The sequence below is a fragment of the Alligator mississippiensis genome, chromosome 9 (assembly GCF_030867095.1).
Source record: "Alligator mississippiensis isolate rAllMis1 chromosome 9, rAllMis1, whole genome shotgun sequence".
In the NCBI taxonomy this organism is placed as follows: domain Eukaryota; kingdom Metazoa; phylum Chordata; order Crocodylia; family Alligatoridae; genus Alligator; species Alligator mississippiensis.
The window spans coordinates 3206035-3277322 of record NC_081832.1 but is presented as its reverse complement, the minus strand read 5'-3'; the positions used below and the strand labels follow the sequence as shown (position 1 = coordinate 3277322).

Genomic DNA, 71288 nt, shown 5'->3' with positions numbered 1-71288 from the left:
AGCTACTCGTGGCGGGGTAGGGCCGATAAAGTACCATGATTTTACAACCTCCAGTGTAAGGTGAGTATAGGGCACCCCACTGCCTTGTGGTGCTCCTTGGTTGGAGAAAAGCTAAGGGACATCACCTTGACAGAAATGTGCCCTCGCTGAGGCTTTAGGCAGTCGGCAGCAGTTCTTATCCATTGCTTTCTGGCAGAAGATACAACCATGGAGGCACTGCATGGCTGGACTCGGTCTGGTGTTTGGATCCTGTCTCCATGGTTTAAAGGGAGATGGTAGGTGTTGAGCAGCCTCCACTCCTCCATACCTGTCTAGGCAGATGCATCGAAGGTCTTGGTGTGATGGTCACAGGTCTCCATACAAGCAGATTCATCAGGCAGCTGCCTAGACCTCTTATATGTACACCATGATCCAGAGGGTCAATGGTTGCCTGCTCCATGCTTCTGACACTGGCCTTATCCTAGCAATGCTGTTTGCCTTAGTCCAATCTCAACCTTTGTTCTCGAAATGGCTGCATGATCACTGAACATTTTGAAACACCTGTTTCTTGAACCTTAGGCCTAGGATGACTCTATCTTGAATACAAGGTCCATTGCTGAAGATGGTTATCGTGGCAGGGAAGAGCACTGTAGCATGTCAATGTTATTTCGTACAAGTGCTTGGTGTCTGTTTTGCATTTTAACCAAAAATTGGTAGTAATGGAGAACCCACTGCAACATGGGGAGAATGGTTTTGGTGGACCTTAGAGGTCATCTAGGTGTGCCTGGCTTCCCTTCCAGCCATCAGATCTTGTTCCATCTTAGCCAGCTGAGGAAAAGAGTCCTCTAGCATGGGATTTGTGCCACTCACTGGTGCTGTGATAAAATCACCCTCGGCGTCTCCTTTGGTAATCTGATCCGAGTCCAAGCATCTCACCACGAGGAGTGCTTTCTGGTTCTGTATCTGTAACCATCCCACTGCTCTTCTCTGAACCTTTCAGTTTAGCTTAGTTCAGTCCCAGCCACTGTCTGGATGGCTGCATCAGTTAGATTCTCCTTTTCCCCCCACACCAAATGCTTTATTCCCTTCTCCATGACATTTCTGCCCATAGGAGACAAAACAGTCCCCCCAGGACCCCTACATGAAGCATGCTTGGTATCAAAGCTAACGACCCTTAAGCATTAAGCTGTCATCTCCAGGCCTGCAAAGAAATGTTCCAGTGTGGGGTGTCTCCATCCCCACTCTGCTCCTGGAGCACACTAATGTGGCCAGGCTGGGAGAAAGTAAGTGTAATAACCATCCATAGCTCTCCAAAATGCATGTGCAATTCCAGGCTGAGTTAAATAAACTGGGCAGTGCCGTTAGCTCCTGTGCAAGAAGAGGCAGCTCTGAGCTGCTGCTCTCTGGCTCTCATGGACACTTTGCTGCAGAGCATCAAACAGCAGCTGCAATGGGGGGAGTGAGGTTGTTTTTTTTATCCTCAGCAGCATCAAAGCAAGAGGTGGGGAAAATGGGCATCGTCTTGTTTTGCAAGGAGTACAAACCTGTCCCACGCACATTAGCGTAGATCAGAAATGACTGTATGGACATGTATGAGTGACACCAGCACAACATTGGCTAAAGGAGAATAAAACCCAGTGCTGTTTGCTTACTCTGGATGTCCAAGTGAAGTCAATAACTACTGTTAATTTGAGGTTCAGTTGATGCCAAACTCTGCTCCTTCATCTTGCTGTCCCTGATGGAGCATTTGACTGAGTGTCCAGGTCATAGCCAGATCCTCAGCTGCTGGAAAGTCAGCTGAGGTCCTCTGAAGTTGCTTTACACCAGCAGAGCACCTGGTAAAAAGTTGTTTCCTTGTTTGCCCATTTCCAGGTCTGTAGCATTCAGGACCCCCCTGCAGCGGTGCACCCTTCTGGGGTCAGATCACTGCTGCTTCCAAAAGAATTGCACTCATCTTCCCTTAAATCTCCCACATCCAGACCGCCAGGGCTTGACATCCACGGGTGCTGCTTGTGCATCCTCTTCATTGCTAAAAGGAAGCACCCTGCTCCGTTTTCAGCCTCCTCGTTGCTAAAAGGAAGCGCCTTGCTCTATCAGCTGGTTTGCTGCATCAAGGCTATTTACTATTTAAATAGCCCAGTGCAGATATAATCATTTTATTCGCAGTGTGAAAAATGTTAATTGGTCAGATTGGCACACACACACACACCCCCCTCCAGGATGAGGTTGTAGCTGCAAGCACTGGTAACGTCAGCAGAGCTGAGACCCTCCTCCAATTCTGATGAGAGAGAAAAGAGACTCTACAGCATAAGACAGCAGGTATTGCAGAGTACAGCAAGAGCCCTCGGCACATGCAGGTAAGAGGAACGTGCGGCTCTACATCTGAAACACAGGGACTCCAGCTGGAGCTGACCTTTTGTGACTGTCCTTTGGTGTCCTGGTGGGGGCAAAAGGCACTTTTCTTTGCAAAGCTGGAGGCTTAGCTGGTGAAGCTTTGATGTTGGGAGACTGGTTTGTCTGCGAAGGAATTTTTTAAAGTGTCTGGGACCAAACAGAGAGCACCAGAGGAAGGAGAAAAGATGAAAAGATGTCAGCAGAGAAGTGTCTATGTCTTTGGCTGTGGGAACAATGAACTTTTGGGATCACCAGACTTGTGTGTCCATGTGCATGTGCATGTGCATGTGCATGTGCATGTGCATGTGAGAGAGAAAGAGATCTCATGCATTTCAACTGGGGTTATTTGACCCCAGCATTGTTTCCTGCCCAGAGCAGGGGGGCTGGACCCAAAGCTCTCACAGGGTCCCTTCCAGCCCTAAATTTCTGTGAATCTGTAAAAACCCTTGTCCTAGGGATTATCTTGCTCAGATCACTATAGGCAGAGCTTGAAGTTTAACTGAACTTGAATTCTTTTCCTTTTTAGACATGCTCCTTCATCTCCCTTTCCCTCTCTCCCCCCTTTCCTTTTTGCAGGGCTGCAGGAGTTGCCTGGGATGTGGATAGTGCCTGGATCTTGGCTGGCATAGATTGAAAACCCAACTCCTTGCTGCCTGAATTACGTTGCAGCGAAGAGATGCTGGAAGCCCCCAGACTTGGAGAAACGCACTGCTGAGAGCAGCAGTGCTTCTGCTTTCTGGTGTGGGAAAGCAAGTGGCTGCTGTGTAAGTAACCCAGAGGCTTCCTAGAGCGCTCCGCTTGATGTGAATAGTTTGCCAGGCATCATGCTCCCTCGACCTGTGCTCTTTCCTTCCCTGTAACCCAGAGGGGATTTTTGTGCCAGCCAATTTATGCTAAACCACAGGAAAAAGCTACCGCTCGAGCTGGTGTTGTCAGACTGAGAAGACTGTTTCTCGTTCCCCTCTCTTTTTTGGTTAAAGGAACAGTGTGTTTTGCCTGGCAGACACTTTTTTTATGGCCGTGTGCTCTCTACTGAATTAAAAAAAAAATAGTCGCCTTTTATAAGGAGGAACCGGACATCCCATTCCTGCTGGGGTACTTGATGTCTGAAAATAAATCGGTGACATGTCAGCTCCTTGCCACCGCAGCAGAAGAACTGCCCTTGTCACGCTGTGAAGGACTGCAATGAAATCCAAGAGTGGGTGAGCAGAGGCAGCCAGCATGGGAAATAACTCCATGATGGGTGATGTGAATGTCACGTGCAATGGGACAAGCAGCAGCTGTTACACGGACAATGGCACCGGGTCCAACTTCACCTTCCACGAACAGTCCCCTGACTTCTACGTGATCCTCCCGGTGATTTACTCTGTGATCTGTGCGGTTGGGCTCACCGGCAACACTGCCGTCATCTATGTGATCCTCAAAGCGCCTAAGATGAAGACGGTGACCAACATGTTCATCCTGAACTTAGCGATAGCGGATGACTTGTTCACACTGGTGCTTCCCATTAACATTGCAGAGCACCTCCTGCACTATTGGCCCTTTGGAGAAGTCCTCTGCAAGCTCATCCTGTCCATAGACCACTACAACATCTTCTCTAGCATCTATTTCCTAACAGTGATGAGCATCGATAGGTACCTTGTGGTCCTGGCCACAGTTCGATCCAAGAGGATGCCCCATCGTACCTACCGAGCCGCCAGAATCGTCAGCCTGTGCATCTGGGTTCTGGTCACGGTCATCGTTCTCCCGTTCGTCGTCTTTGCCAATGTCTACATCGATGATTTGAAGATCAAGAGCTGCGGTCTCAATTTCCCCACGCCGGAAAGGTTTTGGTTCAAGGCCAGCCGGATCTACACCCTTCTCCTTGGCTTTGCCATCCCAGTCTCCACCATCTGCATTCTCTACACCATGATGCTGTATAAACTGAGGAACATGCACTTGAACTCGAATGCCAAAGCCCTGGACAAAGCCAAGAAGAAGGTCACTATTATGGTCTTCATTGTCCTGGCGGTATGTCTCTTCTGCTGGACCCCCTTCCACTTGGCCACCATTGTGGCTCTGACCACTGACTTACCACAGACCCCCCTCGTGATTGGCATCTCCTACTTCATCACCAGCCTCAGCTATGCCAACTCCTGCTTGAATCCTTTCCTGTATGCTTTCCTGGATGACAGTTTTCGGAAAAGCTTCAGAAAGATGTTGGACTGCAGAGCTGCCTAAAAGACAGACCAGATCCTCTCCTTTTGTGGCTTCACATGAGGCAACTCTGCAAACTTTCCCCATGTGTAGCTAAGAAGTGCCCGAGTTTTATGCCTTCTTTATAATTTATGCACCAACAAGTGTTCATTTCACACGGATCACCTGCGTTGTTTGTAAGCTTTCTGGCAATCCTTGTGTTTTCCTGGTATGAATCTCCGAGTCTCTTGAAGTTGTGTGTGCGCAGGCATGTGTTTTAATCGAGCCCTGAAATATTAAAGACAGACAACTCTCTTGCTTAAAATATACTCTTGCCATATCATAGTCTTATATTGCCACCTGCTGTATAATCCCAGAAGAGCTGGCTCTTTTAAAGTGTAAGGCTAAAGAGCAGTCTTTAAAAATGGATGTGACCCTCAGTTACTAAAGTACATGTTGTTTTCAGAATTATTGTAGGCCTACCAGATACGTTTGTGCATTGAGAAAGTGGAGGTAGGAGATGGGATAAAATGGTGCATTTAGAGATTTAAAAAAAACCCTTGGCCTTGTATAGCTGTGTCTCTGGAAAAGGTGGGTCTATTTTTGCCCATGAGTTCTTCTTTCCCAGAAAGCTAGCCTGATTCAAATTTAAGCCAAAAGCAAAATGTGCATCTTCAAAGTCCATTTGAACACTACAATATGCAAATACCGCGGGCACCTACGGAAACCATTCCTTTTTGTCATTGTTTTTAAATGTTTAATGTGCATCTATTTAAAAGTGTTTGAAGAAATAAAACCACGATGAAAACTGTCTGGGATTTCTATTATTTATAGGAATCACCGTGAGTCTGCCTGCCGTGTATAGTACATGCTCCCTGATGTACCAGCCCATGTTGTTGATTTATAATATGCTGCAAGCATGAAAAGCCAAAGAAAAAGGCTGCACAGAGACATACTCGCTCAGCCAAGCACATGAAGTAGGTGAATGGTGTCATTGAAACCACGCAGTGAAATAGGTGCCCAAGTGATTTCCTGAATTGGACCCAGGGGGGAAGAAAGTCTAATGATCTGAAATCACGCTGTAATTTAGTCACTGCAAAGAAAAACTAACATAACTGCACTGAGAAACTCACCTGTCACCTGCTCAGTCCTAAATAATGATCTTTTAGAGCAGCTCTTAGCATAAGGGGAACCTCAAAAAGTTCAGAGTAAGAGCAGTGTGGAGGGCTCCCAGTGCTCTTCTGAACTTCAGGTGCTAGTTTAATCCCCTGACACAGGCTGTACCCAAGGAGAAAGACGAGATTGTTAAAAAACACCACCTCTTTCTGTCCTCTTCCTAACCAATGAAGGAAAAGCTTGGGACAGCGTATCCCGCTGACTTCCACAGCTTTCGAACAACTCACCTCCATCAGATAACTTCATGGCAGCGAGGTGAGTTCCCAACAGAGAGGAAGCAATCACTCCACTTTTAAAGGGTCTTGAAGCGACTTACAGGAGTGCACCCAGACGAAATATAGAGCTACACCTTCCAAATCCCAGTCCACTGTTCCTTCCACCTGGTCACTGTTTCTCGCTAGCTACTGCATCTTATCCTAAGTGGCAGGTGGGACAACAGAGGTGGTGAGGAAGCATATAAGCATCATTTTGCATGGTGCAAGGAGCTCAGGTTTGCATGGACCTGGAGCTCCAAAGGGGTCCCTGCCACCCAGAAAATGCATCCAGTGCAATGACTCGCACCAACAGATGACTTGAAGCAAAAAGGCAAAGACAAAAATCTGCCTCCCTGAACAGACACGGAGCGAGTGAAGTTTAGGACAGGAGCAAGAAGGACATCCCAGAGGGCGAGGCACTCCCCTAAGAGCCCCCAGACCTCCAACCTGTGGATATCCTAGAAAAATAGTACATAAGGAGAAGCCAGACAGCTGTAACAAGCTCAAAAGATGAGGTCAAATGTAAGTGTGGATTCTCCTTTTGAATCTCACTGAATCTATTCCCTCTAGACTAGTGGTTTTCAACCTTTTTGCATTTGCAGACACCTAAAAAAATGTTGGATGGAGGTGTGAACTCCTTTGGACATTTTGAATGGAAGTGCAGACCCCTTTGAATGGTAAGCGTGGGTATTCACAGACTTTGATTGATCATAGCCATCTTTCACAGACATCGTCTATGAACTCCCAGGTGTCCACGGCCCCCTGGTTGAAAACCATTGCTCTATACTATCTGGTGGCAGAAAGCTCTGCAGAAGGGCAGAGCGGTATATGCAGGCTGTGCTTTCTAATGCCTGCACACTTCTTTAAAGGAATGTTTGTTGCTGTTATTAATTGGTATTCCCATGGCCCTGGCAGGGCTAATCATGGACCAAATCCCACAGCAGTAGGCAGCATATCAAAATATCCCATGGAGAGGGGAGAACAGGCTCCAAGAAGTAAAAGAACTGCCATTTTTGCCATTTGTGGAATCAGGAGGAAGGCGCGCAGCCGCCTTTGTAAAGTGCCTCGAGAGCTTGGAAGTATACCGGCGGCTGTTGTTTTCAGAGCTAAAAGCCGAAGAAGAAAGTGTGATACAATGCCTCTTTCATCTGTCTAAAATGTACTTAACTTCTTTCTTCTATTGTGGGAATGGATCCATCAAGGTACCCAGCCGCCTTTTATGCTATTCACTGGGCATCTGCCTTGTATTTCCCAAGCACGGAAGGCGCTGGTTAAGTGCAAAGTGTACGAGTGGCTGATGCGTGCAAATGCCAGCGTGCACGTAGGGTGTGGAGACATGAACAAGCCCCCTCCAACTTTAACACACTTTCATCCAGGGTTAAAGCTGCAGCAGGTTTGCTGCCTTTGAATTGTTCTCCGCTCACTCGCACATAACAGTTTGAAGTACCGGCTGCTGCCCTGTTGGAGCAATCCTCTCTGAAATCCATCCCCACAGCCTGCCCCACACTCTGAGCTCATTCCCGATGGCCCCAAATGGATTTTTTTTTATTTTTTTATTTTTTTTTGTGAAATGTCATGGTTTCAATATCAGGACTCATAGTAGAGATGATATCTTTGATTGCTGCAAAATAAATTCTTTAATTGCGAGCTTTTGGGCACAAACACCCTTCATCGGGCATCGAAGAAAAGATTGTATAAGTTCTCCTGGGTTGAAATGAAAGTTCATATTTCCTAGGATTTCACAGAGAAGTCAATAGATGGAAAACTCCTCTGGGCAGGCAGTTCATTGATTGTATGAAGCCTCTCACCTCCTGCGAGGATCTGTGATTGCAATAGGACTTCCCATTTGGAGTCCAAGTAAAAATTCAAAGCACTCCAAAATACTTGAAATGCATCCCCCTGCATAAAGCAAAGTTGTTAAGCACCTTGGGAAACAAAACAATTCAGTGCATCGAAGTAGCATTTTTTTTCCTTCCAATTTTTCTAATAGGGAAACCGAACAAACTTTTGTTGGAAGAAATGTTTTCCTGGGCGGGGTAAAGAAGATCCTTGTTGCTTGTGACTTGTCACTGCCCAGTGCATTGTCTTGTGCTCCTTTTGGATTGAAGCAAACCCGGTCCCTTGTTCAGCAGAGCTTTTCAGCAAAGAAAGATGAGCTGGGCCCTGAGACTGACCTCAATAATACAGAAAGCACCAGGAAGAAAATTCAGCATATGGGAGAGTGGGAAGTGCTTTTCAGTAATGGCATGCAAGAAGCATTGGGTGGGTGCAGACGTGAGAGGCTTTTCTGCAGGGGAATAGGAGAAGGGTTGGAAAGGCAAAAATAAGAGGGGAATAGCATCACTTTGCATTAAGAAGCCAGCACGGGAGAGGGCAGGCTGTTTGCCAGCAGAAGTTGGTAGCATGCTAAGCCCCCCAACATTTATCTTGATAGGAGACTTAGCAGCAGCAGGACAAGGAGGTTACAGGGGGTTTGTGAAAGGAAGGGCTTGACCTTGTGCAACCACAGTCAACACAGGCAGAGTTTAGGCCCAAAGGAGCGACAGCATCTTTCTGTACCAGCCTGCCGCGAGCTGGAGTTTTCGGGTTTCTACGTTTGAATATGAGTGCCCCCTGGCGGGAACTATTTCCCTCTTCCCCGTGTGAAAAAGGGAAGGAAATAAGCCTTACTTGTATGACCTTGCAGAGACGGAGCTGAAAGAAATGACTTTGACTCAGTCAAGTCAAAGGGACCCCAAGTACAGCCCCCCTGCAAGCTGTCTAGATGGGATGCTGTGTTTCAACCTGCTTCATGCATATGCAGCAGCACAGATATATTGCTGGTCTTGGAAGAATTTAAGGACCAAGAAGCACGAGCCAAATCCCATGGAGATCAGTGGCCCAAGGACAAAGTGTCCCCTTGAGATTGGTTTGGAATAGACTGTATTTTACCTACAATTGTTGAAAAGCAATACTGGCAGGTATTTTAGATATGCCGTGAGCACATGGGTGTATGCATGTGCATACACATCTACACACCCACATGCACGCACACACAACTTCAAGTGGTTTTGCAAAGGCATCGGAGGGACAAAAACCACACAACCCAGTTTGTAGCCCTTCACCCCCCAATTTGAGAGGAGAGCCGTCACGATCCACTAGGACGAAGCAACAAACTCCAGCCTAGGATTCTCAGCCCAAAACACATTTGCTGGAGAGCCTTGAACTCATGTGCATCGATCCTAGCCTGGGTTTCTTGCTGTGGGTTGTCCAGAGAACCATAGACAGAGAGAGAGACCCAGGCTCAGAGCTGAGTTCTTCTCATTCGAAGCCTGGGTAACACTATATATTTCAACAGCCGGTGACACGCGCGGTGATGAATGGGCTCCCAGATAGATTTCCAGTTATATACCTCCAGTTCCCATTTTAACATATGCAGGATTCATCTCTTTCTTTTCAGTCCTTAAGCAAAACTCCTCTTCCTTCCTGGCACTGTGCTGCATCCCCACCATCCCTGAGCATGTCACTGAAAGCCAGCACCACTGCAAACTTTGCTCTCCACTTGTCTAAGGCTCCAGACTATGCTCCTCTTTGTCTGACCACATGAGGTCCAATGGGTCTCCTTTGGGTTTCTGTTCTCTAAGCAACATGCACCAAAATGGGCAAACACCCTGATTCCCAATCTGACCATGCAGCCTCCTTTCCTTCCCGGTTTGTAACAGCAGAGGGAAATCCCATGCAAGTCAAAGAGATGAAAAGTCAAACTTCCCAGTTAAACCTAGCTCTTGTGACACAACTGGATGTCTTACACTGCTCCACGGCTAAGTGCCCAGAGCTGAACGCCACACAAAGCAAGTGCATGGTTGGGACATGCATGCATTTTGGATGCAATTCTGCTGTTAGCACGGTGTGTCTAATTAATTGAAAATATAGGTACTGATTTAAATCCTGAAACCAGTCCCTATAGGCTCCTTTTGGTCCTGAACAGCAATCCATACCTCTGCATCAATCTTGTGGGGGTCACTCTTGTGGTCAAAGATTGAGCACCCTGTTTTCAAATCAAATGGCATCATCCCATTGTCATTCTTACTTAACTATGGTATAAACCAGGGGTGGGCAAAACGTGGCCCGCGGGCCGGTTGCGGCCCGCCAGGCCATTCTTTCCGGCCCATGGGGCCCCTAAAAAAGTTAGAAAATTAATATTTATCTGCCCTGGCTGCCTGTCATGCAACCCTCGATGACTTGCCAAAACTCGGTAAGCGGCCTGTCTCCCAAAATAATGCTTTGTATAAGCAAAGTATGTGAGTTGTGGTGCTGGGGTCAGTGAGGACATAGAGCCCAGGGAATGAAGTCTAAGCTAAGTGTGGCGCTAAAAAAAAAAAAAGCAGCAGGAATTGATAACTTGTGAAAGAACAAGTGTCTGGTTTTCATCACTCGCCGCTGATTTAGCAAACATTGGATCTAGTGTCCCTTAATGCTAAACTGTGACAAATTATGATGATTCGAAATTGCAGAGACAAAATATTGCAAGATTTTTCCTGATCTGACAGTGATCTGGCCATCCAAGTGGGGAATTTTTGCAAGTGTGATCATTATTGTCAATGTTTTATGTTATCTAAAAAAACAAAAACAACCCCTAAACGATAGTTTGTATTCCTGTTTATATTCTCTGGGCATCATTAAGAGACTCTTCTGTTAAAAAGAAGCTCTTAGGAGCTCTCAGTGGGGGCAGACGACAGAACAAGCAGCAATGGGCTACGTTGCAGCAAGGGGTTAGATATTAGGATAAACGTTGTCCCAAGGAGGGTAGTAAAGCACTGCAACGGGGTCCCCAGAGAGGTGGGGGACTCTCCATCCTTTTTAAGACCTGGGAAGACAAAGCTTTGGGTGGGATGATGTAGTTGGGGCTGGTCCTGCTTGGAGCAGGGGGTTGGACTGGATGTGACCTCCTGAGGTCCCTTTAACCCTCATTTTCTGTGACAATGTGGTCTGACCTCCTGGTTAACGTGGGCCGTGGAGAACTTCCCTCTGCAATTCCAGGATCTAACTCATCATTTTCGGCCTAGCTGCAGCTGCATTTCACTCATTCCTCCACTACAAGGCACTCGTCCTTCAGGTTTTAAACTCACCACCCCCGGCATTGCTCAGCAACACAAGCAGCATTTGTAAGTCTCAGGAAACAAGATCAAAGCCATCTCTGCACTGAACCTGTAACTCTCCGCCTAGACCCTGCATGTCGACGTGGAGTCACCTTACCTGAAGTCAGCGCGTGCGGCTTTTTCTCAGCGAGGCAATGAAACCTTTGCAGAGACTCTGCCTGCACACAATCTGCATGTTCCTAATGACTTGCAATGAAAATTCAACTACTATATCCGAGCTGACCATGGGTCCAGTCCTCCCAAGCTCACTCTAAATGTCCTCCCCGGGCCCTGGAGAGAGGAAAGAGTGCATCGTCGTGCTTGCAACACAGGGAGCAGGAGGAGTGTTTCCCCGATTCTGGTCTCTCTTTGCAAGGGAGGGGAAGAGAAAGCACCCCTTTTGCCCCAAACTCCCCTCTGGGGTAGGACATTGGCACTTCTTGGGCATCCCCCCCCAGTCCTTTTGAGGACTATGAGTTCATGGAGAAGGAAGGGTGGACAAGGTCTGCAAACAAAGCACACAGACAAACAGCGGTCTGTGGGGCAGGAAAGAAGGGGTGGCCTAGCACCCCTCTTTAGGGGGATGTGGTTTCAAGTCCAGCAAATATGAAAGGACTCAAATATGAAATTCATACTCACCTCTTCGGAGGTTACTGGGCATCCCATGTTATTCAGGGTAGAGTTGGGCTCTGGGACACTCCTCCAGGAAGGCAGTGGTTTACCACCCCAGGAAATCAATCCCCAAAACACAGCCCCTGACTTCAACACCCTGTTTGGCTCGTACCCAGGTGGTCTAATAAAAGATATCACATCTACCCAAAGACGCTTGCCTGTTTGGCTCATACATATTCCCACTGCAGGGTTTCAGCGAGGACCCCTTCAGAAATACAGCAGAATAAAAGTCCTGGTGGGTCAGCGACTCGTGTGTATTTAATCAATCGTCCTCTCCGATCATCTTTAAAGACTTCAGCTGCCCCTGCAATGGATTCCTCCCTGGGGTCATAATCCCTTGTTACCTAAGAGGCCTCAAGCTGCTTCATACTGCGGGTTGTGATTTTGGGTGAGAAAAAAATAAAGGCAGCAGGAATTGATTGACTGTGCAGGAACAAAAGCCTGGTTTGCAGACTGGCATCCTTAGAAATAAAAGAGGCAGAGATGGAAAGGCAGGAAAGAGAAGGTATGTGATGAAGCAGGATGAACTCTGCAAAGAAGAGTGCTCAAAACCTTTCCTGAGGATGTGGCCAGATGACTTTTTCCTTCTGACCTTAAGTGCCCGGTACTAATGTGTCCTTGACCTCATTTCATCCACCCTGACTTGAAGGGCATGCTGTTATCATGCTTTGAGAGAAATGGCATTAAGGAGAAGCGTAAGCGTGTGTTTTCTTCTAGGTTGGCGGATCTCCTCCGGCGGGCTTTAAACTAGGCTCGTCGGGGGGAGGGGAGTACGAGGGCAGGGGAAGCTGTGGACCACCAAACCATGTGGCACCCACAAGGACAGCCCAGCCTGAAGAAGGAGAACATTGGAGACCTGAAAGCCATGGGGAGGCCAGCACTACAGAACAGGTAAGGAACAAGAAGGTAAGAAACAACGGGCCCGTTGGGACTGGGAGCAGGGGGGCAGCAAAGGCGCCAGTCGCAGGGCTCAAGTGCCTATACACTAATGCTAGGAGCATGGGGAACAAGCAGGATGAACTAGCACTCCTGCTTGCACTAAACACCTATGACTTAGTGGGGCTAACAGAGACCTGGTGGGATTCATCCCATGACTGGGCGGTACATATTGAGGGCTATAGATTGTATAGAAAGGACAGGTCGGGGAAGAAAGGGGGGGGGGGTTGCACTTTATGTCAGTGAGCAATATACATCAACCCTCATCAAGACAGAATCCGAGGCTGAGGAAGTAGAAGGATTGTGGGTTAGGCTACATGGGGGGCAAGGAGAAAGGGATTTGGTGGTAGGGGTCTGCTACAGACCCCCACACCAAGGGGAAGAAATAGATGCGGGGCTCCTGAGGCAACTCTCGGAGACCATAAAAGCTAAAGAGGCGGTAGTCATGGGGGACCTAAACTACCCGGACATCTGCTGAGAGACGCAGACAGCAAGGTCCCATCGCTCACGCAGGTTTCTAACCTGTGTACAGGACCTCCACCTGACACAGGAGGTGCATGGTCCCACTAGAGGGAATGCCATACTGGATCTGGTATTGGCAACGGGGGTGACATGGTAGGGGACCTCCAGATCGGTAGCTATCTGGGAGACAGTGATCACCTTATGATAGAATTCAACATAAGACGGCGAGTGGGTAAGGTAACTAGTAGGGTGAAAGTGCTAGACTTTAGGAAAGCTGATCCCATTGCACTCAGGCGATTAGTCAAGGACGCACTGCAGAGTAGGAGATTTGAAGGGATGGGAGCCCAAGAAGGGTGGCTGTGCCTAAAGGAAACGATCCTTTGGGCACAAAGCAAGACGATCCCCGAGCGAGGCAAAAGAGGGAAAGGGGCCAGGAGGCTTCCATGGCTGACCAGAGAAATCCAGGGCAGCCTAAGGGCCAAAAGGGGAGCACATAAAAAGTGGAAACAGGGTGAGATCACTAAAGATGAATATACCTCCTCTACTCATGCTTGTAGGGAGGCAGTTAGGCGGGCCAAAGCTACCATGGAGCTGAGGATGGCAACCCAAGTAAAGGACAACAAGAAATTGTTTTTTAGATACATAGGGAGTAAAAGGAAGGCCCAGGGAGGAATAGGACCCCTGCTAAATGGGCAGAAGCAATTGGTGACAGATAGAGGGGACAAGGCTGAACTCCTCAACGAGTTCTTTGCCTCAGTGTTCCTAAGCGAGGGGCACGACAAGTCTCTCACTGGGGTTGTGGAGAGGCAGCAGCAAGGTGCCAGACTGCCATACGTAGATCCTGAGGTGGTGCAGAGTCATTTGGAAGAACTGGATGCCTTTAAGTCGGCAGGCCCGGATGGGCTCCATCCGAGGGTGCTGAAGGCACTGGCCGACGTCATTGCAGAGCCACTGGCGGGAATATTTGAATGCTCATGGCGCACGGGCCAAGTCCCGGAGGACTGGAAAAGGGCTAACGTGGTCCCCATTTTCAAAAAGGGGAGGAAGGAGGACCCGGGCAACTATAGGCCGGTCAGTCTCACCTCCATCCTTGGTAAAGTATTTGAAAAAATTATCAAGGCTCACATTTGTGAGAGCCCGGCAGGACAAATTATGCTGAGGGGAAACCAGCATGGGTTTGTGGCGGCCAGATCGTGCCTGACCAACCTAGTCTCTTTCTATGACCAGGTTACGAAACGCCTGGACACAGGAGGAGGGGTGGATGTCGTATACCTGGACTTCAGGAAGGCCTTCGATACGGTATCCCACCCCATACTGGTGAACAAGTTAAGAGGCTGTGATGTGGATGACTGCACAGTCCGGTGGGTGGCGAATTGGCTAGAGGGTCGCACCCAAAGAGTCGTGGTAGATGGGTCGGTCTCGACCTGGAAGGGTGTGGGCAGTGGGGTCCCGCAGGGCTCGGTCCTTGGACCGATACTCTTTAATGTCTTCATCAGCGACTTGGACGTGGGAGTGAAATGTACTCTGTCCAAGTTTGCAGATGACACAAAGCTATGGGGAGAAGTGGACACGCCGGAGGGCAGGGAACAGCTGCAGGCAGACCTGGATAGGCTGGACAAGTGGGCAGAAAACAACAGGATGCAGTTCAACAAGGAGAAATGCAAAGTGCTGCACCTAGGGAGGAAAAATGTCCAGCACACCTACAGCCTAGGGAATGACCTGCTGGGTGGCATGGAAGTGGAAAGGGATCTTGGAGTCCTAGTGGACTCCAAGTTGAACATGAGCCGGCAGTGTGACGAAGCCATCAGAAAAGCCAATGGCACTTTATCGTGCATCAGCAGATGCATGACAAATAGGTCCAGGGAGGTGATACTTCCCCTCTATCGGGTGCTGGTCAGACCGCAGTTGGAGTACTGCGTGCAATTCTGGGCGCCACACTTCAAGAAGGATGCAGATAACCTGGAGAGGGTACAGCGAAGGGCAACTCGTATGGTCAAGGGCCTGCAGACCAAGCCCTACGAGGAGAGACTAGAGAAACTGGACCTTTTCAGCCTCCGCAAGAGAAGGGTGAGAGGCGACCTTGTGGCTGCCTATAAGTTCATCACGGGGGCACAGAAGGGAATTGGTGAGGATTTATTCACCAAGGCGCCCCCGGGGGTTACAAGAAACAATGGCCACAAGCTAGCAGAGAGCAGATTCAGACTGGACATTAGGAAGAACTTCTTCACAGTTCGAGTGGCCAAGGTCTGGAACGGGCTCCCAAGGGAGGTGGTGCTCTCCCCTACCCTGGGGGTCTTCAAGAGGAGGTTAGACGAGTATCTAGCTGGGGTCATTTAGACCCAGCACTCTTTCCTGCTTATGCAGGGGGTCGGACTTGATGATCTATTGAGGTCCCTTCCGACCCGACCAACTATGAATCTATGAATCTATGAGACGTAGCACTTTTCCTCTACCCTACAGGTAACGATCTACTTTTGATTGGCAGTAGAACAAGACATGAGCTGGGGTTTGCAAATGAGATGCACATCCAGCAGGATCAGCAAGCGAACCATCAATAATAGGAATGAAGCTAGACATTATGGAAAAATTTTACGGCAGAGAAATGGATACGGCCAAAAGCAAGATCATGCCGGGTACATGTGGGGCTTCTTGAGAAAGTAGCATGGGGCAGAGTAACATGGGGCATCCTTTGCAGTTGCTGCCACTGAAGACAGTAGATGAGATGAAGTGCTATAGGAAAGACCAGAATTACAACAGGAAAAGTGTCCAAGATCTTTAATGGTGATAATACTTCCATCAAAAATAGACTGGGAAACAAAAGAAAACAAGTCACCAGAAAATCCAGGGTTTCATCCGGGTCTAGTAGCTAGCCAGCATTGCCCGAGTACCCATGCCGTGCATGATCCGTCTCATGCAGAGATGTGGATCCTGTCCCAGGGCTATAACCATTATGAACGTCTCAGGACCTACAACTCAAGTGTCTGCATGCTCCAAAATGCCTGCAGAAAAACAGCTCGCAGACCGTGATGGACTCCAGCCACTAACACAGAGAAATGGGGGTTTCGGTTGTAATGAACTTCTTTCTTTCATTAGCCTTGAAAGAGATCAGAGGCCGATCGTTAATAAAGTCAGATTTCCGTGCGATGAAAAAGGTCCCACAAGACTCGGTCCGTTCCTGCTTCATATTTATGTAAATGGAATGAGGACTTAATTACATTTCTCTGCTTATCACCATTACTGAGACAATGCTCTCCTCTGGGCTGCCGGCTCCCTTCTGCCCAAAATGAAGGTCCTCTTTCTGTCAGGGTTTTTTTCCATCCAAACTAGAAATGTTAGAAGAAATTAATGCAAAAGCAGCCCCAGCACTGAGGTAAGAAGGTGTCTACGTGGTACGACAGGTCAGAACGAGAGAGCGATATTATTTATGAAGCTGAAAGGAGGAGAGATTTAATCATCTGGAAGGCTGAAATCCTGAGAGGAGACGAGGCGTATTGCTTTAGTCTTCTGGCTGAGACAGAAGGCAAAATATGGTTTATAACAATCAACCACAAAGCCCAAAGGGATCTGGGATTGAGGAGGTTCGTAGTTATGCCCGGTTCAAGGGCTGCAGGAAGGGGTCACAAAATAGACGGGGCTCTGTCACAACATCATAGTCGCTAGGGGCTGGAAGGGATCATTGAGTCCATTCCCCCCTGCATATGTGTTAATCATGTTGTCCCTGATTAACCATAGCAGAGAGATTGCCAACAAGCAGGGAGCAAAATCCCATACGACGGCTCGGGGGCAGCACCAGGAATGCCCCTCGGTACCTCCCTGAACCAAAGGAAGATACTCCCTACCCACCAACCTGCCAGCCCGTGTCTGATATTTTTGGCAGCATATGTGTCCACCTTTACCCCTCCATCTCATACGCTGTTGGGGACCTAGATGCCTGGCTGGACCTCATCTCCCGTTGTCTTCATCTCGCCTTGATGACTCTTCCTAGACAGCTCTGTGCACAGTGGCGTGGGGGGGAAACGTGTTTTCTTGCCATGCCTATGGGCCACGATGCAGAATATAGTCAAAGCCAAGAGAGCCCAGTCCCGAAATCCCACCTGCTATGACTACAAAGAGCATCGAATTCAATGGAGGGCAGTGGAGGTGAAAACGAACCAGTCTGCCGTGCAGATCATGGACAAGAGTTTGTGCTGCATCCATTCAGCCACTCCTGTGCACTGGAAGGATGATCCAGAGCCACAGAAACCAGGACACCAACTTTCTGGTTTGTACATAACCCTTAAGCGGAGCTACAGCAGAGGTAGCATTTACACGGAGGTGGGCACCAACTGCTCCCTGCGGGGTTATGAAGAGAGAGTGAGATCACCTCCACGGGTCATGAATTATGCAAGTTTGTGATTGTCATCAGTAATGAAGGGTTTGAACCTGATTGGGATAATGGCACCATAATGATAGCTGATAGCTAGGAGCCAGAAAGATTCGCTTCCTTCCCTAATACATAGCAATCAAACACAAGAAGTGGTTTTCTAACAAAGCACATTCAACTTAAACCATATTCTGGATGTCAAAGCAAAATATGGGAGAGTCCCACTCCAGCTCTGCTTCTTCTACTACAGGCACTCAGAGGAGGACTCAAAACCATCTCCTTCTGGGTCCAGCCGGCTTTCTGTTCATTTTTATTTTTAATACTTAATCACTCCAGGCAGGCAGTTATCTCTTAGAGCCCTCTCTGTGGTTAAACAAAGCTAATGCATGGAGATAACGAGATTGGAGGCAAATCCAAAATATATAAATGAATGACCTCACCCTGCAAAAAGCTAGTTATTGCTCAATGTTAAACAAAGACTGAATAGCAAAACTCCAAATCACAGCACCAAGTTCACCGGGCCAGCTCCCCAAAGGGGGGTTCCCAAGAGGATGGAGCTGGACTGGTCTCCATGGGGGCAGACGACAGCACAAGGAGCAATGGGCTCAAGCTGAAGCAAGGGACGTTGAGGTTGGATATTAGGAAAAACTCTCACTAGGAGGGTGGTGAAGCACTGGAGCAGGTCACCCAGAGATGTGGTGGAGTCTCCATCCTTGGAGGGTTTTAAAGCCTGGGTAGACCAAGCCTTGGCTGGGATGAGGAATCAAAACTCATGGAAGAGGTGATATTTTTATTAAACCAAGTACATATTTGCCAACAAATTATTTTAATAAATAATACATATTTTAATAAATAATTTGTTGGCAAATATCTAGTTGGTCTAATAAAACATATCACCTCTTCCATGAGTTTTGATTCCTTTTGCCTCTAGACCAATACGGCTACAACCTGGGTACTTTGCTGGGATGATGTAGTTGGGGCTGGTCCTGCTTTGAGCAGGGGGATGGACTAGATGTGACCTCCTGAGCTCCCTTCCCACCCTCATTTGCTATAATTTTATTTCATGTGGATCGGGGCAAGCTGAAAAGCCGCTAAGCACAATTCTGTATTGGCCCCATTTTTCCACAGGGCTTTGTCGAGAGCTGACGCTGGAGAAAAGATGTGTCTCAAGTAGGATTGAAGGGAAGCAGTTGAACACGTATTTATAACAATAACCTGTTCTGATGGACCGATACGCAGTGAGACAATGCTAATTGGATGGATTCAGAACATGATCCTGTTTGAAATAATAAAAGATATCACATCTGCACAGATTTACGCACCGATTTGCCTTCCATACACTGGAGGTGTGAGCGTCCGGCCAACCCTGCAGCAGGAATATCCCTGAGCTCCGGGGAGAAGGGCTTTGCTTACCTCTGGCCAAGACCTCATAAAGCTTTGCTCCCCATGAAGGGCAGGATTTGTAAGAGCCATCGAGAGGGGTCTGTGCCTGTGGTTGTCCCTCCCTTTCAGGTGGAGACATTTCTTTTCCCCAAGGCACATTAAAAAATAAAAGAGAGTAGCATCTAAAATCTTCCTACACTTCCAAGGCACCAAGCATGGGAAGGCAGTGTAGCAGTCATCACACTGTATGTTTAGCTCTGCAGATGTCCTCCATGGTCATTTTTTACAATAGACTGAAAGCGTGAAATCTAGAAAAAGCTTTTCAAGGAAAACCTATCAAGGTGAAGCCATTGCTCACCAGAAGAGTCATTGCAAAGGCTATCGCCTGCAGCCTTTTGCTGCTGTAGAGAACCATGCAGGTATCCAGGATCCAGTCAGTCTGGGTGATAGAGTCAGAATGGGATGACATGGGTGATTATTAGCTATCATCTTTGCCACATCTTGCAACACACGTTGCATTTATTGTGTTATGCATGGCATAATACACCTGAACTAATCCAGCCAGGTCACGGGGACCAGAAAAATAAGGTAGCTACAGTGCTGATCATATGTATGATTGCTTTCTCCAGCTCCAGAATTGCCTGCACACTGCTGGAAGTCTTTCAACACACCCACTATGCATTTCCAATCCCTGCAAATCTGTATACAAGGAGCAAGACGGTCCCATCACTGGTCATTTGCCCACTCTGACTACTACCGCGTAGGCAGTCCCAGCAGTCTGGAGTACAAATCAGGCGCACACATACACGCGCCTTTTTATTGTGCAGTGAAGCACATGCAAGTCCTGTCCCTTTAGCTGTGATTTGACTAGCAATTTTCACAGGAAGGGAAACCCTGGAATTTAGTTTAACAGCGTAAATACACACTGCACATTGTTGGCACGTCTTTCTTCCCAATATTTAAAAATATTTGGTTCGGAGTATGGGTTTAGTCTCTGGCAGTCCACCTCCTCTCCTTCTGTGTTATCAGGACTCCTAGTGTATTTGTACATCCTCCCGTTATTGCCTGTTTGTGCTCCAGCCTCAAATCTACACAGCCCTCTGTCCCTGGAGTCTAGGCCTTCGTGTCCTTTCACATTTGAATGCCGTTCTCCACCGTTTCTAAAAGCTGCTTTGCTGCACACTTCAGCGTCAGCGGTCTGTACGTGAGAATTCAGGCAGGGGCAAGAATTGTGATTGTATCCCCCCTGCCCCTGTCTTCACACACCATCCCTGGCTCTCTGTTCACAACTGGGACCTATCCAGAATTGCCTGCTGTAAAAGCCCTCTGCAGACACCTTCCAGGGCATCTCACAGACCTTGATTTCTCCCCAGTCTTCTCCTTCCCTCCTCTGTCTAGCCCCTGCCTCCTGTCAATCATCAGGATGAAAACCTTCCCCTCTGAACCACCTATAACCCAGAAAAATCCTATACCCGTCTCATCAACTTCGTATCTCAGCTGCATTGAGCATAGCACATGTGCAAAAGAGCAGGGATGGTCCCTCGGGCAGCCCTTGACGGCTTTGAGGACGTGCCTTGAAACCGTGAATTAACATCCCATAAGCAAGGAGTGTTTTAGGTGTACAGCGCGGCGCTCTGCGGATTTCTGCAAAGTCATAACGATGAATCTGGGCAATCACAAACGTGCGCATAGCAACGCAGCGTGAAGTCATGAATGTACAATTAGGGTCTCGGTGCGGAATCCAGCAAAACAGGAAAAGCTTGTCGTTGTAGGAAGATGCTATTTAAACCTAAGCAGAGGAAATGCAGGAAAGGAATGGGATTGATACAATCCACCCCCCTTTTCTCTTATGAAGTAAAAGGGATTGCAACTTCCTTCTGGTGCAGCCCCAGTTCATTTAAATAAACAGAACATTGCTGCCATCATCAGCATCATTCACCTTATTCATGCGGCTAGGAGGCAGCACGAGGAGAGAAGATGATATTTTTTCTTATGTGTGTATTATCGTGTCTGGCCATAACATGCCAGAGTGAGCAATGAAGATGGGGAAGAACAACCATTTTGGAAATGCAATGAAATATCCGTCTGGAAAACAGAGACACTGGGCACGTCTACACGAGACACTGAACGCACAGTAGCTTAATAACACTGTGCAATAGCGTGCTGGGCAAAAACCGTGCTAATACCCTACCGCGCAGTAGTATTAGGCTATTGTGCAGTAAGCATCACAAAAATACCCTGTGTGCCAATGCTACTGTGCAGTTGTGTGAATTACTGCACATTTAGTTAGTACGTCATTAGTACTAATACAAATTAAAGTACTAAATTCAATGTGCACTAACTATTGCACATTAAGGACCATGTAGATGCGCTCACTGATAAGCTGATTGCTTCATGAAAAGGAAAATGTTTATAGGCTTCCTGCCTTCTCACCACCAGAAAGTGAGGATATCTTCAGGGCACTTAGAGACAAAATGAATATAAGGGGCACTTTGGGTATTAAAATGTATGAAAGAAGTACCAACTTCACTGAATCTTCAGTGTGCCAATGGACTCAAATCCAATGTAAAGATACAGGAATGGTTCCTGAAATAAATCCAAGAGTGAAAACCTACAGCTGTAGCCATTTTGTGGATGAAGGCTTATTATTTCTATCTACCATGTAATTCAGCCAAAACCACATCCAACTTTCTCCATGAAGCCTTTACCTTCTTTTTAAACCATGGCATTTCTCTGTAAAAGATGTTGCATCTTCCAGAAGCGGAGAATTTATTACATGCCACATCCTTAGGCAGCATGTTTCAATTATAGCCGCTGTTAAAAAAAAAAACGACCTTATTTCTTCTTTTTTTTTTATTGCAACTCTATTGCTAGTGAAAGCTGGCTGACAGCCAGCGTCGGGGAGAGAAACACAACCAAAAACAAAGCTGTTATGTGAACAGAAGGGAAAGTTTTCTGCATAAAATTGTACCTTGACCAACAAGGTAGTTGTTTTAGGAATAAGAATTTGAGCTCCAGGTCCATTGCTGCTTTCTATTCAGACAGGCAGGTAGCAGGGGGGATGATTTGTGCTAGCACCAGTAGGGAAAACATTTAAGGCTGTTAATGAAAAAATGCGGTACAGGGCAATGCTTTTAGCTTTATAGAAATGCCATGAGATCCGACATCTGGTGCTTAAAGGTATACAAATGATCAAGGAAGTAAAAGCTTCGGTTTTCTACTGGTTGTCATTTTTTCTCTAAAAAAATAAAAATAAAGAAGAAGAAAAAACAACCATCCTGGCATCCACTTGAGTCAGGAAGAGTATCGATCAGTGTGCAGACAGCAGTTATTTGTCTTTATTACACGTCTCGCGGAGGGTCCGTCTCTGAAAACATTACCATTCCTTCCTACGGCCCAGGCTGTGACAGCAGGGCAAGGCTTAACACTGTAGCAGCCAAAAAGAATTGGGTTTGACCGCACGTCTGCAGATGGGTTTGTCTTATTTCATCTTCATCATCTGCCTTTGTCTCGACCGACAGAGCAGCAGCTGTGAGCTCTTTCCCCAGACACAAGAAACGTCTAGAATGGGCCTGATCATGCACCCGCACCACCGAGGCCTCTCTTATGGCTCCAGCAAGTAATGGATTAGACCCCCTTACAGATCAGCTTCAGGGATAGACAGTTGAACTTGGGGTGCTAGCACAGAGCTCCCTATGTTTTATCATTTTTATGTTACCTGGGTCTAGCTCCCATTGACTTCAGTGGGACAGGCTGTCAACATAGCTGACTGTAGGCATGTCTACAAGTGCATTAATGCACTGTAATTAGTCTACTGTGCATTAGCGTCACCTAAAAGGTGTGCACCGGCACTACTGCACAGTAGTGCGAATTATGGTGTATTAAGTTAGTATCTGTTATTTCAGTTTAAGTACAGCAGGAACAGGTACTAGCTTAACGCACCATAATCAGCACTACTGCGCAGTAGCACCGGTGGCCGTCTTTTAAGTGATGTTAATGCACAGTAGGCTAATCCTACTGCGCATTAGCACGGCTTTTGTTGTGACACACTAATGCACAGTAAGATTTGTCTACTGCACTTCTAGCGTCTCGTGTTGCCGCGCCCTCTGTGCCGCTCCAGTGGCGCCCCACCAATAAACCTCCCTACTAACGATCAAGTATTGCAATCCATTCACACAATTAAGCCATTCACCAGCATTGAAAGTGCAGGAGTTTATTTCCCTTTATTAAAGCACAAGTAGCCACCTAGGAACATTGTCATTTATGCTGCCATCGCCGGAAGCTCAACCATCTCGTTACAACCATTTCCAAAGATAATTCAAGAGCTTTTGCATTTCAGCCAGCCAGCCAGTCATGGCCCTTTCATTCCAGAGGCACCGGATGATAAAGCTTTTATTGTCGTTGCTGTCGTCATTGTTGCTCTTCTGACAACAAGTTCCACTGAGCACACACCAGAATATCTAACACGTTCACTGCAAAATGCCACAAATGATCCAAAAGCAGAATAAACAGACACATATCGAGTAATTCGCTTCTGTAGGATTGCTGCAGCATAGTTTAACAAAAATCACATTATTAAAAAAATACCATTCTTTCTAGTTTGCATCTTTCGAACAATTGAAGAAATCACAGGTCTTTTCTCTTTTTTTTTTTCTCTCTCTCTCTTTTGAAAGGACATAAAATATTGAAAGAGCTCGCTAGAAAAGGAACGTGGATGCTCTTTATTCCACCATCGCTTGAGTCTCCCCTCCCTCATCAACATTTCGGAAACAGACCCTGCAGCCATGTCAACCCCGTCACTTTTTGGGTGCAAATGTTTAAAAACTGTCAGATGAGGGAACGACTTGATGGTTTGGAAAACCCAGACTTCTCCTTGAACAAGAGTGGTGTTATGTACAGGTAACCCCCTGCCCAAATATATTTCTAACTTCAAAAGGCACGGTGCAGTTAGCCAGCAGTGCCTGCAAGATAAGGGGTCGTAGGTGTTCCTTCTCTGCATGCTTGGTGTTTTATTCAGGATAATCGTTACATGTCCTCATGACCAGTGTGATTGCTTGGTGATTACTCTCCAATGCAAAGTGCTTGCTGTGCCTCCCCCCACCCCCACCCAGTTCTTTTAAAGAAAATCTTAATTGCAAAAGTTTGCAATGGCAAAAGTTAATTGCAAAAGTTTGCAATGGCAAAAGTTTTGCTTTTGTTAAGGGCAGGATTCCTTCTAGCCCCATTTAGCATAGTTTACAAAGGTCCGGTTTCTACCTGGGGGACCCAGGCATTTCATTTGTGTTTCAAGCCTGACCCTAAGGCGAAAACATACAACATGGAAATACAACATTGTGTTGTCATACAGGGTATATAAAGAACAGTACGGCATTAAAATGTCAGCAGATCAACGCATGGGAAATGCATCGTTTCATAGCACAGAGCACAGGAAATTCACATGAAATCTGTACAAGCCGCGGAGAGAGCAGGAGAGGCCGCTCCTGAGAGTCTGACGTGGGCTCTGCTCCCCGCAGCGCGGGCGGGTAGATCCTCAGCCACCGTTGCCAATCTCCTCCCGGACTCTTGTGCTACACAAAGGAAAGAAATTCTAGTTTCACAGGCACCACGGAAAGGTCGGGCTCTTTGCTTTCCTCTCCAATTGACCCAACAGGGCAGACGATTTGGCTCGTGGTTGCAAGCCTGCTGTCAGAAAAAGCAATGTGCAACCGGAGAGGTGTCCATTAACCTAGGAACCATCTCCCCCAAGCACTTCAGGTGGAAATGTCTCTTCCCCTCAGCTTTCTGTCTGCCCCTATGACACAAGAATGGCAGGGTAGCTTGGAGCATTAGAGGTCCTGCCATGAAGACAAGTGCTTCTTGAAGGACCTTGCGTAGCATGGCCCTAACCCCAAATGTCTTTCCAGATTAAGATTGCTAGGTTTTTGAGCATTTTTCCAACTACTCAGTTGGTCTAATAAAATATATCACATCTACTCGAAGAACCTTGCCTGCCTAACTAAGATACCATATTTACTCAAAGACCCTCGTCTTTCCAGAATAAACCCCCATCATTCATTCCCCTCTCCTCTCACCTCCACTGGGAGAGATCTCTGTTCGCTAAGGTGATGCCCTGCTGATGTATCTGTAGCTGTACCTTATAGATGTGCGTCTCTGTGTGCTTCTGCATTCATGCACACGCACACGCACACACAACCAGACCTCCTTAAGCTGAAAACATAGGAAAAAACCCAACACCAGCTTGTTCACGTGAGTCTTCATTTGTCTTCCCTTCTACCCCATAAAAGCTGGTGTCGGTCACTTTTTACTATCCCTGCCTTTCCACCTCTGAGGCACGTGGTTTTACAGTCAGTCACTGACATTTATGCTTTTCTTGTTAAGCAGTCTTGATCCAACACTTCCAGCCACGCAGTGGAGCAGCCAGCTCTTCTCTGTCTGCTGGCTGGAGTGTTTGACTGTTTCTTTTTTTTCCTTCGCAGCCAATGAATAATTCTGGAAATTATCTTTGTTTTGCATTTTGCTGCTATTCCTTGCTTTGGCTTCAATGAAGTCTGAAATTCAGCGTGCTGCAGTAGGAATAAAATTTGCAGTCTGCAATCCACCTGATTTGACGATCCATCGAATCCACTCGAGCAAAAGTGATTTGCATTCTGTCTGCATCCCCGAGAGCAATGGCAAAATAAGCTCTGGGATTTCAACCCTCTACTTCTTGAATGCTTTACCACCCCTGTGCAAAATGCACCACGGTGGCATCCTTTAGGAATCATAGAGTCAAATGAAAACACAGTCTTTAAATGGAGAGGCTGGTTTCGTTAAAAATGCGTCAGAATGACTTCCTTTTCTGCATGCTTTTGCAGTCCTGTATCTTCCTTCCCCCCACTCTGCCTCCTAGGTTTCCAGTCTGCAACTCTGGGTAGGAAAGCCACTGTCAAAGGGCTGTTATCTGAGTTATCTCTGAAGTGGGGGTGGTTGGACTTTTCTGACTGGCAGCCATCATCGGGATTTCCTGGCCTAGTCAGGCCGGATTGTTAGTCCCCTCTGAGTTCTTGCAGGCATAAGCCACGTCCTTGGCAATGCTGCACATCCTGTTGGACATCTGGAGCTCTGTCCTGAAGGCGGTGGGGAAGCAGAACTTCTTGAAGCACTTCTTGAAGTTCTCATCCAAGAAGGCATAGAGAACGGGGTTCAAGCTGCTGTTGGCATATCCCAGGGCTGTGCAGAAGCAGGAGATGGCCAATTCCAGCTCGCTTTCAGCCTTAGCACCCAGGCACTGGACCAGCACAAAGATCTGAATGGGCGTCCAGCAGATAATGAAGACGGCGACCACCACCAGAACCATGCGAGTGATGCGACGCAGGTTGCGATCCTTCTCCTTGGAGCCCGAGAGGACTCGGACGTTCTTCAGGCGCCTGATCATGAGGCTGTAGCAAATGGTTATGATCAACACGGGGATCATGAAGGAGAAGAGAAAGATGCAGACCCCAAAGACTGGATCCCAGTAACCCACAGGGGAAGGGAGCTTGATGAGACAATCGATCTCTGCAACGAATGGAGAGAAGAACAATAAAATAATGTGCATGGGGAATGCACGCACGTGCAACATCTGTCTGCGCAGTGATTTGCTTTCTGCCCCTTGCATTGCCCATTTCATGCATGTTTATGACTGCCTAACAGACGTTAAGGCCCACTGTGCTAAAAGCTGGACAAATCCACAAGTCAGTCTCTGCCATGAAGCATGTACAAATTGAACAGAGTGTGGGAAAGCTAAAGGCAAAGTGGCATGCCCAAGGTCACAGCCTGTAATCAGAGTTAGGACAAATTTCTTATGCCCAAAGCTGGTGCTCTATCCATTAACCATGTTGTTTTCCCAGGGCAGCTGGATGTGGAGTGAATAAGTAAGTTGCTCAAGACTCAACAGGATGCATTCAATCCTTCTCTCCTCCACTGCCCAGCTGTGCCGCTGATGTTTTCTTTCAGCTGGAAATGCCAATATTCCCAGTGCATAGATGTGAGTGCAGAGCACTATCTACTAGCAAAGGGATGAAACCAGTTGAGGCTAAAGTTCCCTGTGTTATGCTGGACACAAATGCAGAAAGTCAGGTGATCCAGCTGCTGCTATCTGATCCCCCACCAATGCAACAGCCTTAAAGGACTCAAATGCTCCAAGACAACCCACAGCTCCTCTTTGCTCTAGGCATTTTGCCATGAGGTTTGGTATCCCCTGTGGCCACCAGTTAGGACAAACTCTCAGAAATAATTTTAGACATTACATCGCTGGGACGTGCCAGGCTTGCTCCACGGTTAGGTAATAAAATCTGACTCGTGCTTTATGGCACCATGCAGCGCCATCTTTCCCCCATCCTCCTCCTTCCAAAAACTGCAAGGGTAACTCGAGTTATATGTCAAGAGTGGTATTAAAAGGTAAATTAAAACTATGGAAGACCAAGATTACTCCATCTCATTTCAAGCTTGGCAAGCCATCAGGAAAGCGCATTGGTCCCTTGATGCCTGGAGGCAAGTAGGAAGGACGCACTAACGATAATGCTCTTTTCAGTGCACTCAACTTTCTTGGAACCAGAAGAGGGGAGAGGTGCATGGAGGTTATGCATCTTTTTGTTCAAATTGCATGTTTAAAAAACACTCTCGCGGTGCCAAGAGATGGATTAGCCTCTTCGGTTCAGTGTTTGCTTTGAACAGTGTGAAAGTGGGAACAGCTGGGATTTGGATGCAGCATTGAAAGGCCATCAAGCTGCAAACCTGTAGAGCTGACTAGCAGTGCTGATGGCCCCTGGAGGAGATCTGCATCCAGCCAGCTCTCTTCAACTGGGAACCTGGTGTAAAGCATGAGGAGGTGGTGGTGGGGCAGAGAGAGGGTACTCCCATTGGGAGGCAGGAAGAGACAGAGGTAGACTAAGGAAAGCAGGTAGGAAGGCAGAGATAAAGGCATGACTTTCCCAAGCCTGCTTTAAGATAACCCTACTTTGCACTGGTGCAGATTTAGGAGCTGAGTTGTCACTGAGGTGGCAGAGCGAACACTTAATCCTTTCACCAAGAAGAGAAGCCTACTGCATAAACACACAAGGACCCTCTCGTCCAGAGAGATGTACAGCACATCAGCACAAGCTAGCTGCAATTCAGCTAATCAAATGTGAAAATTGAGACTAAGCTGCATATTGCTGGAGAAGAAGAAAAGATTTTTCTTTCCCCATAGTGCACAGCAATGCTCGGTGGGTTCAATTGTTTTAGGGGTTTCTTTTCATCCTGTCGCTGAAGACTGAGGTATGAGACAAGGGTAGGGAGAAGACAGAAGAGGCTGACAGTGTGTAAGTGTGTAGCAGAGAGATATGTTCCCAACTTTCTCCAGTCCACCAGAAGGTAAGTGCCTACTACTACTACTACCAACTATTGGAGTGCCTACCAGTACTTTATCTCCAGAAACAAAATGTTGTACAGTGGGAATGAAAACTGGAGTTCAAAACCTATTTACAAGCCCCTGAGGGAAGGGGGTGTTATGATCATGGACTTAACGAGCTACCGTGGTTACATCCTAGGGATGCAGTCTACCATGCAGGATATCACCTGTTCATCCATTTCTACTAACCGCCATCATCATTCTCCGCTGATCCCATCACCATCGCCGGGATGCCAAAGACCGAGGCCAGAGCCCAGATGCAGACGTTGACCACTTTGGCCTTGTGAGCCGTGCGGATATCCAGAGCCTTGACAGGGTGGCAGATAGCAATGTACCGGTCCACGCTCATCATGGTCAGGGTGAAGGTGCTGGTGAACATGTTGTAGTAGTCAATGGAGATGGCAATCTTGCAGAGAACATTTCCAAAAGGCCAGAACCCGAGGAACGTGTCCGTCCCTTGGAAAGGCAAGGTCATCAGGCACAGGGTGTCTGCCAAGGCGAGGTTGAAGATATAAATGTTGGTAGCTGTCTTCATCTTAGTGAATCTGAAATGAAGGAGAGAGCAATGGGGAAATTTTAACTTGCTTTCCAACAGCACAGCTTATGAGGAGACAAGGATCAGTATCAAGTTCAACGTACCGAGCACCCACTGTGCAGTCCCTTTGCAGGGCTCGACCCCAGCATGGGTGCAGACTCCTACAGGAGATAATGGGTCTGTCCATGTAGACCCAGTCCACAGCTAAAACCTATTCCCAAATCTGCAGCCCAAAGAATCAAGCAGGAGGCATGGGGAGTCTTGGTAAACATTTTTTCCCCCTCCAATTAACTTCCTAAAAAAGTCACACAATCAGCAGAGATGTCCCTTCCTCTTCTCATCTCACCCCACAAAAAGGCCTAATAGCTACTCCCAAGCAAAGAGCAGGCTAACACATGCTCTAATTTTTAAATCCTGTAACAAAGCCAGGTTGGACAAAGCAGACATCATCCCATGTAGTGACCGGGACCCCGGGAGTGGGGGACGCTCATGCACGAGATCCTGACCACGTCTGCATACGTTGTCCCTCCAAACAGCTGTAGCACAAAATGCAAAGAGCATCAATTGTCAGAAACGAACAGTTATTTTTTTTTAATTAAAAAGAAACCTTTCCACTTTCTGAAACTAAGCTGTTATAAGCAACAGGAGCGAAGAGTCACTCCTCACGGGACGGATCTCGTTTCCATTGAACACAACGCCCACATTCCCATAAACTGCTGCCAAACCAGGTCTCAATCTCTTTCAACCCAGCCATCTCACTGAGGAAAAAAACACCTCCATTTTAAGCTGTTATTTTCAGATCTAGACCATCTCTGTGAGCGCTCATTCAAAGCTGAAATTATAGTGAATCATATCCTCCACTTAAGGGTCTGGAAAAAGTATTTAATGGCGGTGCCCTTCTAATAGAGGTGCATTACAATTGTGCTCAATGTATTTGTGAATTGTTCGAGGGCCGTCTTTAAAGGCAGTAGGTTGTCCAAGCAGATCTTTTGTCCGAATGTAACTGGAGTCATGTAGACTGTTTATTCCCTTAGTGGTTTCAAGTTCATTTCAGGCTTTATTAGGTCTCCAAAGAGCACGCTCGGTGCAAAGCGATGAGGAAGGGTAATAGCACACAATATTTTTTTACTGGCAATACAACAGCCAGGCAGTGAGAGCAGAGCCATGCAAAGCATTTTGTTCTGGCTCTCGAGGCTGGATTTCAGGCTCTGTTCTGGGCTGCCTCCCAGCTGCAAATGGGGACGTGGCCATTTGGGCTGGGGACCCATAGGAGGCTGGATGTGATGGTGGGCACAATGACTCCTTTGTGGGCCACCGGCGACAGAAACAGGTGTGCTTTCTATTTGCCCATCTGTTGAGCCATTAAGCCTGCATGGACTCAAATGCAGTATAATAAGCTGTAAATGCTCAGCTTGAGGCAAGCTCTGACTGTGAATGTTTTGTTATCAAAAAAAATCTCCTGCACTGTCAGGAGCAGGCTTCGTGTTTGCTTCTCCTACTAATCAGCATCTAATCATACTTATGACAAAAGGGGAGTAATTAAGACAGATGACGCTCTAGAATAAACCTCTTTCATCTCTTGCTATTTACATCTTGGGAGAGAGATTGCATTGGGTGGTCATTCATTCTGCATTGGATATTCAAGCCAGCCAACCCATCAGCGCTGGTGGAAAGGGTAGATTCAATACCATGCAGCCTCGATGAGCCAAAGGTCTCTATGTAAGCCAAATACTTTTGGGTAAGGAAGAGCTTGGCTCTACATTTCCTATTGATCTTGGCCTGGAAGCTGATGGATGCTGATGGTCTTTGTCCACGAAGTTTAATGTTATCCATTATTACACCTTCCAGAATGACTGGACATCTAGTTACCCCGCCAAATGCATCTCTCTAGCTGTCTCGATTTCTCACTAATGGTTTCTACGCAGGATGTTTAATTTGGAAGTGAACGTTACAAAACAATGAGGAGCCTTGGAGGTCTCTCGCTTCCATTTGCATGAAAAATTCACGCCGTATCGTTTTCTGAGGCTAGTGATAAGAGACTTACAAATGTCATGGGATTTCGCCCCAAGCAACGCTACATTTAAAAAAACCCAACCCTACAACTTATGTTATGTCCTTTCCCGTTATTGTATTTCTGTGTATGATTTAAATGTTTTCAACAGTAAGAAAGGACATAGACAGTAGTATTTTAGGCTGTTCTTTTTTTTTCTTTTGGCTGGAAACATTAACTGGAGAAGGCTGAGGGATTTGCAGTGTAATAGCAGCCTTAAAAACACCATGTTCTCAGCAAGCTCAGCTCTTGCCCCAGTCCCTTAGCGGTTCATTTACTAGGAAACTTGTGCAAGCATCTAAATTGCTGAAATGGCTCAGGAACATGGCAGAAAGATTACTTTTTTTTTTTTTAAAGAATACACTTGTGAGTTGTGATTAGATAAATAACTGAAGCTTTTTAAAGGCTGGAGCATTTTCCTGTAATCTCTAGGAACCACTTCATCTTCATGGAGGTAAATGTGCTTTAAAGGAGTCTCATGTAACAGAAAAAGCAAGCAAGCAAGCAAGCAAGCCAGCCTGGTGTTAACGTTAAGACTCTGACCGAAATTTCAGATAGCTGGGGAGTTTGCTGTGAGTAAGTGCCGCAGAGGGTCTGCCTGCCAGCGCTTACCCAGATCTCACACGCAGAATGGTTTGAGCTTGCAGATATGGAGCTGTCTCATGGGGGTACTTCCCTTCCCATGGTCCCAAGGTACCTTCCTCCCAAGGCTTCTTGTGCTTTGGGTACAATTATGCCACTTAATGGACAGTGGGTAGCCCAAGGCCAATGTGAATGGCTGCCAATGCTCTTACCCCCTTTGCCAAGAAGATCAATCCACAAATCTGAGTTTCTGAGTCTCAAAACTAGGAAAGACCAAATAGAGTGAAAGAGCTTTGCGCATACACCCATCCCCTGTAAAACTCAATAAATACCAAGAGATAAGAGCAAGCCTGAAGATGTATCCGAAAACATGGGCCCGGCAGTCTCCCATGGTGCTACTGATTTTCCAGCCATATGTATCAACTCAGCAAACTTGTCCAAGCCAACGTTAAATTGCATTATTGTCAGTCAAGAAGGGTCAGATTCCATCTTTGGACAAACGACTTAGTAAGGCTAAGCCAGGATTTTATCACGTATCACTTAATTATAATGCTGCTCGGAGCGTTAGCAGATAAGCTGATCTGCCAGGCATCATGCGGTTTACAAGTCAGCAGCTTGGCCATTAGTTTGCAAAAAAAAAATGGCCCAGTAAAGCTCATTGTCATTTCTAGCTGCATTTCATTAGCTTCTTGGTAAATGCAAGGCACATCCTAATTATTTATTATGAAGTCAGGATAGCACTTTCCCCCCGCCTGTCTGCTTGGACTTGGATTCAGCTGCACACTCACAGAAGCTTCAGGGATGCTCTGAAAGCATGGAGCAAACATGAACTGCAGGTAATGAGGTTACCCTGTTGCCCATCCTCTATTCTGGACACGGGAAGTCCCATCCACTGTGATGGATAACATCTGTGAGAAACCCAGCATATGTGGGGCAAGTCCCAAAGCAAACCAGAATCTTGCCCATGCCTTCAGTGGGCCGTTGATCAGACCATAGATCAGTCAACATGAAGCATTTAATTATTAGAACAGATGCGGCAAAACTCAGACCCTGAGTAGGATGGATGTGCGCAAAGTGTTGAAGACAAAGCATTTGAGCTTTCCCAGTTCCCTTTCTAATTTCAAGTTGTTTGGTCATCTTTGAGTTTATTTAGCTGGCTTAATTTGACTCTACTTCCTGGTGAAATTATTATAGCAATGGCAGAACATACGGCCGATCTTCCCCCCGAAAGCTCTACTAACATCTTTGCAACAAGCCACTGGTATTCCAGCCCTGGGGTGAATTTGCCCTTTAGCTGGCTACTGATGCTGGAGCCGATCTTACCCAGCTGCATTTGTTCTCTATTCTAATCTGAATATGCTTTCAAACCATATCAGCAGAGGGAAAACCATGGGGTATGAACTTAGGGAGCTCATTTTAAACAGATTCTAGCTCTCCTCCCAGGAGAATTTGCTGTTACATGCTCATGCATCAACCTGTCGGAGGGCTCTATCTACCCCGTATTTTTCTCCATGGCTCCTTGTCTGCAGGAACACAGCAAACCTCCAGATCTATGCGACTGCACCCTGTTAAGCGATGTGGCTATGTAACATTGGTTTCAGCAATACATGGTCAACCAAGGATTGAACACTCCAGAAAACCAAGTCTGTTTTTCATTTGATAGGGCCCTCAGGTGAGTCAACATACAGAGAGCAGGATATCTAGCGAGTGCTTGAGAGCGGTATTTATGTGGCTGTATTCCTCCAGCAGAAATGTAATCGACTGCTGAAAAAAAAATCTTTGGCTTTAAAAAAAGCGAGCAGCTATTGGCTTGACGTTTGACCCTGGCTGTCAAGGGGATTTTCTCGTTGATGGAAGCAGGGGGGCGTGCTGGGTATGTCTGAGCCCCTTCCAGCCTCAAAAACAGAAAATCAAGCATGTCAGTAGATTCTTAGAAATCTTGGTTAGAGACGTTTGTGTCATTCACAGCGGCTGGAAACGATGCCAAGGTTTGGGGGTGGCTTCACGCGTCACCAACAAAACACAAAATGTCCAGCCCATTTAGGAGACTGGGAAGCCCTGTGCAAACCGCCTCGTGTTTGGTTTCAATGAACATCTATGTAAAAAATCATTTCAAAGTGGCACCTAATCTGGAGATAATGGGTGTGTATACACATACTAAGGAGACTTAAAATAAGGCGACTTAACTAAGTCGACTTAAATTAAGCTACATCAGAGTATACACACATATAGCTCCTTGACATGATGGCATCCATCTTGTGAGCTAGGTCAACTGAACTAGTGAGACTCAAGATGATACACCTTGGAGGTGTATTATCTTGTGCCACACTTAAGTCAACTCTGCTCCACGTATATGTGTACGCTCTGACAGTTATATCCACTTAAAAAAATTAAGCTGGTTTAACAGTCAGAAAATTAGTACATGTGTGTGCACCCAGCTATATCACTGGATAGACACATGAATATAGTTTAAGGTAGTACCAATTTTGAAACTACTGCAAATCATTTAGGCGGGATAAATGGATAGAAAGATTTCTCCAGCAGATCACTGAATTAAAGTAAGCCTCGATCAACACAACAAAAAAGCACCGGTATCACTGGTATCACCACCTTTGTGCCCCGAGATTATATTCCTCTCGCCCACGTCTGTAACTTTTGTATGCCTCTCCGGAGCCAAAGGCCAAGTTGTTCTAATCCAGGGCTTCAGTTCAGGCTCATTTTACATGAAAGATTGTTGAGCATCTATCAAACCTTGGGTGCTAAAACCCAAAGCACCAGATGGCCTTTTGGAAACAAGCTTCCAGAAAACGACGTGGCAAGCAGATGTTCAGACTAAGCTGCACCTTCGCATTTAAGAATCACAGGGCTGTATAGCAGGGGGAATATTTTAATTTAAAAAAGAAAATCACCTAAAACAGATTCATTGGACGTAACAAAGGATGTTGCAGAGTGTTAGCATTCTCCTGTGGGATTTAGCCATGATTTTAATGATTCCCAGGCTTCTCCATAGATCACAGACACCATTTCAATGGACTCCCTACAGCGGTTCCCAAACTCTGACAGATTGCACGCCACCAGTTTAAAATGATACAACCTTAAATACCACCAGCAATTTTTTTTCAGCTCAACCTTAAGTACCGCCAGCAACTATTTGTCATATAAAGTAATTATAATAAATCGGTTAATGTGTACCACTGACAGGTTGTCTGCGTACCACTGGTGGTACCCATACCCCAAATTGGGAACTGGTGCCCTATAACATGAATTCTACCAGTTCCTCCTGTTTGCAAAAAGGCCCCTGGGTCGTCCATCCATTGCCTGGTGTAGGGACTGAAAAGAGCCTCCACTAGATGCCTTGCACGGAAAGGCAATGAGTCATTAGCGCTTCCCAAGGGGAACACTGTGGGCATTCTCAAAAGCAGCGAAGTTGTCATGTTTGTGACAGAATTATTATCAGCCAAAGGATGCAAGAGGTGACAATCTTGCCGAGATAAGCCATGAATCATATTTTCTACAGAGTGTGTAGCTGAGGCAAATAGGTCAGATAGTATAAGCTTCCACCCCCATGGCTGACCTACTTCATAAATGTCATAATATGTAGGAATGTGGCTCACATCCTTCATAGACACACAAAGTAAAATGTTCATCATTGAGAAACAGGGCAAGAAGCTACTATATTTCTGAATGAGATGAGCACAGAGCAACATGGTACCTATTTAGCTAGGTCAAGGTCAAAAGTTCACCCAAGCCAAGGTTGATTCTCAAGTTAAAGTGGTTAAGGAAGGACATTTTATGGATGAAAATGGGGGAAAAAACCCAACCTTACCCTTCTGGCACCACAGCAAGATAGGTTTAACCATTATGCCACCACTGTTAACTAAAGCTAATCAAAAATCCAGTAGAGATGGTGGTGTTTCCCCATGCATGGGGCAGTGAACAAGGCCTCTAAACCCCAGCCCAGAGCACTGGGACTTGTGTGAGGAAGGCCAACCCTTCAGTTCTACTCTACATCCCACTTTCCAGCTTGCCAAAATAATCCCTTCTGGACCGGTGGTGTCCTTTGCTCCTCGGAGGAAGTTAATCACGACAGAGCAGGGGAAGAACCAAGCCAGCAGCCAGTCCCATGAGTACTACCCTCCTTCTTTGCATGAGAGCAAATCCAATCTAGGACCGCGTTTTCTCCCAACGATGCTCTGCCCACGTCTCAATAGTCCTTCCCAAGTCCTATACGTGAAGCTAGGCCTATAGAGGCTGATTCAAGATGCATTCACAGCCCCCCTCCCTCCAGCTGGCTGTTAGGGTCCTTGAAACGAAATGGGATTCAAGGTGGTGCTGCTCCATCTCTCAGAAGTAGGCTGGGAAAGTGAAGTGGTTTTGAAGGAAGAGGGTTGCTTTAGCTGTGCTTTTACATGGGGAATGGACAGCAGAATGAATTAATTCTCTGCAGTCAAGTCTCTCGTGCTCTGCTTCTCGAGAGTCTCTAACTAAACAGCCATTACCCCAACCTAGCAGCGTCCCCAAACACTTCCAGAATATTCAGTGCAAACAAAATCAATTAATCAGTTCTCTGTGGATTATCTTTTTCCAGGAACTGAGAGCAGCATATTTCATAAATTAATCCCAACGAAGGCAGAAATTAATTCAAAGGTTTAAGAGGATGCTCCCGCCCCCATCCACTACCATGAGAGCATTCCCTATGCAAACAAGCATACGCACACAGCTGGGATGTGAGCAGTTTGCTGGAGCTGCTCTTTTGCATGAGTTTGGAAAGGAAATGTGCCGAAGAAACCAGCATATCCATGGGGCCTGATGTTGCCGGTTCTGCTGTGCAACTCTGAGCCCATCACCTTCTCCTCTTTGGCTCCATCTTTTAAATGGGAGCAATAACTTGGAGTGGGGGGAGGAGGCAAACTTTGCTTGGCTGCAAATTCTGAAGCTATTTTTGGTGGGTGGTTTCCAAATCCCCGTTCAGGACGCTGCATCTTCAGGCCACTGAATCTCCACACAAGGCCAAGCTGAAGTCGACCTAGTTGATCCAACCTTAAGGGCTTCCCTTGTACAAGGAGAGCTGATGCGGTGAGCAACCACTGCAGCTGTCACACTACCCCCTCCAGGCTATCGGCATGGGTGGCGTGGATTTGGACATCCCCAGCTGTTGGAGTTGGAGCCTACCCTTGACTCATCAGCTGCAATGTGATGCATGGAGGGATCATAGCACTGGAACAGGTTATCCAGCAAGGTTAAGGAAGGTTTTTAAGACTCAGCTAGAGAAAGCCTTATCTGGAATGAGATAGTTGGGGCTGGTCCTGCTTGGAGCAGGGGGTTGGACTAGATGTGACCTCCTGAGGTCCTTTTCCACCCTCGTTTTATACGATTGTACAATCAGCTCTGCCCTCAGTGTCCCTGGTCTACGGAGAGCAAGCCCGGCTCCAACCCACAGGTCTCCCAGTCTCTTACGAACCATGATGGATGGCCACCAGCCTTTGAACCATGCATACTTGTCTGACCTGGTCTGTGCCAACATACTGCACCCCGTGCATATCAGATATCACGTATGTTTTCCAACCCGCAGTCTCGCCACTGGAACAAAGGGAAGAGCCACACGAAGCAGGGGACAGTCCCTCTGCTTCAAGCACAAGAAGGCTCTCAGATGAGTCAGTGAGGAGGGTGGCAGGGGAGCTTGGGTGGAGGAGACGCCCAGGAGCTGGCACTCAGCTTGCTAACCTCCTCCTTTCTTTTAGCAAGGGGATTCAGTTCCTAATGAGAGAGAAACCTGTGCTCTGGACAAGCCTCCTGGACCAAGGGGGATCTTGGACAGTGCCTCTCTTCCCAGCTCTGTCTCCATTCATCGCTCACCCTGCTGGATGCTCTCCCCTCCCCTTTAGTTTCCCACTGGGGGGAAAAAAAAACAAGACCCAACTTCCATTCGTGTTCTTCCCCCTTTTTCAATCTAAGAGGTAAAAATGCAAGTCCTTTAACACACAACTCTGCTCTCTTCCAACCAGCAAACCCCAAACAAGGTTAGGCTGGAGCACCGCGCTAGAAATAGGAGCCTGGGGGCATGAGAAGATGGAGCTGTCTTCTCCAGCATGCCATGCTTCTCACGTAAGGGAGGACTCTCGTTCCTCCTGAGCCCTGATGGCATGTTGTGACACTTCCCTTTCGAGGGTGGATCGTCACATCCCCAAAATGACCAAACGAAGGGCTTGTTGGGGGAGCCGTAGATTTATAAAGCTGCCAAGTGCCCGGCAGTGGCTGGGCCTGATGTGAAATAGGGGCTTCTGAACAGACTGTTTGCTGACACGACACACCCAGCCTGCATACCAATGCCTGGGCTGAGAGGGGACAGATCAAAACCTCTAACCCTGGAGAGTCATTAGTGTTACGGTCACAAGTCCTGTTGGCCCTGGATCCTGAATCTCTCGATTAGGCTGTTCCCAATTCCACCTAATTGAGATGCAGACAGAGCTGCTCATCTGTGCATAGGCTGTTTAGATTACTTCCCACTAGGCCTCCAGCTGCAATGTCGAGCTCTCTCCCTCTGTCCCTTCCTCAAGGGTCTGTAATGGCCGCGTACTCCAGAATGAATGATATGGGAAACACAGATGAAAAGAGGATTGGTGATCTATACCACTCCCAATGCTGTGCTGGGAGATCCCGCATGGTTTCACTGCAGTCCATGCTTCAACAGGGGTTCTGGCCTATGGGGTTTTTAGACCCCATCACATGGCATGTACCTGACCCATGGTATTCGCTTCCCTGGCTTCTACTGCATGACGAGCCTTTCCCCGGGTTTCCATCCACTTTAAGGCCATCTGGGCAACTCAGAAGCAGCACTTTCGGAGAGGATGGGCCCCATGCAAGCCAACTGGCCATTTAAGGCAACTCAGAAATCATCTCAGGAGGGCTATTCAGTCAGCAAGCAATTCCCTTCCTGCCAAAAGGCAACAGGACAAAATAGGCTATAGCAAAGGAAGGGTGCCCTCATCCCAAATGGATGTCTGCAGGGGACAGAGCTGTGATGCTTTAGTAGACTAGTGCCAAGGGAAATACCATTGCTGTTCTTTGTGCCAGGCCAGTTCTGTGCAGTCAGACTTGCTCGTGTGACCAGCTCTTATACATGACCCAGGACAGAAACCCACAGCTGTGAATGCACAGGTCTCTGCCACTTGATACAGAGGCTGCATGCTATTGCTTAGTACCAGTTGTGGACTTTTATCCTCCCTTTGGACCAGCCATGTATAGCCATGTGCACCTGAAAGCAGTGAGTTGCAAGCATACATATTACACCCCAGATCATGGAGAAAAGCAAGTCCTCCTGGGAACTGCACTGCCATAAGAGAAACCTTTCGTGACCCTGCGTTTCATTATCAGCTGCATGTTCATCCTACTGCTCTCATTAGGATGTAATAGCCTTTGATTACTCAGCACAATGCCAGACACTCAATATTCATTTACTTGCTCTCTGACCTGCCCCAGCTATGCCATGCAATGAGTAAAAAGGGAAGCAAAGGACATGGAGATAGCACGGCAGTGCCTGAGGTCTTGCAGGCCTCATTCCTGCCCACCAGGCTTTCATGATGTTAAACTCATCTCTAATGTGTACAAACTTAATGAGCCACCATCATTAATAAGCCTAATAGTTAGTCTGATCATTTAATATTATCATAGAAAATGAGGGTGGGAAGGGAGCTCAGGAGGTCACATCTAGTCCAGCCCCCTGCTCAAAGCAGGACCAGCCCCAACTCCATCATCCCAGACAAGGCTTTGTCGAGCCAGGTCTTAAAAACCTCCAAGGATGGAGACTGCACCACCTCTCTGGGTAACCCATTTCAGTGCTTTACTACCCACCTCGTGAGAAAGTTTTTCCCAATATCCAACCACAACTTCCCGTGCTGCATCTTGAGTCCATTGCTCCTTGTGCTGTCATCTGCCACCGCTGAGACCAGCCCAGCTCCATCCTCTTTGCAACCCCCTCTTCAAAGAGTTTTCATCATTAACTTCATTTTCTGGGTCTTGCCATTGCCAGCCTGCCTCATCCTCTGTTCTAATATAGGCTTAGCAAAGAAAAAATGGAGCAGCTGCAGCCCTAAAAATGGGCTCCTGGTTAAGACACTTCAGAAATAAGTTCAATCCCCGTGTGTGACACGAGGCTTTGCACATGAATTTGGCCAGTTCACCTCAAATACATCTACACCATGCTAGGGAGCGATTGAAAGGAGTGGGGTAGCTAGTACTGCAGCCTCCCATAAGGCTGTAGACATGGAGAGGACCTTAGTGACCGGCAGTTTTCTCCAGTTTGAAAGAGAAATAAAACTACATCGTTTGCACTGAGAATACCCGCCCCAGGGGGTGGCATGGAGCAGCTAGCATAATGGAAACCCACTCCCTGGCTTCCTGCCACTGACTTCTCCAGGCGTGCAAGTCCTTGTCTCAGTTCCCCACCCCCGAATGGCAACCATGCTTCCTTTTCAGCCATTTTCAATGGTCAAGTTATTGCAAGGGCAGCGATTATGGCCGACGGGATGGAAACGGGGCTCTGAGATGGGGATGGAGCCTCTCTGAGAATACAAGGTGACGTGCAGGAGGGCGAAGTGGGAAGACGTGATCTGAGCACGGCACCCAGCTCCAGTGTTTAAAGGTCTGGGGGCATCCGAAGAGGTAGATAGGAGCCGGTTCCTCGCTGGGTCGTCACATCTGTAAATACCTCTCCACACCTGATCCTGCGGCAACGCTGATAAATATGAAAGGCCAGGAAGATGATGTCAGGGACTTCAACCCATTGTCTTTTCTCAGAAACCAAAAATGCTTGAAAATGAATATCAGAAAGAAGAAGCGGGATCCCTCGAAGGAGATCATCAATCTTGGCTGCATGCACGGTACAAATGAATGCGGATAGAAAACAGCAGGAACAAAAAGTTATAGGTAAATCCTGGCCAAAGCCCCATCTGTGCCTGAGAATATGGATGGGGATCATGAGATAGCAGCCAAGAGGAGTTGGATGTGGCTTCTGAATCTCTTTGCTTTGGCGGCATCCCTGGGAATACACATTTACACATTTGTTTCTGGTTTTCCTTCCTTTGAAACAAAACACGTTGAACCAGATGGACGAACTCAGGCTCCCACAGGAGGGGACGAGTTTTACGTGCCATCTTTGCCTTTCTTCCCCAACTCTCTACCTCTCCTGCTGTTCAATAGCCTGCCGCAAATTCATCAACCACGGAAGAGGAAATACATGCGTAAGCAAGACGCACATAGCAGGAGAAGGGAGAGGGAGCAGTAATTATCTCAAATGGTAAGAAGCTCAAACAATAGGCCATCAATGTGAAGCAGCAGATGAGGCAAACTTGAACAATAGCTCTTTGCTGTCAAGGAAATAATGCTCCTGAAGAGAGCCCTTTTCAGCCTCAGCCAATTAGGGGCTGTGCAGCAGAAACAGCCAGTTTAATTGTCCCGGGATTACTGTGCCAATGCATTAATCACCTTGAATGCAGTGTCCCGCCAAGTACCAGGGAGATGCGGGATGGGGTTATGCAATGGGTGGGCAAACCCAGAAGCAGCTCCAAAATTCCCCGTAGTTCCAGCTAATGGTTGAAACAGAAAGGGTTTTAGACTTACCCCTCGGTATTTCAAGTGACAGAGGTGTATGAAACCAAATATTAAAAGCATCTTCTCTCAAGAGAGGCAGGCAAAGGACAGCGCCTCCCCGACACCTCGGCTTTGCTGAAGGAGCGCTCGCATCAATGTCCCTACAATTCACCGTGGACTAAAACATGGGCAAGGATCCTCTCTGGTTACCTTAGGACAAGGAGCAATGGGCTCAAGTTGCAGCGAGGGAGGTTGAGGTTGGATATCAGGAAAAACTTTCTCACGAGGAGGGTAGGCTCCCCAAAGAGGTGGTGGAGTCTCCCTCCTTGGAGGCTTTGAGGACCCACCGAGACAAATATTTGGCTGGGATGATGTACCTGGGGCTGGTCCTGCTTGGAGCAGGGGTTGGACCAGATGTGACCTCCTGAGCTCCCTTCCAGCCCTCATTTTCTATGATTCGATGTTGCAATGGATCCAGATGCTTGCAAGTATTATAATACAATCTCCATCCGGCCTTGAGGTGAGCATTGATATCAAACCCCTTGGCTTTGCAAAGAAGTAAAAAAATGCATCCAAAGACTGTGTTGTAGCTGACTGCCTTTTCTTTTTTCCCCATTCTGCTCTCCGTCTTTGGAAAGAATATGCACGATCCTGCAAAGCTTGTCAAGAGCTGAATCTTGGGTTCACTAACAAGCCCCTGAATCTGAACCCATAAAAGACAAGGGTTAAGACATGAAGCTAATGAGCACAGACATCCCATTCTGTCTCGAGGTGAACAACCTTCCCTGTGTCAGTGCCGCGATTAGCTGGCTCAGTCAATGATCCAGCACAAAACCTCTGTCTGACAAACCTGCTAAATCAGGGGCTTCCTTCCTTTTGCTACCAGCTAATTTGCCATCACAACTCTTTTCAGATCCAGGTAAAATGGCTATGGTCAAGAGTTCGGAAACGCTGGGTCAAAATCATCCTCCGTGTCAACTTGAGTGAAGTTAAACCAAGGGTGAAATTGGGTCTCTGTGTCTGATCTGCTGAATGTGGGAAGAGATATAATGCAAAAAGTTCCTCCTGAATAAACCCACCTGCTAATAAGCTTCTCGAAGAACCAGAGAGATGTAAGACTAAGAAACTGGAACAAACTCCTGGACAGACACAATAGACGCAGTTTCATTTACTTGCTGGACTTCTGTTCTTTCCCTGGCTATTGTCTAGTAATACTAGTTTAAAACTAGAAGCCTGAACTACCAGCAGATATTGAATGAGGAGGAGAAAGGAAGACAGTAGCACTGCTAATGGTTTCCCCAACACAACTATTCAACACATACTATTTAAAAACAGAGGGTGATCATTTTTAACCAGGTTGCATCTCTCTGGGAGCAGAGGTGGAAGCAAGGTTCAAACAAAAAAAAAGGAAGCTGTTGCTTAAAAAAAAACCACAGCAGCAAACCTCCCGAAAAGTTAGAGACGTGCAGGTCTGGAAATGTTTCAAGTTCAACTCTCCCTCTCTCAGACTGCATAAAACCACACTAAGGAAAATGTTAGACTGAACTAAGCATTTCCACAGTGGCAGAGAGCTAGCCCCAGTGCTATATGACATCTTATTCGTTTCTATCTTCTCCGATTCCTTGTTATGATTCACAGCCAAGATATTATAAAATAGATGCATTGCATATGGGTACATTGTGTTCCATGTCCCCAGAGCAAAAGGGTGGATCTAAAAGCAAGGTCTGTGCCACTCTGTGTAGCGTGTTTGTTTGCAAGCATCGCTAAAAGTAAGGGTTGATGCACAAAGCCAATATTAGTCTCTATAAATGTTTGGTATTTTAATTATATATGGGAGAGACCTTGAGATGCTGTCTCTTGAAAGAACCAGAATTAAGGAGTTTAAGATGTTCTTCACCGCTGCAGCAGAGTGCTTTTTGGTTTAGCACAGGGGAAAGAGAGACATGATTCCAGGAGCATAGATGTCATAATTTGCCAGTCACCGAACTGATTTATTCTGTGCAGGTTTCTATCTGCTTAGGGGTAGGAATGAGACTGTAGGAAAGGAGTCGATTTTGAGGGTCTCCCTGGGGAGGCAGGGCTTCACTGAGGCAGCCGGGTGTTGCATGTGACACCCTTCTTTCTACCCTTTACTGCTGATTCACGGTGCTGAGTCATTATATCGACCTAGGATACCTGCGAGGTTGAAGTGTCTCAAGCAGGAGAGGAAACTGGGAGCTGCAATACAAGAAGTCCTGCAGGGCAGCCGTAAGAAGTACCAAGTTTAATGAGAAATCTTAGGCAGAGGCTTATTTTGCATTCATCCCTGTTAGCTGAGTCACTAATGAAGCCAGTCCTCAGGGAGGAGTCAAGTACAGACGATATGCAGCATGGATATATACCTCTCGCCAGAGAAGGGTAGCAAAGGTGCTTACTTAAAGACACACACAACTTCTCCGAACAGCAATTGTGGGTGACCTGCCAGGTCCAGACTCGTGCCAATACTTCCATGCTACCTAGGGCACTAGATTAAGGGGACCTAGTCTGCAGCTGCCCTACCTAGTGTTATGGGAAGTGAAGTGGAGATTGCAAAGGTAGCTCTGAGTCAAAATACCCTGGATGTATTTTGGGGAGTGGTTGCTTGGTCGGTGATTTTTGTTGGGCCAGTGGTCAAGTGATTGGTCCACCTGAACCATTTCGATATCTCTGCATCACATCCCTGCTGTCCCATCAGTGCTACTGGGGACAGATGGATAAAAGCTCATTCCTGATGGCTCTCACCACCCTCCACTGTCATTTCACTCCAGCCCGCATATAGCTGAGGTTCCCTGCTACAGCACTGGGCAGGCAGGGATCAGGACTAGCAAAGACCCCCTCCCTGCTTTTCTGCCTAACTGATAGGAAGCAGAAAGGCTGGTTTTCTCCATTGGCATTAGGCATGAACTGCCCTAAAGGTAGGCAGAGAGAATCCAGTTCATTTGACAGTGACCAGTCAAGGAGCAACAAATGGCTGACTTCCAGATGCTCTGTTGTTAGTCGAAAGCACAGCCTTGTATTAAATTACTGTACCTGGTAGCATGGCATGCAATTCTTTGCAGCCCAAGCTGAGATTTCTAGAGGCTGTTCCCCTTCCAACATGACCAAGTTGCACCATGCAGATTTTGTGTGGGACCCTCCCGGGGTCCCCAGGCACCGAACCCAACGTCCCAACCCCACGGGGCTGCAGCTTGGACCTTCTGTGGCTGCTTGGAGGCGGAAATCCTGCCTGCAGCCCCTCTGCGTGCATCCCCTATGCACCCCCCCGAGCCAGGCTTTGCAACGCTTGACTGCACGGTATGCAGGTGCTTCACAGAGGCTCCCCATTTTGAAAACGTGGCCCTTAATGAACGCCGCCGGGTCGCGTTTCTCTTTATGAGATACCTCTTCCGAAAGCTTCCCCCCATCCCATTTGCGTGTGCCAGTGCACTCCCCTCAGCTGCTCACAGGGTTCAATTTTTGGATGAATGTGATGCTTCGCTGGTAGATGGGTCGTGCCATGAAGGCCCTGGGGGAGACGGCCAAGGGACCAGGGGGCACAGGAGGCTCAGGGGATGTGCCCCTTCTCCACAGTGGGGCAGCACGATGGACCTGGGTAGATGGGGAAGAAGTGAAATGCCATAGCTTCCTCCCTCCCACCACCCACAGCAATGGCTTAGCCTCTGGCACAGGATGGAGGAAGCAAGGGGCTTGGAGACGGATGGATCCCGGGGCATGTATAAGCAATGCAGGGTTGGGAGATCAGTCCTCTGCTTGTAAGTAGTCTTCTCTGCTGCTTACCAGCAGCTAAGCAAGTGGTACTAAATAATAATGCCAATGGTGGCATGAAAGGAATCAGGAAAGCAAGGGTTATCTGAACACCAAAACCTTTGCAAGGGGCCATGTAAATGAACAACTGCTGCAGTATGGTCCTAGATGGGTACCCCTCTACAGGGTCCGGGCATGAGTTCCCCTATAGCAACACCACTGAGGCTGCCACATAAGAGCCCCTAAACTTTGCCTTTTCCTCAAAGACCTAAAGACTGAGCTTTTTAGTGGCATTTGCTGCCAGGGGCTGTGTCCCTGAAGCCAGTGGGGTCTCTCACAGGAATAAGCCTTGCTTCAAATGAATGCAAGATGCAGCGAGTGGTTTGCAAGGAGGGGAAAAATAATACGACTTTTTACAAATAAATCATGTTCTCCCTAGATTTATTTCTGCCCGTGCCAGGGCAGGCTGTGAGCCATGCACTCCCCTGAGTGAGCAGTTCTGCACGTGAGTTATTGCCCTCCTAGATGTAAGCGGGGGGGAGGTCGAAAGCTAAATCTGAAAACAAGCAGTCCAAATAGACGCGTCGTTTCTGCCGACAGCAGGTTTTTGCTGCGGATGCTGCAAACTTTTAAAGGAAAGATTTGCTCCGGATTCATGGAGAAAAATAACAGAAAGCAAAAAATAAAGGTGCTTTTTCCTAGACACCCATCCAAACCACTGCTGCAAACGCTGGGACCTGGACCACGGCAGGGGTGACATCTGCTCATTGCTCCACCCTGCTACAAAAAAGCCCTTCTGCTATAGCAAAATACCACCAGAGCCAGACACTCAACTGCAGCTAGCACGGTCGCCTTCCTCTCTGCAATGCTGGGTGATATTTTATTCACCTGGCATTTAATAGAGTGACTAGCTATGCTGGGATTGATACCCAGCAGAGAGCTACCCTGCCTGTCATTTCCCTTCCACGTGGGCCAAACCAAAGGGGATGCCTTTGAGTCCCGGTGCAAACGCTGAAGCTGTGCAGCGTACGGACACAGAGAAGGGGGCAATCTCCTAGTGACAGCAGTCCTGAGAGCGTGTCTATGCTCTAAGCCAAGGGCCTTCATAGCCAGCTACCTAACCATCCCCAGATCTTAGCTCTTGCTGCTGACACATCCAGTTCAGCACCTTCCCAGCTGCAGTGAGTTTATTCTACCGATGCATTTTCTTTTACCATTCTGGTCTAGTCTCTGGGTTAATTCTGTTTCCTTTAGGAGGCACCAGAGGGCTGCTGAATAGTGGACACAAGCCTTCACCATCTCTGGGAAGGGGCTGGGGGGGGGGACCCTCTTTCCCCAAAGTCCCAAGCCTATCAAACTTGGAAGGGAGCAACAATCCCAAGCAGCATCTGCACCACCCAGGGCTCTGACTTGCTCCCATCAGCCGTGCAAGGACCCCTGGGCCCCTCCTTCCCCAGGGGGAACGGCAGCTCCTGGGGGAGGACGCTTGGTTAGATGTTAGCATCGCCTACCTGACAATCACATACATGACCGAACAGTTGCCCACCAGCCCCACTATGCACACGATGGAGTAGACGACCACAATGGTGATCTTCATGCCCAGGGGCAGAAAGCTGTCCCCTGTGCCGTTGTTAAACCAGTAGCTGGGGGGGAAGCTCAGGTTCAGCATGGAGGATTCATTCAGCAGCTTCCGCAAGTCGGGGTCTTCGAAAAGGTGAGCGGGGAAGAGCGGATCCATCCTGAACCCAGCCAAGGACCTGGGGCACCAGACAGCAGAGTTAATCGTGGCCTGGCACAGACACCGGGCAAAGGCTGGGGTGCGGGGGGGGGGGACTGGCACTGGCATGCCCCTCTCCCTAAAGCAAGGCAGGGGAGCACAGAGGGCATGCACACCCCCACCCCAACCCTTGCAGGTTTTGCAGCCTCCCAGGAGCAGGTAGAAGAAGGTTCCCCCCCAACCCCCTCACCAGGTCCCTGAATAGGGGCCAAGTTCAATGCCGCGGCTAAGCAGAGAGCTCCCCTTACCTCTCTTGCTAAGCAAATTGCTGCAGCCCAGGGGCTCCGGCAGTGCCCTGCTCCATGCACCGGGGAAGGGGGCTCCGGACTCTGCTCCCAGCTGCAGAGCGAAGCCAACTTGGGGGGGAGCTGGAGCTCCTTGGCCAGCCCAGCTGCCTCTGCAATGCTCCCTCCTCCTCCTCTCCCTCCCTCCATCCATCCCTCCCTCCTCCCTCCGCAGCCGCCTGCCAGCGAACCACAGCCCAGCTCTGGAGCCGAGGGGACCTGGGGGTGCTGCCCCCCTCCTCTGCAAGCCTCAACCCTGCGGAAGGGGTCCCAGGGGGCAGCTGCCAATTTGGTTGCATAGGAGTTGCTCGGCTGGGGTTTTACCTCCATGCACCTTGCAGCAAGCCCAGGGGATGCTGGCTGGATGCTGCCCCCCCACCCCGCCCCCCCACTCCTGCCCTGCCATTGCAGCTCCCTAGAGGGGTCCCTGCTAAGGCTGCGATCAAGTCCACTGAGGCACCTACCTAATAGAAACCCCAAAAGGAGTGGTAGAGGTGATATATATCTTTTATTAGACCAACTAGATTTTTGCAAAAAAAATCTAGGAAATCAAGGAAAACCCCAGATCTATTCACGCAGAGCAGTGGCCTCGCCACAAATAAGTCCAGCCCTGGGGAGTGGGGGTGGGGGGTTATTGGGGTATCATCCTAAACCAGACCACTGGAAAGCAGGGAGATGGAGGCAGGGGCATTTGGGGTTCTGCACAGCTGGACGGGCCGTCTGGACCCTCTCCTGCTGCATTGGGACTGGCACAGCTGCCCCATAGGACAGGGGTCAGGATCATGCTATGGCTGAGTCTTCAATGAGGTCCGGGAGCCCGGGCAGCTCGGCTGGTAGCGCATCGGGCCGGGGGGACGGGACAGCTGCCGATGAGCACAGGAGCTCGGAGCAGGCACTTGCCCTCCCAGCCTCGGCAGAGAGCGTTCAGGAGCCGCGGGGCTGGAAGGGACCCCTGGAGATCGCGTCTAGTCCATCTGAGGCAGGATCGGCCCCATCCAAACCATCATCTAAACTCTATACAAATCGACCAGCAACCCTAAAACGACACAGACCTCACACCCGAAAATGCCGCAGGTGAAGCAGGGGGGCCACAGCCGGCCAAGTCCTGCTTCTATGCAGTGTCAATATAGGCTCAAGAGACCCCCGGTAGAAGGCGTCCCCCCCCAGCACCAGTCTGACCACGGGGTCAAATTCCTTCCTGACCTCAAATATGACATTGGTCTGACCCTGAGCTGAAGGGCATGATCCTCTGGGCTGCCTTGGTCCCAGCAGGAGCACTGGCACAACCCAGTCGAAGTCCCCAGCCTGTAGCAGAAAGGATGGCGGGGGCCTTGTCTTCCCCATTTACAAGACAAGCAGCCAAGGCGTACAGCACCATGCACACCGGGGTCCTAGTTCACATCAGGGACTAAAGGTGATGCTGGCTTTCACTGTGCGTCGTTCACCTCCAGAAGAGATGTCCTTTTCACTTGAATTTACGTCTGAAGAAAGCTGCTCAGCAAGGTTCAAATCTGCTTGACTTCAAAGGCTACTTCATATTCAACTTCCCTGAGCACCCCCACCGGCCTGAACTCTTTCAAGGAATTAACAGAGTTAAGCCTTGCTGCGAAATATGCTCCGGCTTGTTTTAAAACACACTTCGGTGCATTAACAAAAGCATGCAATAAATAATTAGCCAGGCCTTGCTTTAATTGTTAATGGCTTGTTTTTTCAAAGGCTGCAGGAAGGGCAGCACTAAATCAGTGCAAGGAAGCCTCGCTGGACCGCCAGAGGGTCTGTGGGGAACAAGAGCACTTATGAATTTAGCTCTGCTCTTCGCAGCTGGCTCCCAAGCTGATAAATGCTCTTAACTCATCCAATATTCATTTCATGTTCATTTATGCAGCAAATGCCAAGTATTCAAGCTATTTATTTTGTTGCCATCGTCCTTTTAATGTGTGCAGGTGTGGCGTTTCTGGACAGGCGACAGAGAGGGCTGAGTAAAGGGGACCGGGGTGGCTTGCTACCCTACAAGGTCTTTCCCCGGGGCTGGGACCAATGTACGTCTGTGGACTTGGAATGAGGTTTGAGGTGGGGGAACGAGTTTATAAAGGAAATGCCTTTCACTCATCCACCTCACCCCTTCCTCCTGCATAACGGTGCTGTCCCCAGCACATGTTTGGGGGGGACGGAGAGGTACTAGCCTTCCTGCTAGGAGAGCAACCTCAGCTTGCGTGCATTGGGAACGTCAGCACCAAAAGTGCATCGCGGCAAGAGGGTCAGGCTAGATGATCTGTTCAGGTCCCTCCTGACCCTAGCTACTAGGAAACTACTAGGAAACTATGAAGACTCATACCAAGGGCCTGGTTGGAATAGGCTTGTGGGCTGATGCTAGTGTTTGGCACATTTCTAGCTACACCCCCATGGGCTTCGTGTTCGGTGTCTCGCAAACAGCACGGAGCAGCAGCCTCCGAGAAAGAAATGAATGGCTTGCTGCAGCAATAGCTACACAACAATCATATCAGCCCAGCAAGCAACACATCAGCCAGGGTCTGGAAAAATACATCCTGCCCCTGGTTCTACCACCAACTTGCCCCGTGATCTCAAACAAGTCATCTCGCCTCTGCGCCTCAGTTTCCCCTACATTTCTTTGACTTCTTGATTTGTACTGTAACCTCTTTGGAGCAGGAGCTGTCAGCTCGATATGTCTCTATAGGACCCAGAAGAATGGGGACCTTGGCATGCATTTGTCCCAGTCACACAATTAAATGGGATATTTACTTGGCGTTTCAGGAGCGCAGATGCTGAAATATCCAGGGGCCGTGTACAGTATGGGACACCTTTTGGAAATGTTCATCATCCATTGCAACCACTCTAACAAAGTTGCCAACAAGAGTGAAATACTTTTTAGAGGCAATGCTGACTCCAAAGACACACAGGGACATGGACCGCGTTGGCTCAGCAGCCCAGTGCCCAAATACATGGTTCTTTTTACATACATACACACACACTGTGAAGGCATTTGGTGCCCATTCCTGCACTCTCTGACATCAGCAAAAGGTCTTTTTTTTGCCTATTATAGGGGGATCAAGCCCCAAAGGTAGTGCATTTTCCCATAGCATGCAAAATAGCTTAACTGGTAGTTTAGCTGAACTAGTTGCATATACCAATTACAAATCCAAATCCACAGCATTTGGAAATCTGGTAATAACGATATGCCAAGTGTATGGGCTCCATAAGGATAACTCGCTTGCATTGTCTGGAGAGCATTTTATGTGTCTTTGTGCCATCTTAGATTTTTATGTCATAAAACCTGGTGGACAAACATCTCATGTAGGATGTAAAGGCGATGACATGGGGTAGGTTTACAGAGGTCAAGAGCCCACCTGGAGCGGTACACATGGCCCAAATCAGGCCCAAAGTTTTCAAGGGACATGCACCATCATACACCTTTCAAAACCCCACAGAGATTTGGAAACCTCTCACTGATCAGCTGTGGTTAGTCTCCGGTCAGAAAGACTTTGAAAGAGCTAATTGAGGTTTTTTGTCAGTCGTTATAGAATCTGGCAATTGCATATATAGGTTTAAAGATCATAGATGATGTTCCCCAATAGCCTGGCTAATCTTTTACCTTTGTAGCATCCAAGTCTCTAAGATTTTGTCCCAGTGGCGGCCTGCAAGTGTGACTTTTTGACCTTTCCTTTTGGGAAATGAAGGCATCTGTGTCACCGCGGCATTGTCACATGTAGTGCACAGTGCTGGGCCATTTAATCAAGGTGATCCATAACAGAGAATTAATTTTACAAGACATTAAATCATTTTTCACATGGAGGAAGAAGCGATAGAGCCGGAAAGGGAGAGAGGCTTATTGGGAATGCAAAGTACGTCCTATGCTTTTAAAGGAAAGGTCAGAAAATTCACCTGTCATTCCTGCGATGATGGGTACCTTCAGGCATGCGCTGAGTACTAATTAGCCAGATCTTGCACCAGCTGCGATGGATGACAAGGGAAACGCAGTCCTTTGGCATTAAGCATGGCACATTTTAAATGCAGCAGCTGGTAACCGCACACTTCCATCACAATAGACACAACCTCGTTTTTGCTGCCGCTGCACATGCTTGAACACCATGAATACCTGCCGTTAGTGTTCAAGACCTGCATGCATGGAAGCAAAGAGGAGCGGTCCCAGCCATTTCAATGCTCCGACAATTGGGTGCCTTGCTGTAGACGGTAAGATGAAGTTGCTGCATAATCTTGGGGTTCCCAAAATCTCGGTTGTTCACACTTGTGAAATTAGATCTCCACTAGCGCTATAATAGATACTTTTTAGCAGCTCACCAGTCATTTAGCAGTCTGACCACGGAGTCTAGGAGCCCTCACCTATCACCTGGACAAGGGAGATGAGATTGATGTCATATATCTTGACTTCAAAAAAGCCTTCGATCTGGTGTCCCATGATCGTCTCTTGGAGAAACTGGCCAATTGTCGCCTTGGGTCCCCCACGATCCACTGGCTGGAAAACTGGCTCCGGGGTTGGACCCAGAGGGTAGTAATTGATGGAAGTCACTCATCATGGTGTCCTGTGACCAGTGGGGTCCCCCAAGGCTCTGTCCTTGGACCCATACTGTTCAACATCTTCATTAACGATGTGGACACTGGAGTCAGAAGCGGACTGGCCAAGTTCGCCGATGACACCAAACTTTGGGGCAAAGCATCCACGCCAGAAGACAGGCGGGTGATCCAGGCTGACCTGGACAGGCTCAGCAAGTGGGCGGACGAGAACCTGATGGTGTTCAACGCCGATAAATGCAAGGTTCTCCACCTTGGGAAGAAAAACCCGCAGCATCCTTATAGGCTCGGCAGTGCTATGTTGGTTAGCACTATGGAAGAAAGAGACTTGGGGGTCATGATTGACCACAAGATGAACATGAGCCATCAATGCGATGCTGCGGCTAGTAAAGCGACCAAAACGCTGGCTTGCATCCATAGATGCTTCTCAAGCAAATCCCGGGACATCGTTCTCCCCCTGTACTCGGCCTTAGTGAGGCCGCAGCTGGAGTACTGCGTCCAGTTTTGGGCTCCACAATTCAAAAAGGATGTGGAGAAGCTTGAGAGAGTCCAGAGAAGAGCCACGCGCATGATCAGAGGTCAGGGAAGCAGACCCTACGATGACAGGCTGAGAGCCCTGGGGCTCTTTAGCCTGGAAAAGCGCAGGCTCAGGGGTGATCTGATGGCCACCTACAAGTTTATCAGGGGGGACCACCAGTATCTGGGGGAACGTTTGTTCACCAGAGCGCCCCAAGGGATGACGACTAGGTCGAATGGTCACAAACTACTACAAGACCGTTTCAGGCTGGACATAAGGAAGAATTTCTTTACTGTCCGAGCCCCCAAGGTCTGGAACAGCCTGCCACCGGAGGTTGTTCAAGCGCCTTCATTGAACACCTTCAAGATGAAACTGGATGCTCATCTTGCTGGGATCCTATGACCCCAGCTGACTTCCTGCCCTTTGGGCGGGGGGCTGGACTCGATGATCTTCCGAGGTCCCTTCCGGCCCTGATGTCTATGAAATCTATGAAATCTCATGATGAACTCCCATTGTGCTTGGTGCAGTACAAATGCAGCACGCAAAGAGCGTCCTTGCCCTAAAGCACTTGCAAGCGAAGTGGGTAGATACAGACCTAGAGAGCAAGGGAATAAGACAGTCACGCTTATCAGGATCTCAGCACTCCAGTAGCATGACAGTTGTCAAGGTTTTATGAAAGCAGGGGTCCTTATGAAGCGATTTGATGGAAGATAATGCGCTGGGTTCAAAGATATTTATGGAAAGCTCTTCCCAAGGGCAAGGACTTTGCTTGAAAGGGTGGCAATGGAGGCTATCAATGTGGGCTGAATAGGAGCGGGGATGAGAGACTGAATGAGAGACAATAGGACACAGATAGACCAGGAGGGACCTAGGCATGGAAGGCAAATAAATTAGATTTGATGCAATAGAGACAAGGGAAGCGAGGCAAGGATGGGGGACATGGCTGAAGCAAGGTACTACAAAAACAATCCTCATAGCCTTGTCCTGATACACCCTCCCTCCTGCCTCCACAGAGACACAAGGGGCCTTGCCCACAGCCATGGCAGAGCCAGGAATCAAATCCAAATCTATCGCCTCCACGTCCACTTGGAAGATCTCCATGTGCAGGAACCAAGCGCATCACTAAGCCAGTAACACCTCTCATCCAATTTTTCCTTGCCTGTTTTATAAGCAGCCAGCATTTTTCCCCCCTTGCTGTCTTCCCAGGATGGAGTATTTTGTTGCATAATTGCTTCTGGGGGCTGCATCTACAATGTTGAATTAATAGCAGGGCTGTACAAAAGGGAGAGACAGCTCCTCATCAATAATGTATAGCCAAGGAGGGCACGAGGATACCTACCCCAGAACACAGGTGACTGAAGCAACCCAAAAGAAAGCGTGTGAGGGGCAGGGAGGGTATGGGACCCTACCGTGTCCTAGTCCCAACTTACTCCAGCCCATCAACCCCTCGGGAAGGAAATGCCACCAGGTCGGCTGGGATTAGACCATTAGACCAGCGTCTCTAGGATGTTCATAAATAAATAGCTCAAACCCAATTCACTGGGACATTATCGCTGGCAGCTTGCTAATATCTGCTCATTGTGCTTTGTTCCATTATGAGATGATTAATGTTCCCAGGAAACAGGGATACATAGCTAATACATGCCTATTAGCTCTGAGAGATCTGTATCTACAGGATCTAGATCTAGATCTTTAATATGAGTGTGATTATTGTAATACCTGTGCTGAGGACCTGGGTAAGAGAAAGCAGTGGAGCACCTGGATGAACGTGGCTGTGGGCTGTCGACCTCAAGAAAACACAGATCTGAGACAGGCTGCCGAATTATTTTGCACATAGCAGTTTTGGTGACAGTGAGAAGCGGGCTAAGGATTCACTCGCACCTCGCAGGCTGCACGAACTGAGAATAAAACAGGAGCAGCACTTCCTTGCCCAATAGCTCTTCATAAGCTTCCCTCCAGGCTTAGCCCTCCTTTTGTACAAGAAGAGCATTGCAAACAGCAGAGGAAGGAGGGCAAAGCTCAGGGCTGCAGGGGAAGGAATGAGTAGGGGAAGAGATTAATAGGTATGTCTTAGTAAGGGAAGGTGTTGCTTCTTGTCTATGGAGAAAAAAGGAATGAGTGTGCAACACCAAATACTCACGTTTTTGAGAGAGACCGACAGCAGTTAAAAGGCCTATGGCTGCATAAAGGGATTCTGGGCAAAGTGGAAAAACCATGTAAGAACATAGGTCAGGTATCCAAGTTGTAGCCGTATTGGTCTAAACGGCAATCAGGACTCGTGGTAGAGATGATATCTTTTATTAAACCAACAAGATTTTTGCAAAAAAAAAAAAAATCTTTAATTGCAAGAACATAGTCGTTTAACAGGGACTCGTGGGGAAGACACCGAGCAAAGGGGCAGCTTCATTGCTCTGAAACCTCCCAGTCTGCTGCTCCTGGGGGCTCCCGTGTCTGAGAAGCACTGTCTCTCTCCCAGGGGACTATGAAAGTCTTTGGGAGAGTGGAGAAGAGTATGCGAGCTGGTTTGGATTCTTCATTTGGGCTCAATTGCTTTAGGGATACTTGCTCCTGAGAAAGCACCTGGCATTCATGGGTTGCCCACTGACTTAAAATGTTCCTGCTGAGCCTCTTTTGCTTTGCCGCATACTTGGGAGCATGGAAGGGAGAAGGTTTTACTCGTCGGCTCTTACTGAGCCGTACTCTCATGTTGCTGCCAAAGCAGGGGGAGCACGATGAGGTGAGGAACTGGAGACCTGGGTGTCTGAATACAGAAAAAAAATGTTCAAAGGTTCTGGCAAATAGATGAAGGCTGCATAAAATCATAGAAAATGAAGGTGGGAAGGGAGCTCAGGAGGTCACAGCTAGTCCAACCCCCTGCTCCAAGCAGGACCAGCCCCAACTGTATCACTCCAGCCAAAGCTTTGTTGAGCTGGGCCTTAAAATCCTCCAAGGATGGCGACTCCACCACCTCTCTGGGTGGCCTGTTTCAGTGCCTCACCACCCTCCTAGTGAGAGAGTTTTTCCTAGTATCCAACCTCAATTTCCCTTGCTGCAACTTGAGCCCATTGCTCCTTGTTCTGCCATCTGAGAACAGTCTCGCTCCATCCTCTTTGGAGCCAGCTTTTGGGTAGTATCCGTGCTCGTGTTCCCACCAGGTCCCAGCTGGACACTCTGCTCATGTTATGGGATGTTGTTTCAGCCTCAGAAGTGAGGAGGTCTCAGGGCCTGTGGGTTTGCAACCAAGGAAACACCTCCACTCGAATGGCTGCCCTTAGCTTTGACTTGCCGTATGCTTTGGACATCCCACCATTGCTTTCAGTGCTGTCCTACACATTGGGGCTCACCTGTTCTTCCCACTGGGTCTGGGGTAACATGGTTGGCATGCATGTTGACTTTAACTGGGTCTTTTATTGTCTTTGTTTCAAAGGACTTGCCTGATGGTAGTTATTACCACTGTTCCCCAGAATATTATTATGCAGCAAGCAAAGCAAATGGGCAGCATGCTGGTTGAAGTTGGACAATCAGTCTCATGGCCGTTCATATTAACAGAGACTCAAAGCATGAATTCCTTTTAAAAAGCAGCACAATAAATAGAAAAGGACCCCCAAAGAATGCAGGAGCTCCTGTGCATTCACACAAATGATAGCAATCAATTGGAAATAAAGCCTTCATGACCTTCCTTTGGCTTCAAAAAGAGGTCAAACATTGCAGATGTAATACAGAAAACTCTAACCTGATTCACCAATAGATGGGTTTATGGAAAGTTAATAGAGAAAAATAGGCAACCAGCAAATAAACAGTAGGAACAGAATGAAAATTCAGATCCGTGCCCAACAATCACCCTGTCAAGGGGTCCTTTCCCAAGCTGTTTGTGTGTCTTGTTGTAAACAGCGATTTCTGGGAAGTCTTTATTCTTGTTTAATTTTTTTTTTGAGTCACACACTAATGGAAACCAGAAAGGCCCTAGCAATAAATGTCATCTTTCTCCAATTCTTCAGCTCCCAAACAGAAAAGTCAATGGAGTCACCATATGCCAAGCAACATAATGGATTCACAATAGTAGCCTGAAACAAAAAGTGCCCCGCTTAGAAAGAAATAACACTTAGCCTTATAAATCCTGGGTCCAAATCAGTGGAGCACCTCAGAAAGGGGCACTGTGCAACTCAAGCCCAATTCAAAGCCTCATTGTTCCTTGCTCGTGATGTTAGAAATCACCGTTTCAAAACCAATATTGTCACTAGGACTGGGGGGCTTTCCTCCACGAGGCCCCACAGAAAATACGTGCTTACAGTAATGACCGACTTGACTGATATATAGAATTTGGGGGCCAGAGACTACGTCCACGTTGTACAGAGTACAGTGCTGGGCATGCACTTGGTGCTTACTGCCCAATCCGGATGGCCAGTCACATTTTTGCAAAGACGCTCAGACCGACATTGTAAGAAAAAGTCCTACAGTGGTTAACAAAAAAAAAAGAGGCAGAGGAAATGATTGTGCTTGATGTTACCTAATTGCCTGATAAACAATGCCTGAAAAAAAGAAATGCCATTTTCCACAGAACAATCATTGTCTCTTATTCAAGATGAGACGGTTCGTTCTTATTATCCAGCAGTAAATTCCTTTCCCCCACTGTGCAATAAAAACCAAATGTCGGCATTCAAATGAGTCCTTCCGTCTTTAGGATATAGGGTCCCTTGGGTCATGTGTGCCACACTGTTCACTCCCCACTCTCGTCTCTGCCCCATGTAATCCATCATTCACCAGCCCTTCGGCTCCCCTATAGCTGTCACTGTATGGACCCTAGCACAGGTCCCTTCCTCTTCCAATTTTATCCTTCATTCTCCTTAAGTTGTTCCTTCTTTTCTCTCCAGACTTTTCCTGTCCCTTCCTTAGTCACTATTTTTCCCCCTGCTGCTTTTCATTTATTCTCTTTCCCTGGTGGTTTGGCTCTTTCTCAAACCCTCCGCTTTCTGGCACTCTTCCTTCCCCATCATGCAGGTTCTTCAGTGTGTTTTCTCCTACCTACCTGCTCTTTCTACCTTCATTGCCTCCTGGAAGTAGATCTGCTGGGAAATAAAATCCCCCTAACTGCAGGTGAGCAACCAACTCTCTTTTACTGCGTCCTTTCTCTCTACAGGACACAGGCGTAAGGGGACTTCCATTAATCAGTCCGAGGTCAGCGCACATAGTACGAGGCTGTCCTTGCCCTGGAGCACGCAGATCAAATGGGGAAGAAAAATGGGGGGAAACGAGGGAGGGGGGAAGAGTATAATCACACTCATTTTGTAGGAAGGGAACCGTGACGGGGAGATATGAATGCCCAGACCTTGGGGTAATTTAAGGCTCGAGGCATAGGTGACTGGCCCTGTGTCATACAGAAAATCAGTGGCAGAATCAGGAACTGAGCATACCTCTCCTGCACCCCAATCTAGTGTCCTGCTTCCAGCACTTATACAAGTCTCCATTATCCCAATTAAGTGCCTCAATCTAGTGCCTGATTTTAGTCTCATAAAACCATTGCTCGCTTGGAAACACTATCATTGCTTTGTAGATATTTTATACATGCGAAGAACTTTGCTGCTAAGAAGTTCATTTTAATGGCTTGAAAACACTTAGTGTTTTTTTCTCTCTGTCTCGCTCACTCTCTGTTCCCCTAAGGTTGTATCACTTGAGAGCTCAGCATTATGTGTATCCACAAGTACGCTTGTTTGCCAATCTGCTTCTGGTCAAGTTGTTTCCTAGCCGTAGCCTGTTCAAGTGAAATACATTTTTAGATGCTTGAATATCGTCATGGAGCTTGATGTGTTATGCTTCTGGAAGTAAAACAGAAGACAAAAAAAATTATTCCTCTGGCCTCCATGAGGAAATATGTAACCATGTAGAAAAAATAGACTCCATTTGAGTTTTTATTTGAAAATATGTGAACATCTGCTTTGAAATGACTTAAGGTCTCCCTAGCAAATCAAGAACTAGGAAGGCTGCATTAAGTTCTTATTTATAGCCCTAAGTGGATACAGATTATTAATGCCAGAGGGACCCTTGCCTGCAGTTGCACGACCATCCTCACAATCTCAGTATGGCAATTGTGCACCTGAAATCCGTGCTATAAAGAGCACAAACCATTGGGGAAAATGATATAAAATACATTTAGATGCTCAGATAATCCATGGATTTTTAAAACACCCGTGTCTATTTTTTTTAATGTAAATCAATTCAGTTTTCTAGATTCTTAGGTAGAATTTAGGGCCCAATTCTCTATACATGGACTTCAATAGAGCTGTGCCAGGTTTTATCAAGGACGATTCAGGACCGTACGGGCGTTTGTACACACTGCGCTTCTTGCCCTTTCTTGCACTGCAACTGCAAGACTGTTTGCATTTTTAGAAGAACAAAAGGCATCAACATCCAGGCAACTTTGATGCATGTGTGTGTTTAATGCAGACATGCATGCTTCTGTTCACACATACTTGCATACGTGTAGTGTGTGCGCTATGGATGTCCATGTGGCATTCAAATACTGGAGGGATGAGCAAAGAACTGCAAGGCAGAGAGGTGTGTGGGCTGGTTTGCTTCTCACCTGCTATCCCAGACTTCACAGCTGAGTTGCCTACACCTCTGAAAACAGGGTCACATTTGTAGCTCTGTAGTAACTGGAGCAACTACAGTTTCTCTGGTCAAAAATTCACATAAATTAAGCATTTGCTGGACAATGATTCTAGTCCCACATAGTAAACAGCCCTGCTCATTTTGAATTCTTTTCTCCAGTCAGCCACATAAGAAATGTTGATAAATTTTGTCCGAAAGGGACCAAATCAGTTTACATTCACAGATAATGAAGTTCTTTGGTTCAGTCTGGTGGCTCGGGGCTGGAGATGAACACAGAATCGACCTGTCTCTTCCTCGGTTGGCTTTTGAGACATGCCTTAAAAGCTGCATTACTAGTTAGCAACGGCAGGGGATAGATTTACTCCTTTGGTGGGAAAGGCTGCATCACAGAGGACTGCAGCAAGGCAGAGGAGATGCAATCAGCAGTGAAAATGAATAGTTCTCCCTGCAGCAGTGGCAGCAATACCCAGACACCCTGGTTTTTTTCCTAACAGAAGGGCCCTGTGGTCATTCCCCCTCCATATCTTTCCCTTAAATAGCCTGAGTGTGGTTTTTTTCTTCTTGGCATAAGGCAACAATATAATACGAAGTGCTCATATGTCCTCCGAGCCCTATTAAAAGATAAAGTTGCCCAGAAGAGGACCTCCACTGTGTGCAACAGGAACCCAGAGCTAATCTAGCTTTGAACTCAGCTGTTGCCGCAGTTCCCCTCTCTCCCACAACAGGATTTGGGCAAAAATTACTTCCCCAGTAGCAATCCCCTTTCAGGAATTGTTTGAATGTGATAATCAAACCCCTGCAAGAGCTGCCATCTAGCATCCCTGACTGGCTTATACCCTAAGAGCAGGGTGCATCTTAGAGAGTCCCCACTCCCCACCCCACAGACATGCACTTCCCCAGCCCTTTGCCTGGGAGCTCAATAGAGAATAGACTCCACTTGGGGTTTTATTTGAAAATATTTGAACATCTGCTTTGAAATGACTTAAAGTCTCCCTAGCATTTCCCTAGAATAAGAAGGCTGCATTGGGTTCTTATTTATAACCCTAACTGGATACAGATGATTAATGGCAGAGGGACCTTTGCCTGTAGTTGCATGACCATCTTCTCAAGTATGGCAATTGTGCAGCTGAGATCCCTGGTATAAAGAGCACAAACCATTGGGAAAAAAATCAAATAAAGTGCATTTAACTGCTCAGGCAGTCCATGTATTCTTAACATCCCTCCCTTCCTGGAAAGCTTTCCCTCAGTGAAATCAGGCTACCCAATATATCCCCCCCCCCAGCTGGCTTGATTTTCATCACACGACCTTGAACTCATTCCCTGCAGCTGGGGAGGGAGGTTTCACCTGGCAGAGGTGAGACTGGGGGCCTCTCTCACCCACTGAAAGGGTGAGCTCAAGTCATGGCTGTCTGATATAAGGTCTTTTAAACCCAGTTTGGGTTCTTCTTGCTGTTTAGCTCCATGCTGCTCCTGCCTGGTCTGAGGGTGTGTGTTAGCTTCTGCTCAGGACAAACACACAGGCTGGCAGAAGGGACTGCCTCCCTGCTGTCTGGGAGAGACTTATAGACACCGTGCATGGCACTGGAGCACAGTCATTAGTCAGCTTTGCACAAAGACTGTCTCCATTCCCTAAAGGCGGCAATGGCATAAATGCAATGCCTCCGGTACTCATTCAAGCCCTGGCTCCAGTGCCTTTGATACGGAGCTGTACAAATATTTGTGCATAATATTGTAATTAAGCTTTCAGTTCTGAGCTGCAAAGGGCTGCAAGAGGCATGGGGTCAAATCCTGTTTTCAGTGACCCTTTGCTGGATGGCTGTCTCCTATTGGGCTTGCACTGTTAGCCCCGAAGAGTAACATCTCTTTCCAAAGCTGAGATAAGGGATAAATGAAAAACTGGCCATAACAGCCATGCAGAGAAATGAACCAGGGCATGAAAGTCCCTGCCTTTATCCAGTAGTGTGTAGTGATATTCTAAATGAATCCAATTATTTCATTTTGAGACATTTAGGGCCAAATGTTTAAAGGGGCAGATCAAAACCAGTGCAGCGCAGCAGACACACATGGGAATCAAAAGGAATAAGACACCAAGGAGCTTTTGAAGATCTACTTTGCCTCCACCCACATCTTTAGGCACCTCAGCATGACGTTAGCCTTTGCTTCCTACCTGGCACAGAGAGAAGCTCTACACCGTGCCCGACGGTGCCATAAAGGAAAAGCAGCTCCAAGGCCGACCAGGATGCGACTGCACAGGTCTGATGAAGACGGGAATTTGCAGAGAGATGAGATGTAGCAGAAAAGAGATGAAGCAGCACGTAGCTCTGTCACAGCAGCACATGGGCGACCGCGCAGGAGGCTCTTCTAGGTTCCCAATCAGCTCCCGCGCTCTCGGTGATGTGTGTGACAGAGCCCCTGCAGCGAAGGGATGAGTCTCCTCTGATGAGACACATGCCCGGGGGTGTCACGCTGCAAGCTGAAGTAGGCAGAGGATGAGGGGCCGACAGGGGAGCTGCAGTCATGGGGGAGAGGAAAACCGCTTCTTGCAAGCACAGAGCAGCAGGAGGGCTGAGGACCATCCCTGGGGAGCGTACGGCAGCAGGGTAACCGGGTCCCAAAGTGGCGCTGGTAAGAAGAAGGATGCTGCCATTACTGAAGCTGCAAAGAGCCAGATGGGGATCTTCCAGGACCCCTGAGCTGTGGGATGCCAGGTTTTCCTCCCCTGAATTTAGGAGGTGTAAGTACATCTGTTCCACCTCTGGGAGAAGGGACTGGAGTGGGGCAGGAGCCCTCGTGGGCAATGCGTCTCCAAGCTAAGCCATTCGGTGCTCTCCCTTCAATACAGGTCTCACTCCAGCTCCTTCCCCAGCTCGTGTCTCCTTTCCAAGGCAGTCACCAGAGCCCAGCCTGCCTGTAGAGAGCACTGGATGAGCATCCTCTGCAGAGCCCATCGGCGACACTAATGGCAGGAGTAAGGTCCAACACTGATATGCTCTCTGCAGTGAAACAAAGTGCCCTGCTAACTTTTGCAAGCCATTTAGGGAGGAGAGCTAGGCCCTGGCAGGGAGCGTGTTGAAGTTTGGGGCATTGGCATCCGTGCAACGGTACCAGCATCCAACCAGCCTGAGAGAGAGAAGACTGAACAGGGGAAAGGTGACAGCTACTTTACCACCCTCAGCTCTTCTTTACCTGGACTGAACACACCTGGAGGCCAGGATTTACCCTATTCCCAGAGCGGTGGAGGGCACCAGAAATACTTTCTCCTTGCTGCTTTCTCATCTATAGCCAGATTCATGTCCATGTCTAAGCTATCAGGATCAGGGGAGCATTGAGAATAGGGGCCCTGGTCTCAGCACAGCTGTGGTTCAAAAGGTTTCCAAAGCCTCTTGGGGCTCCTGGCAGCCTGTGCAGTTTAGAGCAGGCTTGTGACTGTTGTAAGGGATGCCAGGAGCTGGGGCTTTATAGCTTTGGCCCCAGGATCAGGAGGAACATCTAATTGCTCATCCTGGGTTGTCCCCAGCAAGTGTCAGACGTGGTTGAAAAGCTCGGCGATGACATTCAGCTGAACCTCAAAGCCCAACAAGTCAGAGAGGCTGAATTTCACCCAATTTTGCATCATAACCTTATGGGAAATGTTACGTGGTCTATTCTACAGAGTCCTGATCTCGTGTCACAGAGATGCCCTGGTCTCATGCAGCTGAACTATAAATTCACACCGAGGGCAGCAAGACAGATGGGTGCGAGACACCAACCTGATGAATTTTGCACGCTCTGAGATGTCACTGCAAACTGCTCGCCCCAAGCCACAAATCCCAAGGATGAAAAGCAAGTGCCCCCAATCACCCTGTAATTTAAAGGGGAGGCCTTTGCAAAAACTGAATCAAATGTCGCTAAAAGCTGCTCAGGTCACGTGCTATTGAATGTGCCCTTAGCTCCATGGTTTTTACCCTTTTCTTCACTGCTCCCCCATCACCCAGCCAAGCCAGTGTGCAGGGAACTTGGCCCTTTTCCTCTGTTGTTGGCAAGACAGACATGTTCCCTTCACCTTCACATTATTGTTTCCACCTGCTTCATTTCCACTGCCTGGTATCTCTGTGCAGGGAGGGAAAGGCAAGGGTTGAGATGGCAGCAGGTAATTATGCTGACAGGGACATGGCAAAACATCGATCTGCTGCTTAAAAAAAAAAAAAACAATCCAAGGGAACATTTCTATGCATGCATGATCTTAGATAAAGTAATGGATGTTCAGAGCCAGGGCACATAAGGCTGGGGACATGCAACAGGCCAACCCCCTCTGTCAGATCAGGCCCATAGACCCAATTCAGCCTGAGGACTGACCCCGCACCCTCACCCAGCCTGCACCGAGTCGGTCTAACGTGAACCTAGTTCGGAGGTTTCCAATGGATCTTTGTTTTTCATTGCAATGCGTTGGTTTGTTGGTGCAAACTTCCTGTGGGAACCTACGGACCAGCTTCAGCAAGGACGGGACTTCTGGCCAAAACGGCAGCGAACCGCCGGAGCTCGGGGCACTCAGTGAAGAAAGGGGAGAGCCAAGTTCAAGTCCCCCCTCTGCCTGCCTCCGAGCAGGGACCAGAAACCTGCCACTCCTATCATCCAGGTCGGTGAGTGCTCTCATCACCAGGCTTTTGATTTTAAAATCAGAGAATCGCAGACAATGAGGGTGGGAAGAGACCTCAGGAGTCACATCCAGTCCAACCCCCTGCTCCAAGCAGGACCAGCCCCAACTCCATCATCCCTGCTTTTCTGAACCTCTCTTTCTGGCCTCGCACAAACAGCTTTGAAAGGTCTTAGGTTCAGATATTGGAAGAGAAAATCGCCGCGCTCTCAAAACCGTCTCTGCGATGGGAAACTTGGTTCCTGCTCGAGTGGTCTGAACAGCAAAAACACGACTTCTTCTAATCCGTGCATTTGGTGACGGGCCTTTCTCTAGAGCTGCCCCTGCTGTGAAGCTGTCACTAGCTTTTACCAGCTAATATGGTCTAGTCCATTCTGATCTCTCCAATTTTTCACCCTGGAGAGTGCAAACGTATAGCTGACCTTCTGTATCATATATATGCTCTGGGTCCCCTGTTTATATTCCTGTACTTTGCCAAGGTATAAATATAAAATTAGAAATGCAGCACAGACTAGAGTTTAAAAGAAGGCCGGGGCAATTTATATGACAGATACAGGAGCTGGCCTGGAACAGAAAGGAGTAATAAAAAAGGAGCCGCAGCATTTCAGCTCCACAAACCTTAATAGGAGAGATTAAAAAAAAATACTATCAATATTGTTATAATAAAAGACTAATGCAAAACGGTAGAATCTTTTTGGGTCAGATGTATGATATACTAGAGTGAAATGGGGTGATATCAACTGTTCCCATCAGTGTCTGATGCCAGGAGACCTGCAACTGGAAGGGAAGCTAAAGGCCCCTTTTACTGTGTGACCTGGGAAGCAAAGCACATGGGGTCATTAATTATAACGGTGGCGGCACGTATCCATGTCTTCCCCAAAGGCAGTTGTAGTCATGATACCAGCAGGGGCTTCTCTCACATATGACATGATGTAAAATAGCAAAACGCTGGATTTTTTCCTCTTGCCGAGCTTCCCCGTCTGTCATATTAGCCAGAGATTGTCATTGAACGGTCGTCAAATTTTCATTCATCTGCAGACTTTGATCTCCAGGCAAGGGTAGATTGGGTTTTACAATGCATTATTTCTGCTTGCCTTCTGTTCCAGATTCTCATTGTGTAAAAGGCTGAGGCAGCTCGGACATAATGCAGGGGGAGGGGGCTTGAACCTTTGCCTGGGAAAGCCTTTTATTTCTTTGTCATCAGGGGGCTTGGAGCATCGCCGCTGTTTTTAAATGATCAAAAAATCCTGCTTATATCTGTACCGTCCCTTTTTGTCCAGGTCTTTGGGAAAATAAACCATTATAGAGCAGGGCATAGGCATCACGTTAAAAAAAAAAATCTAGAAAGTGGGTGGGGTACATCCTTTCTATCCAGCCGCAGCATTTCAGCTCCACAAACCTTAGCCAGCAAGCGCATCCCATTGTAGGGAGCAGGGGACGTTGGAATGAGACATGGGGAATTGGTTGCATTCTCCATTAGATCCCATAAAACCCATACAGGTTTTGATCTTGGAAAAGTTTTTCAAAAGATCTATGGCTTTTTAGCTAGTTCCCCCATGCCAGGTAGCATGCCACGAGCCATTTGGAGGTCTGGAGTCACTCAGACGAAGAAGAGAGCTTCTCTGTTGGGTGGTTATTGCTAGAGAAACTTGTTCCTTTTACTGAAACCCATACAAAGCCAGGCAACACTTTTCTCCTGGCCAACTCCTGTCAATCCTGACACGGACTCTGCATGACGTTTGATGAGCAGAGGGCTTGCTGGGTAGGGTACATACATATGCATTCTCAGCATTCAAGTCAGAGAGGAAGAGCAGGCTTTTTGGGACCAGGTATTAGTGGCCAATATACGAGGAGTGAAGAGCATCGATAGATAAAGATGGGTCGTCGGTAAGAATGACGGATGCACAGCTGCCTTGGACAGCTTGACAGCAGAAATGTAAAGGTGGTTTATCAATGCGGATGACAACATGAATAAGGAGAACAGCCAGTCACTAATATCCAGTCAGAGAAACCCCCGCACGACCATTGTCTTCGATGAAGTCGGTGAAAGTGCCGTCAGGCAAAATCCGGCAGCAGCGGAGGAGGTTCTCCCAGCAAATGGATGTCATCCAAGCTAAGCAGCGAGGGGTGCCTACAGCAGCTTGTGTGGGCAGGGAGCACTGACTTCTCTGCACTGACTGGGTTGCTGGAGTGGGGCTGTGCAAACGATTATGCAGGAAAAGGGTGTTACGGGGGAAAGAGGAAAAGCAAAACATGTGCACCCACCAGTGACGTGCATTTTTTTTCTTGACAGGCCTTCTCTTGTCTTTATAAATGGAGGGGCTCCCATATGATGCAGTGAAACCAAGTCATGGCATCAGAGACACTGCTAAGACCACGGCAGAATGCACTTCACTATGGAGAGACTAGCAAGTGAAGCCCATTGGGAAAAGGTTGGGCATTAATAGCCCCTCACAAGGAAAGGGAAGAGATGCAATGGGAACAATGGCAAGCCCTGGATGGCCAGCTGAAAGATGTGGTGGGGAAGCCCTGCTGAGGCAGCCTTCACCTCCCCGCAGGGGGGCTGCAAAGAGGATGGAGTTGGGCTGGTCTCAGTGGGGGCAGATGACAGGACAAGGAGCAATGGGCTCAAGCTGCAGCAAGGGAAGTTGAGGTTAGGTATTAGGAAAAGCTATCTCATGAGGAGGGTAGTAAAGCACTGAAACAGGTTACCCAGAGAGGTGGTTGGGCTCTCCATCCTTGGGGGTTTCTAAGACCCAGCTAGACAAAGCGTTGGCTGGGATGATGTAGTTGGGGCTGGTCCTGCTTTGGACTAGATGTGACCTCCTGAGGTCCCTTCCAACCCTCATTGTCTATGATTTATGATGAAGGTGCAGAGGAGGCTGCCAGGATGAATGCCTGGGAGAAAGTATGGTCAAGATGCTAGATTGGGGCTCTGAACAGATACATTCAGGACCTAGTGGGTAGTCTTATGTAGAGTTTAGATACTGATTTATCTGGGGTGGTTGGCACAGGCATGATCCGACTTCAGGCAGGGGGTTGGACTAGATGACCTTGTGAGGTCCCTTGCAACCCAGCTTCTCTATGATTTTATAGGAAAGGGGTAACACCAGGAATAATAGCAGCTCCCTCCCTCAGAAAGATGCTGTGCAGTGCTTGGATATAATACCCAGGTGGGAAGTGAACAAACTGTGGAGATAGGGCTGCCTGACATCTCTGCTGATAAGATCCTGTTATCGGCCTGATTTTAACCATTCGCTCTGACATTGTGCATCTGAGCGCCGTGCCTCGGGCTCATTTTCTTTGCAAAAGAAGTAGCCAACCTCAGACGTTTTGAGGAGCAAAGTGAAAAAACAAGGAAGGTCTTATGATGGAGGCAACTCCATGCAGGTCCAGTGAATTGGACTTGAACCTTTCCCTGCCACAGAGTCTATCTGCGATGCCGGGCAAGGCACTGAAACCCAACTTTTCACCAAGCAGCCATGACCTGCGTCTTCTCCACTTTCTGCATGCTTGGCTCGAGGCCCTGATTTCCAGAAGTGCTGTCATCTTCACAGCTGCGGTCAGGACTGCATGGGCACCTCTCTAACTTTGGAGCACAGGTGACTTTGCAACCTTAATGGTGTTTTTTGACTTGGTGCACGTGTGGGGGTGTAATTGGAAATCAGGCAGACAGTCTGTTTCTAAACGATGCCTTCCTCTGCTCTGTTAATGCCACCCATGCAGGTAAACTGAGTTGTGAGCTAAAACCCCTTCCAGCCGCCTTGCCTCTGGCCGTGCTGGGGGTGTCACCGCACAGGGCTCCAGCGGCTGTCTCGAGTATACAGCAGGCAAACATCCAGCAACTTGCTAACTTTTAATGTAAGTCCACATGGATGGAAGATAAAGTAAATGATCCCAGCCAGAGGGAGCAGAGCCGGTTTCCCACGGATGTGTGCCGTCAGCAGTTTCCAGAGGTCATCTTGCTCTTGCGAGACCACGCAGTAAATTACTTTGATGGGCTTCCCTGCAAGGAGCCTGGGCTTTGCAAAGGGACAGGAGCACTGCAAATACGTGCCTGAGATTTTGATGCGTCTTCATGGCTCGACTGACTTCTGCATCTAAATGTTTTAGCTGAGATCACAGCTTGTGACAGCTACCTCGTAAAACGAGCCAGGAGAAATGTTTGCAGTCAGAGCCCATCTAATCCCCAAACAAAATCCTTTAGTGGCTTAAAGCAAAGGCTGTTTGGGCAGGAATCCAATTAACGTCATCACTAAATATCATCAGAAGCCCCAGCTAAGCCAACCTTTGCTGATATACCTCGCTGCCCAAACTTCAGTGCCGCGCCATGCGCAGACAGCCTGCCCCCGTGTGCGATTGCCTGCTCACTTGTGCGATGCAACCGCCCACTATTCATGCACCCAGCCAGCATTAACACGTTCAAGTGTACATCTATGTGCTAGTGACACCCTGCACATTTAGCAGTGCCATATTTCAAGAGGGAAAAAAATCTCTGTTGATGTGTTAAGCATTTTCTCCTCCATTATATACTGCTGGTTTAAAACAGGTACCTGTAACTTCCACTACATTATTTAGTTTCGTCCCAGCGATCTGCATTTCCCTTGGCTGGCCTTGTGACAGTCATTCTCCACAAGCCCTTGCTTCTCATCTGAGAAGAAGGGAAACCCAACCATTGCACTGCTTCTTTCAAAATAATCCCTGTATTCAAATCTCCATTCAAATAGGGGTAGAGGTTGTAGCCGTGTTGGGCTAAGGACATAGGCAAACAAGGATTTGTTCTTTGGGTAAGTCCAATATTTTTTATTAGACCAACTCAAATAGTTGGAAAAATTCTTCTTTGCAAGCTTTTGGGTGCCATTCAAATAGGCACCTTTAAAAAGACCAGTCCTGTTTGAAAGATGTACCTGTTCTAGAGGCCCCACACTTAAATAGGTGAGCTATTCCTTGAGCTGGCCAGCCTCTGGACCTGGAGGGATTGTTTGCAAGTGTCTCCGCTGTATACAAATTCAGTTTTGTCTTTGCAACAGGTCACAGCAGAGCAGAACCCAAACATGTGCCTCTTTAGTGCTTCCTGGTCATGCCTTTTGCTGTCTTTCTTGTCCCCAGGGAGTCACAGAGAGAAGCAAGGACTTTCCAGAGTCATTGCCCCAAATCACCAGTCCTCATTTGCAAGTAGGATATCATTCTGGGGGTCAGAGCTCATTGGTTTCAGTACCAGCCTGGCTTCAGTGAAACTATTCCCAGGTTAAAACTACCCAGCGGGTGCATCTACACATTCATTAATGCATCATAGTTATAGTCTATTAAGTACTAAATCAATGCGCAGTAACTGGCACTACTGCACAGTAGTGCCGGCACACCGGTTTTTACAGATGCTAACTGTGCAGTAGCCTAATACTACTGCACAGTAGCATATTAGCATGGATAATGCTAATTACCCATGCTAATTTTCCCGGCACGCTACTGCACAGTTAGCATCTCGTGTAGACGCACCCAGTGTGGAGCTGGCAGAGTCTGACTCTCTTGGGTCCGTGAGGTATGTTGGTTTTTATAAGTAAAGTTTGCACTGCCACACTCAGGACACCGTCTGTCTCCTCACCTCTACCCAAAAAACCTCAACGTCCCTAAAAAGCCCCTAAGGAAACCTCACCATCCCTAAAGTAGCTTGCAGGAACATACAGCATAGGACAGGGAAGGATTGCACGGGTCGCTGGGTTCAGCCACCGTGTCAAATGCCTCCATGGTAAACTGGCCAAGCTCCATCCTGCTCCTCAAAGCTTGCTCCAGGATGCTTCTTCTTTCCTCTGATCTCCAGCCTGAAGTCATTCCTGTCCCTTTTATCCTCATTTGTTCTCATGCCAACCTTTTCCTGTGGCTTCAGGATCTCTCCTTCCTGCTTGGCGTTTCCCCCCTTGATGTCTTTGCAGAGAACAATCCTCTCAATCTTCATTTTCTCAGATGATCAAAGCCTCCCACCAGGTGATCGGTTGCTTAGCTACCAGCCCACCCAGGACAAAGCGTTTCTTCTGGGTTGCAGCCAGCTCTTTACCCAACGGCACTCTCATGCACGTAGAGGACCACCACTGGGTTTGAGGAGCCCTCCCTCCTTAGCTCCATGTCACTCGCCCTTGGATGTCCAGTCCAAAACAGAGATGTAAAACCAAAAATGAACCCGGAGAAGATAGGAAAGCCAAGCAGGGAGAGCAGAGCTTGCCGTTTGCTGAAGATGCATGCAAAGAGCCCAAACTGGAATCCCAAGGTTGCACGTTGCCACATTCCCTAAACGGTCACAACTGCGATGGCAGTTGCTAGGTTACCTGGCTATTTAATGACACTACAGCTGTGCAAAAAAAATCAAACCAAATCTGTCGGCATCAAACCCCCAACGGTAGAATTAACGTGCGATGTCTCGTTTGTTTTTTCACACTAAGGCAGTGGTGTGTAAGGACGAGAGCAAGAAAGTGCAATTCCTAACCCCTGATTCTTCCTCCCTCTGGCATGGCTGTGAGCCAGGCGCTTCTCCTTTCTGTGCCTGGCTGTCCAAATGGAAGCAAATATGTGAATTGGAAAGGCCGTGGCATAGCTCATTGAATGCTGCAACTCAGACAAGTGTGCTGTGGCTTCCAGCTGCAAAAATCCTAGCCCGCAAAACAGTCATGCATGTAAGCAACCACCAGAATAAGTCTCCATGAACGCATCATTCAGTTTTCCACTAGTACCTCCCTTTTCCCAGCCTGTGGGGCACAGCGAAGGATACGTTCTCCCAGCCTGGCTCCAGCAAGACCAGGTAGAGCTGGGAGCTGCCACCTGTTTGACCCAGGCAAAGGCCAGAGAGGTTTATTACCCGCCCATTGCTGGGCAACAGGAAAAATCTCCATTTCTAACTGGACTGCACCCACTGAGCACTCAGATGCTTCTGCCTGCCCGTCGGCTGTTCAGTGCAGAGGAGAAGGCAATGCCCACTGCCCACTGCCCACTGTCACCTGCTTCTCAAGACACAACACAGGCATGGGGAAGCCCTGCTCTGCAGAGGCTTGCCACGTAGCTGGGGCATTTCTACCATGCCTGCCTGACTTAGAGTTCATTTTCCTTTGCCAGGGCCTGTTTTAGAGAGAGGCCTGGAGCAGAGCCGTCCATATGCTTCGTGCCATTTGCCTTGCAGAAATGTTCTGATGATGCAAACACACACACACACACACACACACAGATATGCACAGTGCATATATATATATATATATATATATATATATATACACACCCCCGCTGCTCAGTCTGAAGATTGTATATATATCTATCTCCTGACTAATTATATATATATAATATATATATAATCATATGTATAATCATATATATATATATACACGCACATATAGCTATTTATGTCTAGATAGATAGATAGATATAGATATAGATATCTTTTCCAAGCCTCCTTTATCTATCTAGATAGATATAGATATAGATACAGATATCTTTTCCAGGCCTCCTTTATCTATCTATCTATCTATCTATCTATCTATCTATCTATCTATCTAGATAGATAGATAGATAGATAGATAGATAGATAGATAGATAGATAGATATAAATATCTTTTCCAGACCTCCTTTAGCATTGCTCTTAATGACTTGTGAAGGCAGCTCAGGTATGTGATGCCTGCTAATTTCATTTGGATGACACAAAAAAATCCGACCATCAGCATTTGCCAGGAACATGAGGTCTGCAGGGGGGAGAAAGAGAGATGCCTGTCAGGCCCCTTCCACTCCAGGGGACCTGCAATTCAAAACTCCTTCCTGAGAGAGGATGAGATTTTCAAGTGCTGTCAAATTTCCTTGGCAGCCTCCATCTGCAGAGAGAGCCCTGGCTGTTCCTTTTTTAGCCTGAGAGGCCATGCGAGTTTCCAGGGCAGAAAAGAAAAGGAACTATTTAACTCAACCCCTGTACATTGTCATGGCTGAGTTCACATTGTCTGATGAGAGCCTGGAGGAATATGGCTGCAGAAACTGCTGCCTCCAAAGACAGAAGAGTGGGAACAAAAACGGACTTGCTAAAAGGTAAAACAAGACTCCCCTGCCCTGCTCCACATTT

General features: G+C 47.7%; 2 protein-coding genes across 3 annotated transcripts; one reads left to right on the top strand and one right to left on the bottom strand.

Annotated features, from left to right (window-relative positions):
* The first annotated feature begins 2248 nt into the window (after positions 1–2248).
* NPBWR2 (neuropeptides B and W receptor 2) lies at positions 2249–5359 on the top strand. Of its 2 annotated transcripts, none has more exons than XM_019495190.2 (2): positions 2249–2336; positions 2950–5359. In XM_019495190.2, exon 2 carries the CDS (start codon positions 3595–3597, stop codon positions 4591–4593), a length of 999 nt encoding a protein of 332 aa, XP_019350735.1. In that variant the 5' UTR covers positions 2249–2336; positions 2950–3594; the 3' UTR covers positions 4594–5359. The 2 variants fall into 2 exon arrangements, with proteins under 2 accessions (XP_019350735.1, XP_019350734.1); XM_019495189.2 differs by having other exon boundaries at positions 2258–2336; positions 2900–5359.
* Positions 5360–23108: 17749 nt separating this feature from the next.
* OPRL1 (opioid related nociceptin receptor 1) lies at positions 23109–47014 on the bottom strand. The gene is made up of 4 exons (XM_006273067.4): positions 46863–47014; positions 46349–46594; positions 28510–28865; positions 23109–26447 (listed from the first exon to the last, which is right to left on the bottom strand). The coding sequence occupies exons 2-4, from the start codon at positions 46573–46575 to the stop codon at positions 25924–25926; spliced, it is 1107 nt and encodes a 368-aa protein (XP_006273129.3). The 5' UTR covers positions 46576–46594; positions 46863–47014; the 3' UTR covers positions 23109–25923.
* Positions 47015–71288: the final 24274 nt, after the last annotated feature.

What these genes read in the sequence shown, in the direction of transcription:
- NPBWR2 (XM_019495190.2), top strand. Translation starts at nt 3,595, where the DNA reads ATGGGAAATAACTCCATGATGGGTGATGTGAATGTCACGTGCAATGGG.
- OPRL1 (XM_006273067.4), bottom strand. Translation starts at nt 46,575, where the DNA reads ATGGATCCGCTCTTCCCCGCTCACCTTTTCGAAGACCCCGACTTGCGG. An exon ending in GTCATGTATGTGATTGTCAG is followed by an intron (nt 28,866 to 46,348) that starts GTAGGCGATGCT and finishes CCTTCATTTCAG; the next exon opens with ATTCACTAAGATGAAGACAG. An exon ending in AGCGGAGAATGATGATGGCG is followed by an intron (nt 26,448 to 28,509) that starts GTTAGTAGAAAT and finishes CATTCGTTGCAG; the next exon opens with AGATCGATTGTCTCATCAAG.